We start from the raw sequence: 72,089 nt of genomic DNA, 5'->3' as shown, positions 1-72,089 counted from the left end.
GCTAACGTTATTTGAGTGGGTAGTTTTGGAAGAAGAAGGATTGTCGTTCTTCTTTCCTTTCCAGCCACTGTTATTATTGGTACTATTCTTGGCCTTCCTGTTGCTAAGAGGAATATGAAGGTGATTTGAATCAATGAGGTTTTCCATGGTCCGTTTTGCCCGTGGCTTAGGAGCATTGAATTCTTCATTGAATCCTTGGTGAGAATTTTGTTCAACAACCATTATCCGACTTGCTAATCCTTCTACCATATTCAAGAGTATGGCAATGACATCTTGCACTTTTCGAACATCTTCTTTTAGACTTGACAAATTTTCCTCGATATTATCTAAGAAAGCCCCTTCATCTTCCTCAATCATGGCCACTTCATCAATAGAAGTTATATAAGTTTTATCGATCATGGGCTTACCTACAGGTGTGATAAGGAGTGAAGGATCGAAGGATGTTTGATCTTCTGTGATGGCTAGAATCTCGGAAGTTTTATTGTCATCAATCAGGTCTTGAATAGCTTCTTTGAGTTTCCAACACTCCTCAGTGTCGTGACCCTTTCCTTGATGATATTTGCAGTGTTTATTAGGATCCCACTTAGGTGGCCTGGCTTCGGGAACTGGGTCTTTGATAGGTCCTATGGGCATGACTAGTCCTTTGTGGTGTAGCTTTTCGAAAGCTGTTTCACAACTCATACCAAGTGGAGTGAACACTCTTTTTGACCTTTGGATTCGCTGCTTAGAGGTGTTCGTAGCATGTACTTCGTTAATGGGAGAGAAAGAAGAAGGATGGTCGTTCTTCTTTCCTCTCGCACTATTATCTTTCAGAAGGTCATCTTCAATGTCAATACCTATATTATACACAGCCTGGAAAGTATTCAAGTTGTGTTGGTATTTTAAGTGCTTTGCATATTTTTCTTGAAGGTTCTTGATGAACATCCTTACAGACTCTTTTTCAGTAGGGACCTTAACCATATTAGTTGAAGTTCCCTCCATTTGTTGAAGAAAGAAGTGAACCCTTCATTTTCTTTTTGTTTTAACATCTAAAGTTGTCTATGGTCTGTTTCATCTTGAATGTTGCACTTATATCTATCTATGAAAGCGTTTGTTATTGAATCCCAAGAAGAGATTTTCTCTTTTCCAAGAGAAAAAAACCATTGTTGACAAACGGTTTCTAAAGACAGTGAGAGCAAAGAATGAAAACTCTTCCTATCAATCCTCTTAATGTTCATTATAGTTTCAAAGGCCCTTAAGTGAAAGTAAGGATTGTCAGTTGGTTTAAACTTAGGGATGTCATTGGCATTTAACTTATGCGGAAGAAGTTCCTTGTCCACCGAGACCCCTTGTGAACTAATGCCCTGGAATCTATAATTGTTAGATAGTTTGCTCAAACTTTCCTGGATGAGGTCCATTTATTGTTGTTTTGCAGGGTCATTAACTTGAAGAGTTAAACCCTTCAATATCTCAGCCAGGTTTGCTACCTCTCCCCTAACTTCATTGAGTTCTTCTTGACTTGCCATTATCTTCTTAGCTTTCCTTTTTCTACCAATTGGCTTGTCAAAAAGTAAGACTTGAACGAAAGTGTTATCCTTGATTAGACGCCCTTCTCTCCTTGACCAAGTACTGTAGAAAGGGAAATTAGGGATAAGTTTTATACTAATTATTTTGACTCAAGCTTTATTCAACATGCAATAGATGGGAAAAGATCATGGAAGAATGAGAAGAATGATATGCATGGGGAAAATGATGTAGATGGAGAGATATTGAAGAATTAAGAATAGAATGGACCCCCAACTCAAATGACGGAAAGACAACTCATGCATGAACCTAAGACATGGTCATGATGACATATACAAAGTGTGTGCTAAGACTATTGAGTGTAGGTGACATGTTAAGACTCTTGTGTATGACCATGGGACTTAAGTGCCTAGACTCAATTAAAGTCTTGAACATGGTTTAGACCATTAATAAATTGGTGAAATGAGACTATTTAATTAGACTCGTCGTGATGACTCAAGTGAAAAACTGGATTGTCGCTAAAACAACAGAACTGTCGCCAATGTTTAAAGCCTGTCGCCAGACGACAGAACTGTCGCCAGACGACAGAACTGTCGCCAGGCGACAGGCAGCAAACAGAGGCGCCACGACCCAGATTTTTGCGCCATTGCTGGAACATTAATCTGGACTGTTTCCAGTAATTTTACTCTAAAGGGACATGCCTAAAGTCGTACTAAGTCAAGTTGATTAATTTATTAGCCTTTAATTAGTCAAATTAATTAATTAATTAGTTTAGAAAAAGTCCTTTTTTAGTCATTAGTTTATTTATTTAGTCTTAAACACAAGTCAAACAAACGGTTAGCACATATATAGTATGCACAAGCATGAATGCACAAGTAGTTCACATAGTCACAATATGATGCAATGAGTTTGCAACCTAACCATGGCTCTAGTTCTCTAAAGTTCAAGGATAAGGGTAAGTCAAATAGGGTCCATGGTTATGAGTCCGGATGCATCGCGCGGAAGCCTTACCTTTAGAAGGGTTGGCGCGTATGGATGGGACCCCGCAAGTTAAAAACTTGCTTCCACGGTTTGGTGGATTCACTAACTCGGATGTACCCGTCGTTGCTAGGAGCGTTCGATTGGGGTAGATGGAGCGTGAACCCCCAGAGGGTTATGGCCATATGTAGAACACATATGGGTTTCAGAAAAGTGAGAAAAACTCAATCAAGAAGTAGAATCGAGCCAACAGTACTAGAAATGGTCAAAACAAGAAGGCAGAGTTCTGGCTCGGTATTGGAAGAACTTGGCGCCAGATTATAGGGACTGTCGCCGTAAAAGAAACTCTATCGCCAAGCGACAGAACTGTCGCCAGGCTACAGAAGCTCTTTACATGCGACAGGCACTGTTTTCTAGACGCTAGTTCCTACATGGCTTGGCAGGTATCTGTGTTCTTAGAATTTTCCAGATTTCGCAGTATTATTTCGATTCTAGTTGTGAAAGATATTTCTCAACTTTTCTACATGTAAAAATCCTATGTTTTTGACTCATTTCGGATGGTCTATCCAATGAGGACCTTTGTTTATGCATATGACAATAATGCTAATAAAAATTAAGCACATGAAAACTTAGAACTTTTCGAGTCTCATCCGCTCATTCTAAGTAATTGCCAAAATAATTTCAGGAATTAAAATAGAAATCCTCCCCAGTGGAGTCGCCAAAAAGCTGTAGGGAATATTTCAAGCACTATAACCCCAAGCTTGAACCTATGTGGTCATACATTTAAGTATGGTGGCGTCCAAAGGGAAAGAAAAGAGAGCAAAAGAGTCGCCAACAAGTTTTAGGAACTTGTAAACCAATCACGAGGTGAAGGTTACACCCCTTAACGATCCATGAGATCGTCAACTCCAAAAGGTCTTGAACCAAATAGGGTTCGGGGATGAGGGTACGAATCCAATCTACAAAAGAAAGGACCCGCCCTATAAAATAGGCCTCTACTTTATTCTACTCGTATTCATGTGCGCTTTTTGACTAACATGCAAACATTATATTAATCCTAACCTGTTTATCTATGTTGGTTGGATATTAATGCACAAAATAAATCTATTATTGGCGATCACTTGTATTAAAATCATATTAGCCTAAACCAATTATTAATTATCTTATTAAGCGTGATTTCAAGTACAAATTCCGTTTAAGAAGCATAAAAGGCATGATCAAGCAATAACAATAATATATAATATCAAGCAACATAATAACGACAATCATAACGATCATAATAATTATAATAATAATCAAAATCATGTTAAAGCTTAAATATAATAGCAAGATCCTAGGCGTGATACTAACAAGATTAATAACAAATCCTAGCATGTCACTAAACATTAAAGATCGAAGCTTTAAACCTAACATGGTACTAACATGATATTAGAAAGAACAAGAGGCACCCTAAACATGATTCTAGAAAGCAATAAATAACATCCTAACATGGTACTAGGAATTAATCAATAATATAAGCATACTTTCTACAAGAATAGAGCAATAAGATTACATACATTGATGCCTCGTACCTCTTTCTAATAACAAAATACACAAGTTAGTAAACTTCAATGAAAATAATTAAAATTAAAGAATTAAATTAAATAATTAAATTAAATAATTGAAAGAAAGAGTTATAAAGTTTAGACTGGATTTGGGACCAAACCCTCAGAAAAGTATAAACCTTTCACGTCTAGGGCGAAGGCAACTTCGAACTTGGCTAGATGTTTCTAAATCTTGTGAATGCGGTATTATGTTTGTAAAAGGGTTGGTTTAGAAAGAGAGAGAGAAATCAAGGAATCCTTGATGAGAGTTGATTGAGAGAATTAATGAATAAAAACAGAGTTCGAGGACCCTATTTATAAGAAAGATAGTCCGGAAATTGACAGAATTTGATAAGGAATAAAACTACACGTTGTCGCCAGAAATACACTCTGTCGCGAGGCGCCAGGGTCTGTCGCCAGGCGACAGACTTGTCGTTTGGCGACAGCCTGGCTTTCACGCGCTTTCCATGCGGAATCCTATCTTTAACCAAATTTGATCTACGGAATCCGTACAGAAGCTAAAAACGTATAATTAAAAATAATAATAAAATAATAATATTTTATTCCAAATAAAAATCCATCTTAAAATAATCATTAATCCTAACTCTATTAGGATTTAGAAGAACCTTCTAGAGACTTCTAGAAAATTATAATTAATCCTAATAATTTTAAGAATAATAATTGACATTGGGCCCTCCTCTAGATCATTGGGGCGTATGTAAATAATGGACCGGGCCCAGTTTAGTATTTTGGCCATAACTTCCTCAATATTCATCGGAATTGAGCTTATAATATATCGTTGGAAAGGTCTTTTCGAGCCCTATCCAATTATACTATTATTGGACCCTTATCATGGACCAAACTAAACTGAACTGGCTATTTTTAATAAAATAGAGTTGTTTTCAAAAACAGAGAGAAGAAAATTTTTAATAAAACTAAACCGCAACACTTGACTTTCCACAGTTTCACCTCATTCGATTATGGTTCGACGTGAAAGGCATTCATCAATGGGTTTGGTTTTGGGGAGACAGAAATGGGTGTCTACAGGTTATTAAAGAGAAATTCACAAGACTCTCCCACATTTCACCTTGCTCGATAATCAATGACGCGAAAGGTACTCATCACTGGGTCTGGTTTTGGGGAGACACAATCAGGTGTCTACAAAAGGTATTGATTCTAATATATGTTTTAATAAATATATATGAAGGATTGATTTAATATCATGGTTTAGATGGTTTGAATTACTTATCATGTTCAAATAAAAGAATTGAATTGAAAAGCTTGTGGAACTAAATAAAAGGTTTTGATCTCGAGGGGATGAGTTAGTGATTTTAGAAACATAATTAATAATAGATTTGATTCTCAAGTATTTATTAAAGGTTGATTTTACATGTATGTTGAATTCAATAAAAACGAGTTTTGAATTATTTTATTATAAAGGTTGATTTTATTCAACGGAGGAACATTATGACGGTTTATTGAATTATTTATCAAAGGTTTACAAGCATGATTATATTAATCCCACTATGCGGATTTGGTTGATAAGACTATGGATTTTGTATGACCTAGTCTAATCTCAAGGATAGCCTTCTACATAATATGTCTGGTAGTTGGACAGGCTACCCAATGGCAAAAGCTAAGGGTCGGGCTCATAATTAAAGGGTCTTGACCCTTTTTAATTTTAATGGACAAGGTATTTATAGGGTCATATTTTATAGGGTTGTTATAGGTTGTTTCATTTAAAGCCCAATAATTAAGGAAATACTAATTGACAGCCCAATAAGAGCTTAAGAGGTTACGTTCTCTACTTCTCTCTATTTCTAAAATTTTAGTCTCTTTTTTATTCAGTCAAAATCCCTTATTCTCAAACCCAAATCCCTGATTTCCTAAATTCATCTACTCCATAATTCGTAATCAAAATCAAATTCCGCAAATTGTTGGGGTGTTTTGAGGGTTGTTGCATACCCAGTTTTCCACTCTCTTTCTTTTCGAAATTACATCTAATTCTCAACTTCTTCTCTTTTCGATTATATTTTAATTTCTATCAAAATAGAATCCATCTATTTCCAAGATGATGGTGGGGAGATTTAAGGAAATTGAAGATAAGATTGCAATTGACAATATCAAGCAAATTGATTATGAGAGATTTTTAGAAATTTGATAACTTGATCTGTCAATATCAAGAAAATGATTAGATAAGATTGCAATTGAGATTTTTGGAAATTTAATAAAGATGAAGTATTGAAGGTAAGAATGTCAATTTAATATCAACTGAAGGTAACATTGCAAATTGCAATTGAGATTTGGGGAAGATGATGCATTGAAGCCTAGAGCCGTAGTGGTCCCCCCCCGGACCGCCCGGATCCCTACCAAAGAGCACGCGGGGATGGAGAGTGAGAGAGGAGGAGAGAGAATATGAAAATGAGTGATGTAAATTGTAGGGAATATTTCAAGCATTATGATCCCAAACTTGAACCCCACTGTGATCATACATTTAAGTATGGTGGCGTTCCAAAGGGAAGAAAGCTAGAGCAAAAAGAGTCGCCAACAAGTTTTAGGAACTTGTAAACCCAAAACGATCCAGTAGATCGTCAACTCCATAAGGTCTTGAACCAAATAGGGTTCGAGGATGAGGGTACGAATCCAATCTACAAAAGAAAGGACCCGCCCTATAAAATAGGCCTCTACTTTATTCTGCTCGTATTCATGTACGCTTTTCGACTAACATGCAAACATTATATTAACCCTATAGAGTTTATCCATGTTGGTTGAACATTAATGCATAAATAAAGCTATTATTGGCGATCACTTGAATTAAAATCATATTAGCCTAAACCAAATTATTAATTATCTTATTAAGCGTGATTTCAAGTACAAATTCCCTTTAACAAGCATAAAAGGTGTGATCAAGCAATGACAATAAAATATCAAACAACATAATAATAAATAAGCATAATGATAATCATGATAATAATAAATAATCATAATAACAATAATAATAATCATGTTAAGGCATAATAAAGCTTAATAATAGCAAGATCCTAGGCATGATACTAACAAGATTAATAACAAATCCTAGCATGTCACTAAACAATTAAGATCAAAGCTTTAAACCTAACATGGTACTAACATGATATTAGAAAGAATAAAAGGCACCCTAAACATGATTCTAGAAAGCATAAAAAACAATAATAAACATGCTTTCTACATTGTGAAAGAAATAGGGAGTAAGCTAATCTACTTACTTTGAAGCCTCGTACCTCTTTCTAATAACAAAATACACAAGTTAGTAAACTTCAATGAAAATAATAAAGAATAATTAAATAATTAAATTGAAATCAAATTAAATAAAGTTTTAACTAGATTTGGACCAAACCCTCAGAAAATATTAAACCTTGCACGTCTAGGGTGAAGGCAACTTTGAACTTGGCTAGATGATTCTAAATCTTGTGAATGCGGAATATTGTGTTTGTAAAAGCTAGTTTATAAAGAGAGAGATAAAGAAAGCATATATTGCTCAAGAGAGAATAGAGAGAATTGGGTGATTGTGAACTAATGAAAACGGAGTTTTGGGACCCTATTTATAAGGAAAATAATCCGGAAAAGTATGGAATTTGATAAGGAATAAAACTACACGCTGTCGCCAGAAATTCACGCTGTCGCCAAGCGACAGACTTGTCGTTTGGTGACAGTCTGACTTGGACGCGTTTTTCCACGCGGAATCCGATCTTTAATCAACTTGATCTACAGAATCCGTACAGAAGATAAAAACGTATTTTCAAACATAATAATAATATTAATAAAATAATAATATTTTATTCCAAATAAAAATCCATCTTAAAATAATTATTAAATCTAATAATATTAGAATTAAAAGGAACCTTCTAGAAAGTTATAATTAATCCTAATAATTTTAGGAATAATAATTAACATTGGGCCCTCATCTAGATCATTGGGCCGTATGTAAATAATTAACTGGCCTAGTTTAGTATTTTGGCCATAACTTCCTCAATATTCATCGGAATTGGGCTTATAATATATCGTTGCAAAGGTCTCTTCGAGCCCCATCCAACTACACTATTATTGGACCTTGATTATGGACCAAACTAAACTAGTTTGGTTATTTTTAATAAATAGAGTTATTTTCAAAAACAGAGAGAAGAGAATTTTAAATAAAACTAAACCGCAACACTTGAATTTTCCACACTTCCACCTCATTTGATTATGGTTCGACGTGAAAAGCATTCATCACTGGGTTTGGTTTTGGGGAGACACAAATGGGTGTCTACAGAAGCCCCCACTTTGACTGAGTTTGGAGAAACGAAAGTTTCGAAAACAAAAGTCAAAGTAGCGATAGGGACGGAGAATGATTCAGAACGTTCTGCGATCCCAAATCATTCTTATAACGCCGATACCTGCAAACTAATCATTAGTTAAAACAGATAAAAGAGTTAAGAAACGCGTATCTTTGCACCATCGAGCACACATCTCTAGAGGTAACCATTTTTGTTGCATTTTGTCTTGACGACCTTCTACAAGCTAGAGAACGCCATCTTTGAAGGTAACATTGCGTCGTCATCTTCAATACTTCTTGGTGACAATCCTCCACAGTATTTCGGGAACATCGTCGAAAATAACTGTATGTCGTCATCTTCAGGGTTGTGGCAGTACGTCGCCACGACAGTACATCGCCGCTATAGACAATCTCTTCTTTACCTTGAGGGACCGTCGAAGGTGACCATATCTCGCTATCTTCAAAATTTGTGACATTACCTCGCCACGGCAGTATTTCGCCACTAGACAACTCCTCTCTATGTTGGGACATCGCCGAAGATCACTCTACGTATTGATCTTTAATATATTATTTTCGTACCAATACTTCGGTGCTTCTACTTTTTTGTGAACCATTACATCGGTGCTACTATTGAACCATTATTTTGGTGCCTTATTATGAGCCAATATGTAGGCGCTTTAAGCTAAGTGAGACGATCTTTCATCAGGTCGATCACTTAATGCAATTGCAATCGAGCTGATTACTAAATCATGTCAATTTTGCTTAGAGGGGCTAACTGGCGTACCAAGGAACCCAAACTGCTAAAATAGGTCCACAAAGTCATAATGTGAGGCCCATCATTCTGTCGCCGCTCCAGCGCCAGCCAGAAACAGTTGTCGCCAGCATCCGCGTCTGTCGCCAAGCGACAGACCCTGTCGCCTCGCGACAATCTTGTCGTTTGGCGACAGAATCGGGGTTTTAAATACCCGTCTTCTTCTTCATTTCGCTGTTGCTCTGCTTCGTTCATTTCCGCAAAAACTTCAAATCATTCGTTCTTGCTCGTTTCTTAGCCGAATTCGCTCAAACTTGTTGCAAATCGAAGCTTAATTCACCTATTTTCCCAATCTATGTAAGTTTTATTCAAACTCTACTCGATTTTTGATGAATTAGCCGTTCTTGTATGCATTTTTGAAAAATTCGAAAATGTTCTTGTTTAATTTGCTTTGTTTGTTGAATTTTATGCCTTGAATTTGTTTGATTATGCTTGTATATTGCCTTGGGAATATTTTGAGACTTGTTTGACTCAATTTGGTGAAGAAACGGACAATTCACCATTGTTGGACCTCAAAAGGTCGTGAAGAACAATGTAGTCTGTTCTTCGTATTTTTGCTACTTTTCCTTGTACAATTTGTCACAATATTCATCATATATTTGCAAGAAATTGTTTGTTTGCTTGAAAATGCTAATCATGCTTAGTTGAATTTTTGCTCTGTTTTAGTACTACGTACTCTGTTTTTGCGAACATAGTATCATGCGGCTTAGGCGAACCTTAGATACTGTAGAGCCTTAAAATCAATTACTTTTACATAATTTAGCATGGCTAGACGACGTGGTTCCGGCTCTCGATCGAGAGACTCGCGCCGAGAGGACGAGCCTACTAGCGAGGGCGAGGACGTTCCATCTACATCCAGGCTGGGTCTCATGCCAGATTGGGATGAGTGTACTCTGTTTCACGCGCCCGTTCATCATCTGTCGGAGCGAGTCCGACGCGGTCTTGCAGGTGGGAGGACCCGTAGCCACGGCTCGGGTAATTCCACCATCGGTTCACTCTACGACACCTTCATCAGCAGAGATGAGGGCTTACGTCGGCTTTGGGAGTCATGTGGGTTGACTCCTCTTCTTCTGGCCACCCGGGCCATGCTTTCATACGATGGGGGTAACCTCGTCATCCGATCTTTGGTGGAGTTCTTTTGGGATACCACCAACACTTTTCACTTTCCTTGGGGTGAGATGACAGTCACTCTAGCCGATTTCGGCCTCATCACGGGGCTAGAGTTCCAGTCTACTCCTTTGTCGTTCGATAGCGACATCACGGTTTACTCACCAGAGGTTCAGGAGTTGTTGGGTCCGATTGCTATTCGGGCCCAAGCTGAGGCTCAGTCGGGACAGATGAGTTCCCGATGTATTCGGCGCTGCACATTGGTTGCAGCTTTCGAGGATGATGCTACCACTCGTGAGCAGCGAGTGCGCATCTTTGTGCTGATTCTGCTATCAGGGACGTTTTCCCCTGATCGAGGTAGTAGAGTACTTCTTTACTACCTGTCCGCCGTTCGCGACCTTCACCTGGTCGGGACATATGACTGGGCCAGTATGGCCTACGCGGACTTTCTATTGGGCCTGCGACGCTCTTGCCGTCACAGGGCCTTGTTTGGAGAGGTGGCACTTTCCAGCTTCTGGAGGGTCGTAGAGGTATATCTCTTTTCCTCTTTTGAGATTTAGCTCTAGATTAGATGCAAAACTCTTACTGACTTTTACCTTCCATGTTGATCTGGTTCTATGAGTACTTTCCTTCACTTGCTCCTGGGAGGCCTTTTCCTCGCGTGCTCCCCGTTGCTGCTAGTTGGGGAGGCCGCCGAGGTCCACAGGAGGTGCTTCGCCTTCGAGAGATGATCCTCTCGGTAGGTCTTTATAAACACTACGTTTTCTTTTATCGTTTTCGGTATTAGCCCTTACATGATGGTTTTGCAGGAGCCCAGCCCGATCTATCGACCTTGGGCTATCTTTCCTATTACTGCGTTAGCGGCGCAGTACACTGCTGAGCGTCGGTATTTTCTGGGGACATACGACGCGGTGGTCTACCTAGGGGAGAGGGTAGCCATTCAGCATTCTTCCGACGTCTTCATCGTCCCTGCTCCTTCACCCCGGCACATGTTCCATGATGCCTTGCAGCGAGATCGGGCTAGTGGATCATCTCGGGGTACTCCTTGGAGATCCTACATTCTCCTCGAGCAGAGTTACGAGGAGGATCTACTACCGTTGCTAGCGCCGGCTCCTGTCCTTTCAGAGGAGGCAGCGGTATGCTTCTATTTACTTGACTTGTCTTCTATTAGGTAGCCCCCAAGTATTCTCTAACCTTTTGTTTTTATCAGGCCAGTCCTAGGGAGTTCATTCCCCCGAGGATGTCCATACGCTATCAAGGCATGTACGGGCCGATCGAGGAGCTGATTCCGCCAGCTCCAGAGGGGGAGCGGTTCGTAGAGCGCTCCATTCCCCGTCACTAGACTCGGGTAAGCTACTTTGTATATCTTGTTTTTATATTTGTTTATAAACTGTTACTAACTTAGTTATTTTGGCAGTTTTCTCGCGAGGTGGTGACAGCTATGGCGAGGTGTATTGACGCCTTTCGCAACCAGCTCGTGAGGTTGCGGAACCGTGCTACCTGTCATAGCAACGACGCTGAGGAGGTATTACTTCTTGCATTAGCATCTTCATCTTGCTTTTTACTTGTTTTTCTAATTTTGATTTACTCTTGCAGGGACACCCTATTCCTTCTCCACGCACTCGGTCGAGACCCGAGCCTAGGAGGGAGACTACTAGGTCTGACTCGAGGCGTTGTCGGACTACCTCAGGCGGTCGGGGTGGTCGTTCTGAGGCCGCCCCTGTAGAGGACTCAGCATCATCTCCTGAGGATGCTCCGACTGGGCCGACAAGTCGAGGTGAGATGGGTGGTGGGACGTACGAGGTTGGCTCGTCGTCGCAGCAGCCCTTGCAGCCTCAGCCTCTCTCTATTGGGTACTAGGATGAGACGGGTTGGCCTGGCCCTGAGTTGCAGTTTCCGCCGACTGACGGTCCGGGAGATTGAGAGGGACACACTACACGGAGTAGGACTTTCTTTAATACTTTTGGTGTCCCCCATCATCTGCGGCCTCCTGCACCGTAGTTGTACCTGTATTTTTATTTATTTTGACTTTGTAGGACTTTGTCTAATTTCTTTTTATTTATATGACTCATGTATTAGACACTTTGTACATACGCATCTATTACTTATTAAACATTTTATCTCTTGTATTTTATTTTTTCATTTTATTTTATGTGCGTGTGAGTGTGTGAGAAAGTGTATTTTTTTTTTTGTTTTTTGCGCAAAATTTCCGTCATTTTTAATATTAATGGAGGGTACCGACTCTATCCCCCAAAAAAAAATGAAAAAATAAAATGAAGGGAAGAAGGTATAATTACTAAAATAAGCCTAAAATTAATTAAGCTTAATTTAAGAAATAAAAAAGAAAAAGGAATAAGGGTGAAATAAAATGTGTTTGAATAAGTCCAATCAAAGTCGAATTCGAGTAAGTAAAAACACGGTTTTCAACGCATATTGACTGTCGCTGCTGAAAGAATTCTGGCGCCGCGTAACCATACCTGTCGCCACGCGACAGCTGTTGTCGTCACGCGACAGACTTGTCGCTTGGCGACAGAGTCGATTATCCCAATTCTTAAAGGAATTGAATTCTGCTGCGAAAAAAGTTTATAAATAGCCCCCAGAACTGACGTTTTCTGCATAATTCGACCAGATTATTAATTAAATAAATTAACTATTAATCATGTCTTTAGCTAAGAAAACCTTTTACGAATATACACGTGAGTGGTGTCGTTCTTTAACTGCTAAAGAGAGAAAAGAACTAGACTTTTTCCATATGGGAGGTATTTATGGTGTAAAGGGGGTGGATCTTGACATAGACTTTATTTATTCCGCCTTAGAATATTGGGATACTAATACTCACTGTTTTAGATTATTCTATGATGAAATTAGCCCTTTACCGGAAGAATTTGGAGCCATTCTAGGCTTTAATTCCTTGGATCTTGCGGTAATGCCTAGAGTGAGTGAATATTATTACAAATATTATGAGCGTTTCTTTGATCTAAGGGGTACGGACCTAAAAAAATATAGTGCATGGCAATATAATTGACTTGAAAGAATTTGCACGTTATTATTTTGACAAACCTAATTCTGGATTTTCTCATGTTTATAAAAGAAGAGCTTTTCTCTTTTGCATGTTTAGCCAATATCTCCTTATTAGTGGTAAAGATAATGAAGGCCAAGCAATAATGATATCTGTTATAGAACAAATTGAATCAGGGAGAAACCCTATGCCACTGATTGTTGGAGAGACTATGCTGTGTCTAGATGCATTGAAAAAGAATCCAAAAGCACCTCTTCGAGGTTCTCCAATTTTATTACAGGTATAAAATAATAATATTCTTAATTACAAAAATTAAAAATATTCTTATATTGTAATGCTAATCAAGTGCATTTTTACAGATATGGCTGATGGAGAGGCTAGGATTAATTAGTCCTCCCGATGATATTGACAAGTACACTCCCAACTGCTTAGTTCGGCGAAAGAAGCGTTTTTCTTTAAAGATGGGTCGCCGTGAGTGGGGCAAGGTGTTTGCCGCTGGTGATTTTACCCTGAACTGGGTCATCCCTTGGTGGAAGATTGAGAAGATGGTTGGTTGTAATAACCAAGCATACTGTCGTCTCCCTAGCTTATCAAAATTAACTTTTTATTACCCTTGTAGAGTCAAGAGACAATATGGGCTTGCACAAACCATCCCTACCGGAGATCTCCGCCGTCCTTATGAATTCCCTGTTTCGCAAGAAGTTGAGCGCTTTGACAAGTATTGGTGTGCTAGGCCCTTATGGGAAGTGATTACCCACAAGGTTCCACCTTCTTTGTCTAATAAAGCAATGGCTTGATGGAAGACCTCAGAGAACCCAAGTTAAGGTTGAGAAGACCAATGTGAAGACTCGTCTGGGTGACAAGAAAGCTCCTGCTAAAGAGAGCCTAGGTGAAAGAAGTGAGTTTAAGACTCCTATTATGCCAAAAAAGAAAAGCTCTAAGAAAGACAAAGGGAAGAGAAAAGTTGACTCTATAGAAAAGAAAGTTTGGGTAGAGAAGAAGCATGGAGTTTTAGCGGAGGGAGAGACCATCTATACCAAAATAGAATGTAGATCTTCTAATGGATGTCTCCTAGCAAAGGTTATGGATGAAGAAGAAGAAAATGCAGACAAAAATTGGAAAAGAATTAAGAAAGAGAAGAAAGATTAGAGCATTGCTTTTCCTTTGATTTATTAGACAATTTTAAATTGTTTTTAGTTAATTTTAAGCTTTATTTTATCAATAATGTAATTTCTTTATTAATCAATAAAATTTCAGCTTTTATTTAAATTAACATTACATTTAAAGCAATGAAAACAATTAAAATATTTATTTTCGGGGAATTTCTTCGAGTACGGAAGTCGAACAAATTTCCAGAATATACAAAATCTGCCCAGACACTCGCATAAACTTAGCGCTACTGGTTAAATGTTTGTCGCCGATGTTTTCGCTCTGTCGCCTGGCGATAGAGTTGTCGTCTGGCGACAGAGTTCTTTCTCTGGCGCCAGTCTTGTAACTTTGCAGACGTGAATTTTTTAATTCTGGGATGCGAGATTTTGAAAAATTAAAGTGGCCGCACCCTTTTGGGGTTGCCTACGTATCCTTTGCTTAAGGAATCAGGCCAAACGTAGCTCTCTTTAGTGTTTTACTCAAGTAATTACGGGTAGTATTTCTTAAGTTGGTCAAGATTTGTCATATTTGAAAATTCATTGCCATCCATGTTAGTTAATTTAGCCGCGCCTCCTGACAAGATTGTTTTGACAATGTATGGTTCGGACCAATTAGGCCTAAATTTGCCTCTTGGGTCCAAAACATTTTTCCTTAGTGCTTTTAATACCAAGTCCCCAACCTTGATATTTCTAGTCTTGACCTTCTTATTGAAATGTCTAGCCATACGAGTTTGATAGCATTGGGTATGATGTAGAGCTTCTAGTCGTTTTTCATCGAGTAGAATTAACTCTTCATACCGTGCTCTAGTCCATTCGACTTCATCAAGTTTACTTTCTAACTCAATGCGTAGAGAAGGTATTTATAATTCTACAGGTTGTACGGCATCCATTCCATATACTAGGTTGAATGGCGTATTTCCTGTCGATGTTCGGATTGACGTGCGATAGCCCCACAGTGCGAAGTGGAGCTTGTCAAGCCAATCTTTGTAATTTTCAGTCATTTTTTCAATGATAGTCTTTAAGTTCTTATTAGCGGCCTCAACTGCTCCATTTGCTTGAGGTCTATAAGGGGAAGAATGGTGATGTTGAATACCATACTTTTATAGCAATTCTTCACATTCAGCTTGAAAGTGAGTTCCATTATCACTTATCATTTCATGAGGGACTCCGTATCGACAGATTATGTTCCTTTCGATAAAGAGTGCTACATGCTTTGCGGTGAGTTTAGCATATGATTGTGCCTCTACCCACTTTGTGAAGTAATCTATTGCGACTAGGATGTATTCATGACCTCCTGTTCCATGAGGCGTGATTTTTCCAATTATGTCGATTCCCCATGTAGAGAAAGGCCATGGTGAAGTGTATGTGTAGAGGAGAGATGGTGGAACATGTTGTAAATTTGCATAAATTTGACATTTGGGGCATCTTTTTACGTATTGATGACAATCCCCATTCATGGTAGTCCAATAATACCCTTCTCGCATTATCTTTTGGACTAGCATTTTGCCATTAACATGTGTTCCACATATTCCTTCATGGACTACTCTCATAGCTCTTTGAGCATCTTTTTTACCTACACATAATAAAGCTCAACCTTTAGGTACCCTTTTGTGTAACTCATCTCCTATAAGCACAAACTGGGAAGCCAAAAGTCTTAGGGCTCTTTTTGCCCTTTTGTCGGCATGAGGAGGATATTCTCCTTTGGTGACATAATTTAGTATGTCCGTGAACCATGGTTCTTCTTCTTGTTCTTCTTCTTGGATCACTTCATCGTCTTCTATAGCTTGAATGTATGCTGGTTCATGCCTTTTTTCTATAGTCAAAGGCATTTGCTCAATTTCCTTAGGAATTCTAACCATTAAGGCTAGTCTTGCCAAGGCATCGGCAAATTGATTTTCCTTTCTAGGTAGATAGGTGTATTCCACTTTTTCCAATTGATCAGTGAGGGTTTCCAGATATGTTTGGTAGGGAGCTAAGCTTTCACTCCTAACCTTCCATCTCTTTGAGATTTGATTAATGATCAACGAGGAATCTCCGAAAATCCGAAGTTTCTTTACTCCTAAGGCTAAAGCAGTTTCGAGGCCTACCACGCATGCTTCATATTCGGCTGCGTTGCTGGTAACGTCAAAATCTAACTTTATGGATATGGGAACATGTTCCTCTTTGGGTGATACTAGTAAGACTCCTACGCCACATCCTTTTTGGTTTGAGGCTCCATCAAAGTATAAAGTCCATGTATCATCCTCCGTCATCATTAAATCTTCATCTGGAAATTCGTTCTCTTCTAATGGTGTCGAATCTTCTATTGGGAAGTCTGCTAGAAAATCCGATACCACTGATCCTTTGATTGCCTTTTGGGGCATGAATCTTATATCAAATTGGGCTAAGTTAACTATCCACCTTGAGATGCGCCCGTTAAGTGTAGATCTTTCAAATAAATACTTGAGGGGATCCATTCGTGATACTACATAAACTGTATGTACAAGCATGTAGTGCCTTAATTTAGTCGTGGCCCACACCAATGCGAGGCACAACTTTTCTAATGGCGTATAGCGTGTCTCATACTCGAGCATTTTCTTACTTAGGTAGTAGATGGCATTTTCTTTATCTTCTACCTCTTGCGCAAGCATGGCTCCCATTGTTTCTTTTGTAACGGTTAAGTATAACCTTAAAGGTATTCCTGGGAGTGCTGGAGCTAATACAGGAGGATTTGAGAGATAGGCTTTGATCTTTTCAAAGGCTTTTTGACACTCATCGTCCCATATAACTGGCACATTTTTCTTGAGTTTCTTGAATATTGGTTCACATATTGTGGTTAGCTTGGATATGAACCTACTTATGTATTGCAACCGGCCAATGAATCCCCGAATTTGCTTTTCGGTTTTGGGCGGTGGCATGGACATGATTGCTTTAATCTTGGTTGGGTCTATCTCTATTCCTCTAGAGCTTATGACATATCCCAAGAGCTTTCCTGAGGTTACACCAAAAGCACATTTAGAGGGGTTTAACCTCATGTTGTATTTTCTTAGCCTTTCGAAGAACTTTTTTAAGGCTATTGGGTGTCCTGGACAGTCTTTAGACTTTACCATCATATCATCTACATAAACCTCCACTTCTTTGTGCATCATGTCATGGAGTAGGGCAGTCGCTGCTCGTTGGTAAGTAGCACCCGTGTTTTTCAACCCGAATGGCATTACCGTGTAACAGTAAGTGCCCCAAGGTGTTATGAATGTGGTCTTTTCCATGTCTTGTTCGGCCATGAGAATTTGGTTGTACCCTGCGTATCCACCCATAAATGAGAGAAGTGCGTGATTTGCTGTATTATCTACCAAAATATCGATGTGTGGTAAAGGGAAGTCGTCCTTTGGACTTGCCTTATTTAGATCTCGATAGTCGACACACATTCGAACTCTACCATCTTTTTTCGGAACTGGGACGACGTTGGCGACCCATTCGGGGTATTTAGATACCCTAATAAAACCTGCAGTTATTTGTTTTTGTACTTCTTCTTTTATTTTAAGAGCTACGTCGGGTTTCATTCGACGTAACTTTTATTTTACAGGTTTCATTCCTGGGATTAATGGTATCGTGTGTTGAGCTATCTCCCTATTAATGCCTGACATATCTTCATATGACCAAGCAAATACATCAATAAATTCTTTAAGTATATTAGTTAAATCGGTTCTTTCATCTTTACTTAATGTTAGTCCGATTTTAACTTCTCTTTTAATGGTTGGATCTTTTGAGATGTCAACCGTTTCTGTATCCTCAATTATTGGCGTTTTATTTTCAAGTGTTTCCATTGCTTTAATTATTTCTTTGTCATTTTCATCATTAGTTAAGCAATGCTCGTCATCTTTAGTTAAAGAAAAACAAGAGGAATAAGGGGAAGAAGACATATTATTGAATTCAGAAATCATTACATCAAATAAAGAAATGTCCGTTGGGACTTGATTACTAACTATCCTAGGAGTAGAAATAGAAGGTGGGGGTGCTATAACTAAAGACTTGGAAGACTCGATAGGGGGAGACTCTGACTCGGACTCTGACTCAGACGATTCTTCGAACATTGGCCCTTGTCCCGTGGTTACTGAAATCTTCCTTCCATTTGTAGTGGTCACCTTTACCGTTTTGCGCCATCCTCGCTCTTGGTCTTCTATTGGAGTGATGAATTTTGATGGATCGAAGTTTTCACTTTGAAGGACTGTTTGAATGAGTGAAGAATTGTCTTCCACATATCTTGGCTCATTCTTTTCTCTTCCAAAGAAGAGTCCCATGACATTAAAGTCAAAACAAGGGGGTGCTTTCTCCCTGTGAATTGGAGTTGGGATCTCATCTAGAAAAAAACAATCCAGAAATATCTCGAACCCTGGTTGTCTTATGCCATTTACAACGAAAGGTTCAGGAAATTCGTGACAGGGGTAATCCTCTCCTTCTCTTATAAATTGTCCATTTAGAGTGAGAGGATATTGATCCATGGGTATTTCTTTCTTTTGTGTACGAGCATTCCTACGTGCTCTCGACTTTTCCTGGGCTCGCTTAAGATCTTCGCGAGTTGGTTCAAAACCAAGTCCGAAAGTATCCAGCTTAGGGAGGCCAGGTAATCCCATATGCTTAGCTATCTCTTTCTTCTTTCCTAGAGTCATTCCAGGAAAATGTCCTTATTTTCTTAGGATAGCATTAGTTACCATGTTTGAGTGGAGATCGTAGTGAAGAAGGGTCCTCTTATCTTCCTCTATCAAGGAGACCTCTTCGTTAAAGCCCCACAAATCTTCATCATTTTGGTCATGTTCTACATTGATTAGTGGGTTCTCCACTGTTTTGATCCTCATAGGTGAAGCATCAATGGTGATTGGTATTCCTCCAACTATGGCTTTCACCTGTTGGTGAAGAGATGAAGGGACGGCCTTTAGATCATGAAGCCAAGGGCGTCCCAATAGCAAGTTGAAGGATGCTTTAATGTCTACTACTTGGAATGTAGTGGCATGTTCAATTTCCCCCGCCGTTATGTTCATAGTAATTGTTCCTAATGCTTGACGGCGTGAGTTATCATAGGCTCTTATCCCTTGAGTTGATGGGGACAAATCCTCATCTCTTATACCTAACATTCTTGCAGTCCTAAGTGGGCGAACGTTGATTGCCGATCCATTATCCACAAGGGTCATAGGAACATTCATCCTCTTACATATTACTGTGAGGTTAAGAGCCTTGTTGTGCTTGTCACCTTCCGGTGGTAAGTCCTTATCCGAAAAAGTGACCAAGTTAATTGGACTTGGGAGATCACTCATGAGGAAGTTAGCTAATCCCTCAAGAGTGGTGTCCGAATCTATGCCTACCTTAGCCAAAGCATCCATAACTGCAACCATATGTTCTCGGGATGTGGCTAAGAGTTTCCATACATTCATTTCGACCTTGGTCTTTTTTAATTGTTTGACAACATCGTTGTCTTCTATTATTGGTATGGGAACTTGTTGAATGGTAGGCATAGGTTGTGTTGAAATGGGAGGTTGCATTCTCTCGGATCTGGTGAGGACATCTATGGGTAAATCTTCTTCGTCCCAAATGTCACTTACTGGTTATATTGTTGATAAAGGAGTCTCTTCGATATCTTTGAGGTAGACATCCTCATCATCACTGTCCCATACTCCGTTGATCGTGGCATCTTGTGGGAATTGGACTAGTTTCTTGTCATCAATCAGTCGTTGAACTAACTCTTTGAACTTAAAGCAGTTTTCTATTGTATGTCCCCCTGATTGATGGTATGAACAGTAATACCAGTCTGTCCTCTTGAGTGACTCAAATGGTCTCGGTTCGAGAGGTTGGATCTTACCATTCTCGGAGAGCATTTTGAACATGTTAGCATATGACGTCCCAATTGGAGTATACGGTTTATTAATCTTCTTGGGAGTGTCAATTACTTGCAGAGAGAAAGGTTTCTTCTCCTTTGGTGGAGGCCTAATCTTAAGCAACTCGTTTTGTTCTCTTAGAATCTCCTTGGTTTGAAACAGTAATCTGTTTACTTCAGCCAAAAGTAGTGTTAATACGTATATGTCCTGCCTAGTCGCAGGTTCTTGGTCATATGAGTCAATGGCATCTTCGAAGATCTCTTATTCAATGGTCTCAATAGGTTCTATGAGACTAGATGGGTCCACTTGATTTTCTTCGTCAGAAATGGCCAAGGAATCCGACAGTGGTGCGGTGTTGATGCTTGGCTTCTTACTTGCAGGGGGAAACGGAAGTTTGTTATTATCAATCAAATCTTGGATGGCTTCCTTTAGCCTCCAACAATTTTTCGTAGGATGGCCCCTGCCTTGATGATACTTACAGTGTGCATTTGGGTTCCAGCTAGCCGTTCTCCTTTCGATAGGTGGGTCCCCAAATGGTCCAATAGGAGTTATAAGACCTTTTGCGTGTAAGCGGTCAAATGCGGTGTCATAACTCATACCAATAGGAGTATAGTTCTTCCTAAATGGTTTCTTTTGTCCTTGGTTGTTATTCATATCTAGAACTTCATTTAAATTAAAGGTGCCAACATTATTTGAGTGGGTGGATTTAGAAGAAGAAGGATTGTCAATAAAAGCACTTACAATGGATTCCCAACTAGAGGTCTTTTCTTTATCAAGAGAAAAGTACCACTGTTGACATACAGCTTCTAAAGACAAAGAAAATATAGAATGAAAGGCTTTCTTGTCTATCCCCTTAATGTTCATTACAGTTTCAAATGCTCTTAAATGAAAATAAGGGTTATCCATAGGTTTGAATTTCGGGATGTCGTTGGCATTGAACTTCTGTGGGAGAAGGTCCTTATCCACCGAGACCCCTTGTGAGCTAATCCCTTGGAATCTAAAGTCATTGGACAGTTTGCCCAAGCTTTCCTGGATTAGGTCCATTTGCTGTTGTTTCACAGGGTCATTCATTTGCAGGGTTAATCCTTTCAATATCTCAACCAAGTTAGCTACCTCTCCCTTAACTTCATTAAGTTCTTCTTGACTAGCCATTATCTTCTTAGCTTTCCTTTTCCTACTAACCGGTTTGTCAAAAAGTAAGACTTGAACGAAAGTGTTGTCCTTGATTAGACGCCCTTCCTTTCTTGTCCACGCGCTGTAAGTTAAACCATATTTGTTTTAATAACCCGACTCTAATTGACTTTGACTTTATGGTTTAAAAATTAAAAATAAAGAGAAAAAAGCAAAAATAGGGTGCATATTTTAGGGATAGGTTCAATGAATTGGTTAATTGGAGGATTAATATCCGACTTACCCCCCTAAAAAAATGACGGAAAACACGCATTCAAGACTCCCTAGACATGGTCATGGTGTGACAAACATGTTATGTGTGTGCATTATAAATGTGTGTGAGTGACATGCTTTGACTCTAGTGTATGACCATGGGACTTAAATGCCTAGACTCAATTAAAGACTTGGACATGGTTTGGACCATTAATAAACTGATGAACCTGATTAGTATACTATTTAATTAGACTCGTCGTGATGACTCGAGCAAGAAACTGGACTATCGCTAAAACGACAGAACTGTCGCCACTGTTTAAAGCCTGTCGCCAGACGACAGAACTGTCGCCAGGCGACAGACATTAAACAGAGGCGCCATAGCCCAGATTTCTGCGCCATTGCTGGAACATTAATCTGGACTGTTTCCAATAATTTTACTCTAAATGGACATGCCTAAAGTCGTACTAAGTCAAGTTAATTAATTTATTGGCCTTTAATTAATTCTAAATTAATTAATTGATTAATTAGACAAAGTCCTTTTAGTCATTAGTCAATTTATTTAGTCTTAAACACAAGTCAAACAAACGGTTAACACATATATAGTATGCACAAACAAGGATGCACAAATAGTTCATATAGTCACAATATGATGCAATGAGTTTGCAACCTAACCATGGCTCTAGTTCTCTAAAGTTCAAGGATATGGGTTAAGTCAAAGAGGGTCCATGGTTATGAGTCCGGATGCATCGCGCGGAAGCCTAACCGTGAAGAGTTGGCGCGTATGGATGGGACCCCGCAAGTTAAAAAAAAACTTGCTTCCATGGTTTGGTGGATTCACAAACTTACATGTACCCGTCGTTGCGAGGAGCGTTCGTTTGGGTAGGTGAAGCGTGAACCCCCAGAGGGTTATGTCCATATGTAGAACACATATGGGTTTCAGAAAAGTGAGAAAAGAACTCAATCAGGAAGTAGAATCGAGCCAACAGTACTAGAAATGGTCAAAACAACAAGGCAGAGTTTTGGCTCGGTATTGGAAGAACTTGGCGCCAGACTACAGGGACTGTCGCCGCAAAAGAACCCTTATCGCCAAGCGACAGAAGCTCTTTACAGGCGACAAGCCCTGTTTTCTAGACGCTAGTTCCTACATGCCTCAGCAGGTATCTGTGTTCTTAGAATTTTCCAGATTTCGCAGCATTATTTCGATTCTAGTTGTGAAAGAAATTTCTCAAATTTCCTACGTGTAAAATCCTATGTTTTTGACCCATTGGTCTATCCAATGAGAACCTTTTTATGCATATGACAATAATGTTAATCAAATTACGCACATGAAATACTTAGAATTTTTCGAGTCTCATCCGCTCATTCTAAATAATTGCCAAAATAAATTTCAGGAATATAAATAGAAATCCTCCCCAGTGGAGTCGCCAAAAACTGTAGGGAATATTTCAAGCATTATGATCCCAAACTTGAACCCCACTGTTATCATACATTTAAGTATGGTGGCGTTCCAAAGAGAAGAAAGCTAGAGCAAAAAGAGTCGCCAACAAGTTTTAGGAACTTGTAAACCCAAAACGATCCAGTAGATCGTCAACTCCATAAGGTCTTGAACCAAATAGGGTTCGAGGATGAGGGTACGAATCCAATCTACAAAAGAAAGGACCCGCCCTATAAAATAGGCCTCTACTTTATTCTGCTCGTATTCATGTGCGCTTTTCGACTAACATGCAAACATTATATTAACCCTAAACTTGTTTATCCATGTTGGTTGAACATTAATGCATAAATAAAGCTATTATTGGCGATCACTTGAATTAAAATCATATTAGCCTAAACCAAATTATTAATTATCTTATTAAGCGTGATTTCAAGTACAAATTCCCTTTAACAAGCATAAAAGGTGTGATCAAGCAATGACAATAAAATATCAAGCAACATAATAATAAATAAGCATAATGATAATCATAATAATAATAAATAATCATAATAACAATAATAATAATCATGTTAAGGCATAATAAAGCTTAATAATAGCAAGATCCTAGGCATGATACTAACAAGATTAATAACAAATCCTAGCATGTCACTAAACAATTAAGATCAAAGCTTTAAACCTAACATGGTACTAACATGATATTAGAAAGAATAAAAGGCACCCTAAACATGATTCTAGAAAGCATAAAAAACAATAATAAACATGCTTTCTACATTGTGAAAGAAATAGGGAGTAAGCTAATCTACTTACTTTGAAGCCTCGTACCTCTTTCTAATAACAAAATACACAAGTTAGTAAACTTCAATGAAAATAATAAAGAATAATTAAATAATTAAATTGAAATCAAATTAAATAAAGTTTTAACTAGATTTGGACCAAACCCTCAGAAAATATTAAACCATGCACGTCTAGGGTGAAGGCAACTTTGAACTTGGCTAGATGATTCTAAATCTTGTGAATGCGGAATATTGTGTTTGGGCTAGTTTATAAAGAGAGAGATAAAGAAAGCATATATTGCTCAAGAGAGAATAGAGAGAATTGGGTGATTGTGAATTAATGAAAACGGAGTTTTGGGACCCTATTTATAAGGAAAATAATCCGGAAAAGTATGGAATTTGATAAGGAATAAAACTACACGCTGTCGCCAGAAATTCACGCTGTCGCGAGGCGACAGTCTGACTTGGACGCGTTTTTCCACGCGGAATCCGATCTTTAATCAACTTGATCTACGGAATCCGTACAGAAGATAAAATCGTATTTTCAAACATAATAATAATATTAATAAAATAACAATATTTTATTCCAAATAAAAATCCATCTTAAAATAATTATTAAATCTAATAATATTAGAATTAAAAGGAACCTTCTAGAAAGTTAGAATTAATCCTAATAATTTTAGGAATAATAATTAACATTGGGCCCTCCTCTAGATCATTGGGCCGTATGTAAATAATTAACCGGGCCCAGTTTAGTATTTTGGCCATAACTTCCTCAATATTCATCGGAATTGGGCTTATAATATATCGTTGGAAAGGTCTCTTCGAGCCCCATCCAACTACACTATTATTGGACCTTGATTATGGACCAAACTAAACTAGTTTGGTTATTTTTAATAAATAGAGTTATTTTCAAAAACAGAGAGAAGATAATTTTAAATAAAACTAAACCGCAACACTTGACTTTTCCACACTTCCACCTCATTCGATTATGGTTCGACGTGAAAGGCATTCATCACTGGGTTTGGTTTTGGGGAGACACAAATGGGTGTCTACATAAATATTATGAGATTTTGATTTAAATTTTTGGGTATGATTTCAAGTTTTTGATTTAAATTAAGGGGAACAAAAAAGGGAATGACATGAATTTGATTCTTTTGTATTTTGTTAATTTGTTGGGGAAAGAAATAAGATCAATCTCAGATGAGATACAAGTTAATTTTTACAGGCCCATTATTGACCTGTTTAATTTTGCACTGACCCTGACCCACTAAATTTTTCTCTTGAACCGCAATCGACCCGCCCCGCTAGTGACTCGCCCTGGCCCGCACTGGCCCTCCCAATAACCAGGACTACTACATAAGGACACTAACTTGGGAGTGTGCACACTTGGGTGAGTAATTGGTTTTTTAAAAAAGGAATTGGTTTTATAAATCCTTTTTATTGAATTATTAAGTTATTGGAATCGTTTTGACAATATTGAGAATTAGTATTGAATCATGAGTTTTGGACACTGCTAGAAATAGGCCGATTTCAGACAGAATCATTCTGACGGACCTTAAATTTCGTCGAAAAATTTGAATTTTCCGTTGAAATTCAAACCGTCGAAAAAGGTACTTTCCGAGGGAAAATCCCTCAGAATTATTCCGACGGTGTATTTTCAGTCGGAAATTAATACTTTCCGACGGAATATCACCAGCAGTGAAAATGATGCCTCCTCCACGGAGTTTTCTAGTAGTAGGAATTATCGGATCTATTACTGGAATTGGTTTTAAAAGCATGTTTGCTAATAAATTGAGTTTACATTATCTTGCACTTATCGTACTTAGCATATTTTGTTAAACCGTATGTCCTATTTGTATTTGTTCACCCTGTTTACCTTAATGGTAAGCACTAAGCAGTGTTGACTATTTTCAGTTGGAGTCAATGTATAAACATATGGAAGTCCCAGAATTTGCTTCACTGTCACACCCTCGATTTACTAACTAATAACAAATAAGAATTAAAGGAAAAATAAAGAACCATTAAATTAAAATTGCAGAAGCATACTCCTAAATCGGAGGTATTACCGCTACACTCAACAACCCGTCGCTAAGGCTTACAAAATCCTAACTGTACAAATAAACTAAGTGAGCTATTTATACAACTTTACAAACTCGTTATAACAACTAATCGGAAACACTTGAGGTCCTTTAGCTACGATTACTTGACCAACCTACTTAGAAAATCTTGACTGCTCACCATTAAGGACTAATTCCAAAATAGATCGTCGCATGGCCACCATAAGAAAAAGACATGGTCGCGAACACAAGTAACACAGCAAACAAACACACACACACACACACGTCAGCAAAAAGTTGAGTAATCACCACTGATCAAAATACAAAGAACAATAGAATAATTGATATAATTAACTCAGTCAAACAATATAGATTGAAACTACATTACACATATACACCTCAAGAGTAAAATAACTCTGTACTCTGAAAATAACCTTTGTCAAACTTAATCTCGAGTATGATACGAACCTTTACTCAATTAACTCATCTATCCCATAAGTGTGTCATGCTCTTTGTTCTATACCTAGCCTTGGACATGGGTAATTCGAATAACAAACCAACAAGTATAAAAACTTGAATACTCTCAATAACCAGAAAACACCTCTAACCATGACCAATATGGGTCAAATACCACTTTAGGGGACCATAGAAAAATACAAATAAAGATTGTACCTCATTCTTAACTGATGATCATTATCTCCTTACCAACAAGACAATGACTAAGGTCTATAGCGCCGAGCCTCAAACCAAGAACGAAATAATAATAATCAACCTTTTGATCTCATATTTCAATCAAATAACCATTCATAGGTTAATAAATAATAATATTCCAATTCAATAATGGCATAGGTTTCCAAATAACATAATAATTCAATTCATAGAATGTCTCAACTCTTATAGGACAATAATACTAGTAAGTAGTAACCCAAATTTCAGTAATTCCATTCCTTCAACTCAATATTATATTAGTAACCCTAAAACCTCAATATAACTATACTTCCTAGAGCAACAACATTAAAACTTAGCATATTTATAAGATCAATCATATACAACAATAATAACAAGACAATTAAATCTGATCAAATCATAAAATTATATACATTAATCATACATATAAATTAAACTCAAGCATATGAATAGAAAATCATACAATAATAATACAAAACAATTATACAAACGACTCCAAAGTAGATCCGTGTGATTACCTTTCTAATCGATATCCAAATAATTGAAACATTGTAAAGGATCGGACCGTGAAATTACCATGCTAATGCTTCAAGTATAATTAAGCGTGAAATATTGATTGCGAAAGACAATCGATCAAACTTATAAATATGATAGTACATGTAGGGCTGCTAGGTGAAATTCTAGGCTACACCATAGAAGAATAAATTTAAGCAAAAGTAGTTTAAAAATAATGGGTGCAAATCTTCAAAACTTACAAATGCAGGTTTATAAGTGAAGGTGTATTTATACCCTCTCACAAAAAGAGATTAAATTTCCTTAATAAAATTAACAAAATTTAAAAATTTTATCATACGTAAGAAAATATACACTTTAAAATATACGAAGTCTAATCTTTATATTTTAAAAGGTAACAAAATATTCGGGTATTACAATTTATCCTCCTTAAAAGAAGTTTCGTCCTCGAAACTTAAAATCGAAAAATTTAGGGTATTGCAGTCTACCCACCTAAAAACAAGTTTCGTCCCCGAAACTTAAAGTTAGATTAAATAATAGACATGAGAACGATAGAATAAAATTGGTAAAGTAATAATATATTAGGGATATTACATATTATCCCCCTAAAAAAAAAGGAGTTCGTCCCCGAACTCAAATCTAGTCACATAAAAAACGCATACAAACAACAAAAGGATATAGAGAAATACACTTGAAATGGGTTGACCTACGTGAATTTTAATCCTAGCTCTTGATTAACAGGTTTATTCCTAAACAAAACCACGGTAGGATATGAAGATCCCTGCGTAAATCCCATGAGCGATTAGGCTCTGATACCACTTTGTAACACCCTAATAATTCTCTCTTAAACCTATGAATACCTTTAAAATATAAGAGAATTACTGACGTGCTGCCGCCACGTGTTCAAACGTTAAGGCTAATTCAGAATTTAGCTGTGAAAAAACTAACTCAATCAAAATAAAGTTTCAAAACCAATACGCAAAACCAAATTAAGTCTTCAATTCGAAACCATTAAGGCCCTTGTTCAAAACCCAATTTTCAAAGTAGTAAATATATCAAATCAAAGTTTACGAGAGTTTAATGTTCATGCAAAGAAAATTAACAAGTAGTAACCAACTCTCCACTCAATTTCCCAACACCTTGATGCAAGTCCAAACTATATATGCAAGTCCTAGAAGGTGGTTTGGGTTGTTAGGGGTAGGCTAAGTTCCTGTTTTTGTGGTGAACCCTTCCTAGAAGTTGGCATCAAATTAACAGGAACTTCTTGGTTGTCTGGTTGCCTGGTTTTGAGGTTTTGTAGTGTAGGGTTGCAGCTTAGCTTTGTAAGTTGTAATTTTGTGCTCTTTTGGTAATAAAATTCTTCATTAACCAAAAACAAAAAAAAAAAATATCAGCAACGCTGAGTACATACAAGTTACGAATTGAAGTATAACAAAGAATTCCTAGCTAGCATGATACTAATTATAGATCAACACACAACAATCTAATTATTAACTCAAGCACATGACTCAACTGTTAACATTAATAGGAATCCTCTAATTAGCCACTGATTATTTCATTAAATTTTATTCATTGGATTAAGTAATAGACAAGGTTGTCTCCCCATGCTCCAATTTGGAACATCAATAAAAGAAAAATCTCATATCTCCTTTCGAAAACATCAATAAGCATTCAATGGCAGACGGGCGCGACTTCATGGCCATAGCTAGTATGAGATCTCATCTAACTCCTTATAGTTTTAAAAAGTATATGAAAACAAGAGACTCGTAGATTAGATGGCCTCTGAAAAAGTACACGGCTAATACCCCATGAACCCCAACCCTCGTTTGTCAATACTCTAGATGTGCACAAATCTAGAGTTTTATTGCTCATCCATCTTGTACTTTACGTGATTTACAGGTTTAAACTTAGTGATGACTCAAATACAAAACAATACAACCAATCAACCAGTAGTCATTCAAGCAATTCAAATTTCCAATTCAACTCTTGATTTATTAGAGAAACAACATTAATCCTTTAACTACCTCGGTTATAAACACCTTAGGTGCATAAGGCACCTCAAATCCTCAACCTCGTCTTATAAGACTTTATTTCTCCATTTACTCATTCTATTCCAATGAAATAATTTATTCCACACATTTACATACCTTTGCCTCTTTGCTCATCTTGCAAGTTAATACATCATAATGTGAAACTATTATGTAGAACGGACTCACATGAGTCCAGTCATACAAGAAGAAAAAATAAATTCTTAATTGTTTAGATAATAATGGTCAGATATTTATAAACATCAGATATTATCTTTCAAAAAAAAATATCAAATATTAGATTAAAAGTGTTAGAAATTAGATAATAATGGTCAGATATTAAATTATAATTATCAGATATTAGATTATAAGTGTCATATATTAGGTTTTAATTGTCAGAAATTATATTATAATAGTCAAATATTAGATTATGATTATCAGATATTAGATTATAAATGTCATAAATTAGATTATAATTATCAAATATTATATTAAAAGTGCTAGAAAATAGTTTATAATAGTCAGATATTGGTTTACAGATATCATATATTAGACAATATTGATCAGAATATTTGAAACAAGGAGCTAATCTATCTTGTTGTCACTTTCTTCCGCAACATTGATGCAAGAGTTGGCCCTTTATTTTTTTTTTGTAGCTCTATCTCTTGTGCTTGCAGGTCCAACTTCCCCAAAAGCAATAGAACTTGAGGTTGAAGCAATTGCAGCCTCTTGAAGAAATACCCATTCCATCAATAATCTAAACAACCATAAACACGGAGAAGGAGGGGGTGGGGTCTCTGGCGTGGGGAATGGGTGGAAGAGGGTCGCCGACGCCGGGGGATGGGAGGGGGAGGGAGTGGTCGCCGGCCGCCAACAAGTGGCTAGGTAGTGGCAATGGTAGTGTATGGGGGATGGGTGTGTGTATTATAAACCGGACTCACGTGAAACGGTCTCACGCAAAAAACCTTCTCTAAATAATACTTACAAGATAAATCAATACGCATTTCTCATACATGAATCAAAACCAATCATCACATTAATCACCAATCAAACTTACTACCATACAATTTCAACCAATCCACAAGTTTCTTAATATAATTCTAAATTTTCCAAGTCCTTAACTTGCTCCTAGAGTCAAGGTTTTTCATATCCTTGTACGTACCTTGAGTAAACGAATTGGTATGCCACTTTACTAACTAGAAATCACCTTCTATAAAGTTCTCTCTTAAACCAAACAATAAGATCTCAATCAATACCTAAGCAATCAAATTTACAGCAATACTAACTTACTTTAAAACCTTAAAATCCAATTAAACAGCACATTAAAACCTTCCCTTTAGTTTTAATTAAAGGCTTATATATAGTTCTTTAAATTTTCTTCATAAACACCTTAAAATACACCCTTATACATGTAATTACAGCAAGTTTAAAGTTTTATAAAAATCTGAAAATTGATTTTTATAAAAAGATAATTATGCTTAAACATTATAATTTAGACATAATATAATTAGATAACTTAACCAACACGTTTTAAACCCTAAAACCATGAAAATCAAGATTTAAACCCTTAATTTTTGATGAAACCAAATCTGAAATTTTATTCCATAAATTAAACATTGTATAACTTATACATTTGTAGTCTTTGAAAATTTATATGCATAATCTATTCATAATAATAACAATTTAAGTACAAAAACTTAATAAAGATTGAAACTTGAATCAATTTATCAAAAGAAAAGAAAGAAGGAAGGAGAGAGAAAGGGACGAACTGGGGTCGTTGGTGCATGCGATGGTCGACGATGGCAGCAAGGTGGCGCCAGTGGTATGGGCGTCAGCGGCAACAAGGTGTGCAACAGAATTTTTTTTCTCTTTATGGTTGATGCGTGAATGGAAGTAAAGGCAAAATAGTAATAGAGTTTGTGAGGGAGTTAGGTTTTACGTGAGATTGGAGGGGAGAAATTTGAGGGGTTTGGGGTTTATATAAGTAAATAGGCTTAGTTGTTTAAGCTCTTTTTCTAATCCTAATAAGATTATGACTTATTTTTAAGCCACAATATGTTCAATTAAGTAACAAAAATGCTCTATTCACTTAAAATTAGGCTACCATTATTAAAATATTATAGTCAAACCATGGTTAGTCGGTAAGAAGAGGATTTTAATTTAAAATGAAGCCTATTCATTTAATAAAGTTCAAATAAATTTAGTTTAAAATAATTTATATATTGAAATCAAAATAAAATATTTGTATGAATAATAAAGAAATATATTATAATTTACTCTAAAAATATGGGGGATTTCAATCTACCCCTCTTAAAAGAAGTTTCGTCCCCCAACCTAACCCAAAATCCATAATTTCTCAAAATTATTCAAACTTTTGTGTTTTATATTGCTGCAAATTGCTTGCTTCTCAACATGTATATTCAACAAACTAAACTTATACTTAATAGGCTCGTACTTGGCCAAAGTTTACACACTTCAATTCAATAGCATAAAAACACAATACTATTATGCAATAACGAGTAAAATCATGCAAAATTAAGCAATAAATAGCATTAATGAGGTAAAAAGCGCGAAATTATATCGCATTCTACCCCTTTTAAAGAAAAGAGTTACGCCCCGTATCTCACCTCAATAAATAACATCACTATGCATTTCATTATAATTTCGTAGGTTAGTTCTTCTCAATCATCTCCCTATCCTCTACGAAACACTCTTAGTTTAACTCACATACTCACACTTTATACTTATTAACTAGCTCACCAAGTTCTCTTCTTATTTCCCAATTAAATTTACTCAATTCCTCATAAGCTTATTCTCAAAAATTCTCAAGTAAAACTTTTCACTAAACACTTATTCCAAGTAATAAACCTTCGAAAAACATGAGTGTCATAAACCAATTTTCAATTCAACATTTCATCACCACCACATGTTTCATCAATTCCCCAAGTAAAATACCTCTCATTGGGTGCAAGGTTTGGAGGAAAGTCAAATAAAAGTAAGAAATATCCCCGCTAAAAAGTCAAGCATTAAATAAATAACATCATTCAATAAACGTATATTAATAGTCACATAAATATATATAATAAGCTTCACATAATGATCACGCAAACTTATCACATTGCAAATTCATCATTACATATATTATCTATACTATATATTAAAAGACGTCCTTTTTAAAGGAACGGTGCCACGTGGCACTCTTCAAATTATGTGTGTTATGTCACAATGCAACGTCATTATCCAAAGTATATGTGCCACGTAAGCTAAGCTAGCCACTTCATTTAACAAATAAAATATGCTTTGAACAATATTCGAACCCATAACCTCTAATACTTATCTGTAATACATTTACCATCTCAACCAGCTATTATTAATGTTTCAAGTTTCTCATAATATTATATATTCCTTTCATTTATTAAGTAAATTAGAGGTAATATAATTCATTTATTTTTCACAAGATTAAAATATAAATACATACAATGTAAAAAAAAAAGTGACATCCGATGCAACGCCCACACACTAATTATACAAATAGTCGAACATAATTGTTAAATAAAAGCAAGAAGTACACAAACTAGCAACCCAGGGCATCGGCCAGGGTACACACTAGTTCTATATTACATGCTTTAATCCCTAAACATGATACTAGGTGGTAACTACATCCAAATGTACACGATTGTATAACACATACATAATTTAGATCCCTTGCATAAAGAATTCATAAACAAACAACACAAAAAGAATTAAATACAATGCACTTAGAAAAAAATCATCTATCTTATATGCACATCTAAGTTTACCCAAAACTCACTGATAAAATGAAATAAATGCTCAAGCTCAAAGAAAAAAATAAATACCCAAATTCATTTTATTTCAAAATAATTAATAACACAGCCATTTATATAAAAAAAATACATATATTTTATTTTAAAATGCCGAATTAATTTATTTAAAATAAAATAATTTTTAAAAAATAAAGTTTAATTTTAAATCAAGTAATTAAATCCAAAATCACAAGACTTAAAATATTAGGCGCCTAAAAACTTTAAATTATCTTTAGTGTTAACAAAAATTAACTTAAGCTCTGAGATACCAGTTTTTAAAAATATTTTAAACCTTACTAATTCATCCTACTTAATAGTTTAAAAGCTTGAAATCCTTTTTCTTTAATTGGGTACTTAAAACTCCTTTAAGAAATTTCAATTTTTGTGACTTAAATAAAATTCCAGCATGCTTAGAATCGCTAGGTTTTTAAAGGCTGGAAGTGGATGAGCGTGTTGGTGTTGGTGCTCCGGTGTATCTCTCCGCCGTTCTCGAGTATCTCGCTGCTGAGGTATTTCGTTTTCTCTCTCCTCTGTGATTTTTTGGTTCACCGCTTAGATCATGTGTTTTGAAAGTTTTTGGAATTGATTTTTTCGTTTTCTACTAGTGCTTTTTCGCCTCATTAAACCATAGTTACCCGTATTTACAGTTTATTTTAAGGATCAACGAACAACCACCGAGACGACCATAACCATACAAATCCTTATTGTAAACCAGTTTAAAATAAAAAAAAAAAAAAAGCTTAGACGTAGATCCTAAACGTCCCATTCCATTTTACTAAGCTCTATTTCTAATCTTATTCAAGTAATTAAAAAGTTCAATAAAAAAATATGATGGTGTTACCTTTTGACCAGGCGTTAAGGTATAATCTCCAAGGTGATCTCACATTTTCCAACCTTTTATTTAATTTCTTTTAAAATTTATTAATTTGTGTTTTTTATTATTATATTGAACTTTACGAATTTAACAATTTGTTTATGATATAGTATTATTCAAATTTGCGCATTCAAGTAAAAGAGTATTTAATCCTATTGATTTATTAACTCTAATTATTTTTTAAATTGCTTTAGTTGCTAGTATCATGTTAGAATTATTTTAATTATCACTGGTATCATTTTAGGTTGCTTTCAATATTTTAATGTCACATGGTATTTAATTATTTGCTCTACATGATAATTTTATTGCTTTAAGTTTAAAATGCATGATCACGACACTCTTTGCTAATCAAGACACGTATTAAAAAATCACAAATAATAAGATAACTATGGACAACCCATCAGGATCCTTATGTTGTTTGATCATGTGGTCACAATTAACAATTACATGTGCATTAAATATTCAACCATATTATTTAAACTAGTTTGGAGAAAATTGAATAAATGTATGTATATCATTTTAATTGCAATTTATACATGTCGCAATATGAATCAAGTAAAAGCTAATACGGTAGAATTGTACCATCATCCTCGAACCCACCTTGACGCTTGACCGCATTGAGTTATCAATCTCATGGATTGTGAATGGGGTATATCCGTCATGCTCAAATCGTTGTTTATTCCTTGAGATTTACCCCTATTGGTGGTTGTCTTTGTCACTTATGTTAATGATCCAACGGTTCACACATTCCTTAACAACCTTGTTGGTGGCTCCCTAATTATCCCTTGAACTATTCAATGTAATGTCAATTCTACAGTATATCTTTCTACGATTCTCAAGCACAATCACACATGCTAAGGTAGGCCAACTTATACGATGCCTATAGTAATTAAGCTAGTTCTTCAATAGTCCTAAACCATTAAAATATAGCCCACATGTCTTAACGCTTTAAATGATACACTCTGACCCAGATAGTCTAATGGAAGACCCACAACTCCGATCCAAATCTATTGATAATTAAAGATATTATTAGTCAAAATTCTACGTCTGCATAATTATTTATGATTCATATAAATTTAATAGAAAATGGAAAAAGCCTTTTATATGCTTTAAATATGAGTTCCAAATAAACATCACAATGAGTGTTTAACAAATTCACCAAATATCCTACTTCCTCCAATTTTTTTAGTTGACACCATTTGACTTTTACACTATTCACACAACATGCTTTGACTCGTTTTTGTGGTTTATAGATACGATAAAACATGTTCATGTGGGATCTTATTTGAATCGTTTCAATGTATATTTTATTAATATCCACTTTTTATAGTTTTATAATATTGATAATTAGAGATATTAATCGTTAAAAACATGCGTTGGCAAGCGTGATCATAAAAGGGTGTCAACTAAAAACAACAGAGAAAGTATTTGTTTTCAAATTTGAAGAAATATCGCCCTAAGTTTTTATTATATAATTCCTCAAATACCCTCAATGACTCATGGTTGCCGTTAGCTCAATTAGTCATTAATCCCTAACTAACCCATTAATCCTTAATTAAACAATGAAAAGTAATTCTCTTTACATGTTATAGTTTCTGAGACGCGAAAAGCCAAAAACTGCTAGGTTAAGTTTTAGGGGTTATTTGGGTTCTTAAGAGACAAATTTAAGATCAAAATTGGTAAAAAAAAATTAAAAGATTATATTTGCCTCGTTCTTCATGCAAGGAAATGCGTTGTTTTTACTTACTCATCACTTATCGAGAAATTAAAAATAGCACAAATAAAAGTTTTAGTAGTCATTTTGGTTCCTTAGAGCCAAATATGAGATCGAAATTGACTAAAAATTACCAAACATGCCTCGTTTTGTGTGCAAGAACCCTGAAATCCTCAATTGAGTAATTTTTCCAACACACAAACCAAAACTTTTTTGGTCTTTTTTTTTTACCGATTTTGACCTCAAATTTGAATCTTAAGAGCCAAAATGATTGCTAAAACCTTAACACAATAAGCGGCTTAGACAGTAGAGCACGTGAAATGATGCATTTTCTTGCACGCAAAATCAGCCATTTCTAGTCTTTTTTGTCAACTTTAACCTTAAATTTGACCCTAAAGAGCCAAAATGACCCCTAAAACCTGAACGGAAGAATTCTTGTCGCTCGAAAAATAGTGCATGCAAACCGACGCATTTTCCTCTTTAATTATGGATTGATGGGTTAGCTAGGGATTAATGACTAACGCAGCTAACGTCCGAGGGTATTTGGATGATCATGTTAAAACAATAAGAGCTAATATTTGATGAATTTGTCAAAAACTCAAGGGTATTTGGTTAATAAAATTATTAAAATTAGACATTCATGACTTTTGCACATATAGCTAATACCTACTACCTCCGTTTTGACTTTAGCACTATTCATCCACTATTGCACATATAGTTGACACGTTTTGACTTTAGCACTATTCATCCACCTTCCTTTGACCGTATTTTGTGCTTTATACGTAATGAAAAATATAGTCATGTGGGATCTTGTTAGATTCGTCACGTTATATACTTTCAAAATATCAACTTTTCATAATTTTTGCTTATCAATAATTAAAGATATTAATGATTGAATAAGTGCATTGGAAAATGTGACTAAAAAAACGTGTCAACTAAAAAGAAACGGAGGAAGTATTAAACATGAATTTATTTTAAGATTAAATAAATTGATTTAAACACTAGCTATTAATAAAGTTAAATATTTTAGAAGAATAATGAAAAATAAAAAATATAATAAATTGACACCTTAAATAATGGAATTAACGCTTATATTTTAAAGAGGAACATAAGATCCTACAACCTCGCACATACACTCTTCTTATTATTTATCTTGTCAATTTGTCTTTTTTTTCCTTATTTTTACCTTTTATCTCCCTTTTAGTTTCCTCAATTTCTAATAAACATAATTTTAAATTATTAAGAAGAAAAAAATATTAATGCGGGGAGGGAAAGAACGATCAAAAGAGCGTCGTGAAAAGAGGCTCCAAGAAATTTCGTTGCTTCGTACAATTCCCTATTCAGATCATCGACGGTATTTATCAATGTTTGACACCCTTTTTTTTAATATATAAATTTAACGAACATGAATATATGAAATAAATTTATATAATTTTTTCATATTACATATAATTACGAACTATTGTGGATTAGGAGTAAGATCTTCCCCTTCCTCTTCCATGGGATATAGATGGTTTGTTATTGTGATAAATGTTAATTTTGGTGGAGGTGAAGATGTTATTGTTGCGTATGTGCTTAAATAGGTATACAACCACCTAACTCTAACAAATAAATAAAAATAATTTTTTATTAAAAAAAGGGAAGGTATATATGAAATTAGGCTGCATTTATCTTTTTCCTGACAAATGATCATGTATGTCTCTCTTTTCTTAAGATGATGACCAAATTCCATTTATCAAATTTAATAAAAAAAAAAGAAGAAAATTTAGTACCTTGATATTATTGGTATAAGTATTGTATTAAAATCTAAAGGAAATATTTTTATTGTCATAAAATATACATATTCATCATTATGTTATAATTTTTTATTATTTTAGGGGATCAACTATTTTGTGGCTTTCACATTTTTCTTAACGGGGCCCAAATCTTCTATCCTACTATTGTGTCCCATTCAATTTAATTGGTCCACATCATTTTCAATATCAATATTCTTTATTTAATTTTCAATATCAAATTAGATTAAATAAATTTTTACATAATTTATATTCTAGTCCTTATCTAATTTTTTTCTCCTTTATACAATTACGTTTAATGTTTTTTTTTTCTTAATACTACCTCCATAACTGTACTCATCTTCTTCAAAGTTATTTTTAGAGTTATTGACCACATCATCATTATCATTTAATTGCTCATGCTCCTCAAAAGAGTTTGCGACTAGTTTGTAATGATCCATTTTCTTTATCAAAATAATAATTCTGTACCACCAAATAAATCACATATAAAAATCAATAAAAATACATTTATCCAAAACCTAAGCAACTATGTAGGATCATTTTGACAATGTTATAGCTTATAATAAAAGTAATTATCAATATATACTCTAATACCTTCCCTAATGACCGGAAACAAAACATATGCATAAAATATTTTTTTTTTAAAGATAGCACAATTAGTATAGTATTTCATAGATAGGTGATTCAATAAGAATTGGTCTTAGATTACAAAATGTATTATTCTACTACGCGATGATGTAAGAAACTTTGTCAATCACCTAATGAAAATTTTAAATAAATTGTGTATTTTTATTTTTTTTATATATATATAGATTTTTAGTAATTCTGATTTTATAGATCAATTGTAATTTTTTTTTATCATAGGGGATTAACTTTTTGTGGTAAATTAGCCATAGATTTTAAAATTGTATTGTTTTAAGTAATATCATAACCAAAAAAAATTTGTATTATTTTAAGAAATATCACATATGCCCTCTTTAATTGATTTATTTCTCTTTTTTTTCATAAATCGAATAGACCCACTCATTTTATAGCATTTCCCTCACATTACTTTAGACCTATTATTATTCACTATCTATAATTTTAAAAAAAAAAAAAAAAAAAAACCTTCTATCCATTTCTAAGATAAATAAATAAATAGATAGATAAAAACCCAACTACCCACTAATTTAAAGGAAAAAAAACCTAATATCAATTATCACACAATTAAACAAGAAGTCAATTAAATTTGATTAAAAATATATGTATCAAAGTGTGTCAACTTAACAGTTAGAGATTGAAAGAGTATATATGTTACCACATAAATGCAAACAAAATATTGAAAATACTTACACTCATAGCTTGAGTTTTCAAATCAAAGAAAAAAATTCATCATTCATCTTATTCAATATTTATAATTTTGTAACTCAATCAAGGTTAACTTAATAGCAGTATATATTGAATTTAATTAAATGCATCATTGTATATTTTGATAGATTGAAATTAAATAATATATATCGAACATAGAAAATTTTTTAGTGAGAAAATAAGGAAATCAAATAAGGAGAGATATTGAAATTTTTTTTATAAAAGGGTATTGGAAGTTTATTTTTATTAATGAAAAAAATATAAGAAATTGTGAATTTTGGGAAAAAAATTTTATGTCAACCAATTGAATTTTTTTTCTTGTTATTTAGCACCTTTTTCATCATTTGTTTATTGAGTTATTTACTTTCCATATATAAAGGGAGGGAGGCAAACTCAATTTGTATGTAAAGAGGAGACATGTGCTATCTATTTTGGTTGTTATGTTTTATCAAGCGTATAATAGTCACCAGACATAGGTTTTTTTTTTTTGACAGGAACTAGGGAAATTATTTGGTAAATAATAACCCATGCTAAGCACTTAATAAATGAATATTTATGTAATATTATTTGATTATTAACTCTCATGTTTCTTAGTAATTTTTTAGAATAATTAATAATGAATTTATTGATTGTGAAAATTGTGTAGATTTGACCCACTCATTAATCTAATTTAGTTTTTACGATAAAATTAAATATTATTTTAGAGAATCTAATATTAATTTTGTCTTTAAACATTATCATAGATGGTGGACCGCTGAAACTATTGCAGTAGTAACGGGAGGTAATAGAGGTATTGGTTTTGAGATTACTAGACAACTTGCTGGTCACGGGTTGACAGTCGTACTTACCTCAAGAGATACTGAAGTTGGTATTGAGGTTGTGAAAGTATTGCAAGAAGTTGGATTGTTAGTAGAGTTCCATCAATTAGATATTGTTGATCCTCAATCCATTAAGGATTTTGCTGAATGGATCCAAGAAACACATGGTGGCCTAGATATATTGGTAATTCACTTCTTTATCTAGCTTATTTTTTAATACGACAAATTGAAGATAACTCTCTCTTTCCATTAATACTATTTGGCTATAGAAATTAATTTGCTTTTGATTTCATTTGGTGTGCACAAAACCTTTTTACATTTATTGAATTTTAATAGTTTTTAACAAACAAAATAAATATTCGTATTGTTACAAAAGAAAGGAGCAATTTTTCTTTTGTGATTTTAAATGTAGAAAATGAAGTAAAATTGCCTCATAAAAATATAATATTAAAAATGATACATATATATCTTATCCACAAATGTATAACGAATTTCCAATAATATCATTAAGGAAAAATCTCAACAATAAGATGAATTAATTCGCAAATCATATTTACATAAGATACTTTTCATTTTATCTTGTCTATACAGTTGTAAATCTTGTAATACATATAATTAAAGTCAAAAAATAATCTTCTTATTGTTGATTTTGTTATATTCAATTCTATTACTTTGGCGACATAACGTTGAAAAGTTCATTTAAGGATACTTAGGGTTACCAAAAATTATTCTCTAATTGAATGTTAAGTTGAACAACACAAATACACAATAAAAATACTCTATTTATGCTACTTGTATTCAAATAAAATGTAATTTAAACATATGGTATAAGCCCTCCCAAATTTTATATTGTAATTACAAACTAACTATCAATTTTATTATGTTAATGAACTGGGAAGTTATGTATATAATTTTTAAAATGGAAATTTTGACTTTTACCACCAAAAAATTTGGACAAATTGTTTTTTACCACCTACTCTTTTAAAAGATGTATTTTACCACCAAATAAAGTTCTAAAAATTGTTTTCATTACCTATCGTTAAGAAAACCGTTAAATTTAACGGTGTTAAAAAAAATTCTTCGATTTTCGTACCCAAAATATGTTTATTATAGGTTTAAGGGGGCATTTTGGTCCTATGGGTCCAATTTGAGGTCAAAATTGATAAAAAAAATTACCGGAAATACCTCGTTTTGCGTGTTCACGCAATTCGATGTATTTTTAAACACGCAAAACGAGGTATTTCCGATCATTTTTTTATCAATTTTGACCTCAAATTTGGCCCATAGGGCCAAAATGCCCCCCTAAATCTATGAAGAACATATTTTAGGCACGAAAATCGAAGAATTTAAAAAAATTCCGTTAGATTTAACTGTTTTCTAAACGGTAGGTGGTAAAAACAATTTTTTGAGTTTATTTGGTGGTAAAATACAGCTTTTAAAAGAGTAGGTGGTAAAAAACAATTTGTCCAAATTTTTTGGTGGTAAAGTCAAAATTTCCTTTTAAAATTCCAGTATTTTGTTTATATCATTCTATAAAGATGCTCGCTCATAGGTCCTTTTTATTCCTTTAAACTATGACATTAAAAAAAAAAAAAAAACCTCTCATTCACCCTCCATTATCGCAATACTCCATTAACTGGGTCAACTTTTTATTCCTTATCACTTTTTTCTTTTCTGTGAAAAGTAAAAAAAGAGGAATATTTATATTTGTTTACGGAAGTATAAGCTTTAAAAGAAAAGGGTAGGAAAGAGTGTTTTATTAGTCAATTATCTTTCAACCTTTCACCATCTTAATTTGCATGTGTTTCTATTTTAAGTGTGTTAATTAATAAGTAATAGAGGAAGTGTGCGTATGCACGCATGCATGTGTATGCTAAATGTTTCTTTAGATAAAAGCATAATGAGTTTGTATGATTGTTATGAGTACAATGATGAACTCATTTAGATCTACTATATACTTCCTTCGTTTTATTTTAATCTAATATATACTTCCTTCGTTTTGAGTTTGTATATACTTATTTATGTTTACCTGATCCAACATTTAATTACTTTATTGTCATCGTTTTGTCATTTTGATGATGACAATAAGACATGTAAATAAATTTATATAGGTATAATCGTATCGTTACTTGATAATTGTGTTCTCAAATTAAATTTGATGTATAATACAGGTAAACAATGCAGGCATCAATTTCAATGTTGGATCAGAGAATTCAGTTGAACATGCAGAGCAAGTTATTAGAACAAATTATTATGGAACTAGAAATGTTATTAATGCTATGATACCCTTGATGAGGCCTTCTTCTTCCGGTGCTCGCATTGTGAATATTAGCTCAAGGCTAGGAAGATTGAATGGCAAAAAAAATGTAAGTTAAAACCTAATTCTATTTATTTTTTGATATTCCTTCTTTCTCAAAAGATATATGTCTTGATATATGATTTATTTTAAAATTAATGTCAACTTTCTACTATTTTATAAAGGAAAAATTGCTCCCATTAATCCAAACTTTGCCTCGTCCGCTGAAATTAATCCCAACTTTCGTTTATTATTTATCAATCCCAACTTTAGGGGGTATTAATTTTTGTTGCACCCAAATGACTTGCAACCGGTTGAAGAGGACAATTTTGCTGACTTGTGATTAGTTGCACACGTCTCACAACCTGATTGGTTCAAAAAAAAAAATTAAAGATAAAAAATAAATAAATAAATTTAAAGATTAAAAAAAAAAACCAACCAACACATCCGCACCCACCCACCCACAGCCAGCCAGCCAACACCTTCCCGGAGCTCCGACCACCGCCCAGACCCCCTTCCCCTAAAGCGTCAGTCGCTGCCCAGTCATGCTTCCCCTCTCCTAGTGTTGGTGACGCCCGACCACCCTCCCCTTTCCCTTTAAAATTGGCCGCTGAAAACAACCACCAGAAAAACACTGCAAACCCCTATTTCTCCGTGAATACGACCACCGAAATGGCCGAAAACGGCCAAAATCGGCCGAATTTCAAGCTGGATGGTTGGTTTAACCCAAAATCGGCTGATTTCGGCCGTTCGGAGCTAATTTCATTAGTGGTGGCTGGGCGGTGGCTGATTTCGAGATTTGGGGAAGGGAAGGGGTGGGGGAGGGGTTTTCGGGGGTGGGGGAAGGGAAGGGGTGGGTTTTGAGGGAGGGGGAAGGCTGAGCGGCGGTTTCCGGCAGCAGGGGAGGGGTTTTCGGGAATGGGGATGGTTTTCTGGCAGGTTAGGGGTGGGGATGTGGTGGCAGCAGCTAGGCATGGGGTGGTTTGTCGGTTTTTTTTTTTAAAAAAAAATTTAAACCAATCATACGCTGACACGTGTCTAGGTAACCTGCTACATCAGGTTGGATGACCTGTTAGGTGCAACAAAAATTAATACCCCCTAAAGTTGGGAGTGATAGATAATAAACGAAAGTTGGGATTAATTTCGGCGGACGAGGCAAAGTTCGGATTAATGAGAGCAATTTTTCCTTTTATAAATAGTTAGAGAAATTAATTTCAAAGTTCTACATTGACCAATTTAAGAATAAAACTTAGTGAATAATATAAAACCAGGGTTTTATAAAAAACGAAAAAAAAAAACAAAAACCCAAGGAAAATACATATGTGAGCTAATGGAAATAAAATATATGTTGTTTAGAGGCATATATATTACTCCCGTCCTATATCTTAATAAGTGCATCATTTTGATTAGCACGCATGTTAATGCAAAACTTAATCACTAATATTTTTTTTTTTATTTTTATACTTTAACTTATAAACATATGATGTTTTGAAAATACACGACTAAAGGTTACATAATAATAACATTTAATTTTTGTATATTTGTAAAAACTTAAGTTAACGTTAGTATGTGAATAGTGCAAAAGTCAAAGGGATGCACTTATTTATGTATAAGGGAGTACTAAGAGCTATTGAACTGAGCTGAACTAAAATGAACTGAATATTTTATTAGAGAAGGAAATTAAGAGTTGAACTGAACTAAAATGAACTGAACTGATTAGAGCTGAACTGAACCGAACTGATTGGAGCTGAACTGAACCGAACTAAACTAAACTAAACTGAAATTAAGCTGAAGTGAACATGCCCTAAATAGTGTATATTTGGACTCATATATAGTAAGTGTCAAAAGTCTAAATTTTTCATTGCTAAAATAAGTATGAACTAAGGGTGTGTTCTATTCGCCTGACATTCATTGATCTGAACTTATCTGAACTTACCTAATCTTACCTGAACTTACGTGAACTTATCTGAACTTATTAGACATTATTAAAACTTATTTTAGTTGTAATTTATACTTGGGTAACCCTTATCATAACTTATCAGACCTGATCTGAACTTATATGAACTTAGCTGAACTTATATGAACTTATTACACTTGAAATAAGTGAAAATAAGGTGAACAGAACATACCCTAAATGTATAGGAAATAAAAAACAAGAAGACTATTGACATATAGGATACTAAAGGTATGATCAATAAATTGCTAAGATAAATAAGTTAATTTTTTTTTGTTATCTTATATTTTCTCAAAACTTAGAAAGTATTGTATTCTTAATTGCTCTACATTTTTTTCCAGAGGATTGAGGATGATACATTGAGAGAACAACTATCTAATGAAGAATTATTGTCGGAGGAATTAATTGATGATACTTTGAATAAATTTCTTGAACAAACGAAAGATGGTAGCTGGATCACCGGAGGGTGGCCTCAAACATTCACCGATTACTCAATATCAAAACTCGCTACCAATTGTTATACAAGATATTTGGCAAGAAAGCTATGTGATAGACCTGAAGGTGAAAAAATATGTGTTAACTGCTTTTGTCCTGGTTGGGTTAAAACAGCATTGACAGGGTGGAATGGAAATATATGTGTTGAAGATGCAGCTGATACTGGTGTGTGGCTTGCGTTACTTCCTGGACAACCAACTAGTGGGAAATTTTATGCTGAAAGACGTGAAATCAATTTCTAAAAACATTAGTTAATTAACGTCACCAATCCTATGTTTGTCGTTTGTTAATATTAGATATAATGATAAGCTTATCGGATCACATTACTAAAAAATTTAATGTTTAAGCTTTGTAATTGTATCTAAAAGTACTTGTAGTTTGTTTCAAAAAAAAAGTACTTGTAGCTCATTCAGTTGAAAAATTTGTTAGTTAAATGTATAAAGATAAGTTGAGTAGCTCTTCCAAAAACATTATTTACCACTCATAGTTTTTAGAAGTCTCTTCACTTTTTTATATGTAGAAGATTTAGTGGTTCATTTACACTATATCAAAAAAATACTCCCATTGTTTTCTTTTAATTTACCTGCTTTTCTTTCTTCTTTTTTTTGGATTTTTTTTTAAGATGACTTACAACTTACTATATTTGAAAACGGGACCCACCACTTCTTTGTAGAATTAAAAGTAATTAAATACAAGAAAAAAAAAAGAGAGAGAGATACAAGGACTAGAATTTTAATTATGTAAATTCTATTTAATTTTATGTGCCACTAATATATTAACATAAAATTTGAATCAAGAAAATAGATGGTTAAAATGATGTGGACCAATAAAATTGAATGGTACATTGAATGGGACACAAAAATGGGGGGATTCGGACCTAGAACACTTTTTATTTATTTATATATTTATTTATTTGTTTTTTTCCTGGAAAATTGACAATTTCGTGCAACATGGTTGAAATGGAATTGCCATTTCATACAATTTGAAGAAAATAGTTTGCACAATTTTCATAAAATTAATCAAACAAAATAGTGTTCATTGATTCACACAAATTGTATGAAATAATGCACACTATATCATCCCAATTATATGAAACCATATGATTAAATAAATCGATTTCTAATTTTTGTGCAATTTTTTCCCTATGTATTATATTCTGTAAATTTAATTTTATTGATGTTTGATTAAATTTTATTAATCGATTAATCTAATATATAATTGTAGAGTCATTTTTGCAACACTTAACCACTTCACTCCAAAACCTCAATCCTACAATTTGGTGCAATCTTCTTTTTATTTATTTATTTTATTTTATTTTATTTTTATTTTTTTTATTTTTGTGGAAAATAACTACCCTATCTTTTCTTTGTTTTTTTTTTCTTTTTTTTTCTTTTTTTTTTGGTTGTCAATAACTTCCACTTCTCTAAATTTTAGATAAAAAAAATAAAATAAATATATCACTTTCACTTTTATTATTTTACAATACAATACATATCTCCATATATAATTGCACATTTTTTTAACAACATTCAACTACAAGCATATTTATTATGTTTTTTCATCTTATAAAAAAGTTAATATATAAACTACCCACTTTGCTTTTTAATTTTTGAGAGAACTATCCACTTTACTATATTTATTATGTTTTTACATCTTATAAAAAAGTTAATATATAAACTACCCACTTTACTTTTTAATTTTTGGGAGAATTACCCACTTTACTTAGTATTACAAATATACACACTAATATTTTTATAACACAATATTGGAAGGATTTTATATTATAATTGCATGTTTCATTTTTTAATTTTGTATTATCCCAACTCTTGAAAATTTAATCTTAAAATTATAGGCTTTTTTTATTTATTTTTGAAAATAATATAGCCCTCCATAAGTTCATTAACTTTTAGCTGGCCACTTTATGAAATTACTCGGTTAGTGTTATAATGGTTAACCCATTACAGATATAGAGCTTACTTAGTTAATAATATAGGAGTTATGCTGTCAGTGTTTTAGGGGTTACTTTGTTATTTCAGGGTTACTCAAAAATATAATAAGGGTTTACCATTTCAATATAACACAGGTTACTCCATTTTTCTACCAGTAACCCTACGGTGTTGCAGTGCACACAAAACACACTAGCATAAGTTCCACAATTTTCCTTTATAAAAAAAACTACATTGTATATATTTTAATACCTTACTATGTGATATTTATCCCGTGCAAAATGCACGGTACACTCTAGTTAGGCCCCGTTCTTTAGAGCTGCTCTGCTCTGCTCTACTGAGCCCTGCTCTGCTCTACTCAAATCAAATATGCTCTGCTCTATTTTCAAATAATAATTAATAATAACAATATTAATAATTAATATTCAATAATAATAATTAATATTCTATTGATGATAATAATTTATTATTCTGAATAATTACAATAATTATTAATATTAAAAATAATTTTAATAATTATTAATATTAATAATAATTAATATTTATTAATCATAATAATAATAATTAATGGTAATAATTATCAATAATAATATTTAATAATTCAAACTATTAAGAATTAATATTTAATAATATTATTAGTTAATAATTTCTAATAATTATAACTTTTCTTTCAAAATAAATAAATAATAATGATAACAATTAACAACAATTTCTTTTATAAATATTTGATATTAGAATCACAATGTGTAGAAACATATTATGTGGGTATTGATGGTTAGTTTATTGAGTTGAATTATTTTTCAAATCTTTCCATACAAAAGAGATTGTTTTCAAGTAATACTTTATATATCATTAATATTTTTAGTGTTAAAAATATATAATTAAGACAAATTTATAAGTAAAATCATTATTACTCATTAAATCATTTTATTTTAAAATTTTTGTGAAATAAATATAAGTAAACCATTGTCTTTTTTCTTTCTACTATTAACATATGTTAAATACGGTACACATATATTTATATTTTCACTCACCTAAATCAATGGTAGATGCACTTAATAATAATAATAATAATAATAATAATAATAATAATAATAATAATAATAATAATAATAATGATAATAATAATAATAATTATTATAATAATAATAGTAATAATAATAGTAATAATAATAATAATGATAATAATGACTTGACATATATTTGTCTGTGTTGACTTGACAGGGTCTTCTCCTTTGACACAGTATGAGCTTTCTAACTTTGTTCCTGGATGGGTAGTGACTGATGCGGCCAATCAAAAGCGGGTCAAGTACGAATCCAATTGTCAAGCAATTGGATATGGCTTCCTTCCTTTCTCTTTCTCTTCTCTTGGGGAGTTAGAAAAGGAGGCTGTTGCATTGCTTAAGCGAATCCAGAAGTTCTCGAAGACTCAAGATATTGGGGCGCATGCTGCAGCTCATATCTTTACTAGGATCGGCTTTTCTATAGCTAGAGGAGTGGGGGCCCAGATTGTATCTCGGCTTCCCACTAATTTTCTATAGGTTGAATAACTTTGTATGGTTTTGAGATATAATAATAATAATAATAATAATAATAATAATAATAACATTAATAATAGTATTAATAATAATGTTGAAATCTGCTCTGCTCTGCTCGGCTCGGCTCTGCTCTGCTATCCTGAAATCTACTCTGCTCTACTCTGCTGAAATTTAATCTGCTCTTCATTGCTGACCCCTGCTCTGCTATGCTCTGCCCAGAAGCTCAAAAGAACAGGGCCTTAATAACAATGAAAGAGAGAAACATGAAAAGGGAAAGAGAAACGAAAGAAATAAGGGGTAAATTTGGATTTTCAAGAGGGTATATTAATTGAAGAGAGGTACGTTTAGTAATCATATTTAAAGCCCCGTTCTTTAGAGCTGCTCTGCTCTGCTCTGCTTTGCTCTGCTCAAAAGAAATCTGCTCTGCTCTGCGTTGCTCTGCTCTGCTCTACTCAAAAGAAATCTGCTTTGCTCTGCTCGGCTCTATTTTCAAATAATAATAAATAATAACAACAATAATAACTAATATTCAAAAATAATAATTAATATTGTATTGATGATAATAATTTATTATTTTGAATAATTATAATAATTATTAACATTAAAAATAATTATAATAATTAATAATATTAATATTTATTAATCATAATAATAATTAATAATAATTATCTATAATAATATTTAATAATTCAACCTATTAAGAATTAATATTTAATATTATTATTAATTAATAATTTTTAATAATTATAACACTTCTTTCAAAAAAATAAATAGTAATAATAATAACAATTTTTTTTATAAACATTTGATATTAGAATCACAATATGCAGAAACATTTTATGTGGGTATTGATTGTTAGTTCATAGAGTTAAATTTAATTTTCAAATCTTTCCATACAATTTAAGAATTAAAAAAAATGAGGTTGTTTTCAAGTAGTACTTTGTATATTATTATTATTTTAGGGTTAAAAATATATGATTAAGACAAATTTATAAGTAAAATCATTATTACTCATTAAATCATTATATTTAAATTTTTGTGAAATAAATATAAGTAAACCGTTGTCTTTTATCTTTCTACTATTAACATATGTTGAATATGGTACACAATAAGAATAACAGTAATAATAACAATAATAATAAGAATAACAGTAATAATAATAACAATAATAATAATAATAATAATAATAATAATAATAATAATAATAATAATAATAATAATAATAATAATAATAATAATAATAATAATAATAATAATAATAATGTTAGTGCTCCTCTTACGCCACTTGTCAAGCCTGGTGGTGGTATTCGGCCTATTGCTGTGGGTACTGTTTGGAGGCGTCTGGTTTCAAAGGTTGGTGCTACTTTGATTGGTCCGCGTCTGGGAAGTTATCTAGGAGGTCTTCTGTTTGGTGTTGGGGTGTCGGCAGGTGGTGAGGCTATTCTTCATGTTGTTAATCGTTTGGTTGAGGCGCGTGGTGGTGATGTTGGCCTCTCCATGTTATTAGTGGATTTCCAGAATGCCTTTAATTTGGTAGACCGGTCGGCTTTGTTGCGTGAGGTTCGTCTCCGTTGTCCTTCTCTCTCACGATGGGTTGAATTCTGTTACTCTACTCTAGCCAGGTTATTTTACGGGGAGCATATCTTATGGTCATGTCAGGGGTCCTTTGCTTTTTGCTTTGGTTCTTCACCCGTTAGTGTGCCAAATCAGGGATTCTTTTTACTTATGTTTGCAAGCTTGGTATTTAGATGACGGTGCTATTATTGGTGATACCTTAGTGGTAGGGAAAGTTTTGGAGTTGATTTTAGCGGAGGGACCTCGTCTTGGACTCCATGTCAACGTTGAGAAAACGGAAGTATTCTGGCCCTCGGAGGACCCTCGTAGCCGTCTCGTCGATGTCTTTCCTCCAGATATTGGTCGTCCTGTGCATGGTGTTAAGTTGCTGGGTGGTCCTGTCAGTGCTGATTCCTCAAACTGTGGTGAGCTTGTTTCGCAGAGAGTGTTGAAGACCATTGTGCTAATGGATGTTGTTGCTAAGCTCGATGATCCCCAATGCGAGTTGTTGCTTCTTCGTCCGTGTACTGGGGTTTCAAAACTCTACTTTGCTATGCGCACTTGTCCTCCTCGTCCTTTTGGAACGGCGCAGGTTTCATTTGACGTGGCCCTTCGAGCTTCTTTGGAGCGTATTGTAACTGCTTCGGGGCCTGGTTTTGGTGATTGGCAATGGCGACTTGCCACCTTACCTTTTTCTTATGGTGGTTTGGGTGTCTATTCGGCGGGTGATGTTCGGCATTACGCTTTCCTTGCGTCGCGTCTCCAGTCTTCTGGTGTTCAGGCTACGCTTCTTCGCGATTCTAGTATTATTGGTCCGGGACCGGCCTTTGATGGTGCACTTAGTCTTTTTAACAGGATTGTGGAGACTGACCTTTTGAGTAACCCTAGTGAGATCGCTGCCCTTAGACTCATGAAAAAATTGGCAGATATATATTTCACGAAGGTCACTGCATCTGTGGATTCCACTTTCTCCTTATCTCCGCGTCAGGTTGCCTTATGGAAGTCCCAACAGGGGGATCACTCTTCAGCCTGGTTGCGGACGGTCCCGATATCGGGTTTGGGTCAGACTATGAATGGTAAGACTTACCGTAGTGTTCTTTGCTATCAATTGGGTGTTCCATTGTTCCCCGTTTCAACACCGTGTTCTACTTGCTCAAGGGTTTTTGATGGAGATATTTATGGGGATCATGCAGTGTCTTGTGCTGGGATGGTAGATATTAAACATCGGCACAACGTTGTTCGTGACACCCTTGTTGGTATTTGTTTTCGGTATGGGATTTCTGCTCGAAAGGAGGTTAACGTTGGGTTGACTGGAGGGAATGAGGGGGCGCTAGGACCGGCAGATGTGTTGCTTTATTCTTGGGATAGAGGCCGTGATGTATGTGTCGACTTGACGGGGTCTTCACCTTTGACACATTCGGGGTTGTCTGACTTCGTTCCTGGTCGTGTTGTGTCGGCGGCGGCTCAGCGGAAGCTGGACAAGTATGGGGCACGTTGCAGGGCTATTGGCTATGGTTTTCTTCCTTTCTCCTTTTCTTCATTAGGGGAATTAGAAAAGGATGTGATTGCGTTGCTGAAACGGGTTCAGGCGTTCGCTAAGACTCAGGATATTGGTGCTCGTGCAGCTGCTCACATCTTTAGTAGGATCGGGTTCGCTATAGCTAGAGGGGTGGGGCCCACATTGTATCTCGGCTCCCTACCAATTTCTTGTAAATTGATTGAATTTGTAGGTTTTTTGATGTAATAATAATAATAATAATAATAATAATAATAATGATAACAATAACATTAATAATAGTAACATTAATAATAGTATTAATAATTCCCCTAAAAAAAATAATAGTATTAATAATAATGTTGAAATATGCTCTACTCTGCTATTCTGAAATCTGCTCTGCTCGCTCTGTTCTGCCGAAATTTAATCTGCTCTGCCAGAAACTCAAAAGAACACGGTTAAACCTTTTGTTATTGTTATTGTAGAGTAGAGACTAGAGAGAGACCGAGGAAAAAGGAAAGTACTCCGTAACTTAGTTTTGGTGAGTTTGGTGCTCCTTTGGCAAATCAATCAAAACAGAAGCGTTTCAACGCAAGATGATCGCATAATTTTCATGGATGATCTCAACAAACATCTGGTAAATTCATCTTCTCTACTTTCTCTCTCTTATCTTCTGCTGAAATTCTTCTTAATTTTGAACATTATTTGCCTCTAATTTCCATAATTTCCCCATTTTTTCACAAAATTGCTTTCACAATCAAATTCTGTAAAATTTGGTCAAAATTTGATCCAAATTTGTTAATGTTGGATGCAATTTCTTAGGTTTCACTACGAGGAGCAAGTTCAAAGGAAATTACAAGGGATGCCCTTCTTGAGAGGGTTTCCCATGAAAGAGAGCTCCGGAATTATGCTCGGCGAGCTAGTTCCGCTGCTCTCTTTATCCAGGTACTCTAATTTTCGTTGTTTTACGCATTATTCGTATTTGTCGTTCGGTTTGATCTTAGTAATCTGCCATTTTGATTATCAATGTGACATAGTTTGCAATCTGAATGTCAAATTTGATTGTACTAGTTGGCAACATGTTGTGCTTATGATTATAGATTGGAAAAATGGAAAGTGGCAATGCCTTTTTAGTTTTAATTAGAAGGTTTTTTATGCTTTCGACACGATTATTGCCGCCTGTATGGTAGTGTTTTTAAGACTGAGGGATGCAGTTTACAACGCGATCAATTTGTTAGTGCTAAATGTTGGTAACTATGGCTAGTAGTTTAAGATTGGCTAAAGTTCTTAAACAAATTGGCGCTGCATTATTTGCCTCTTAACGATGGTAAATTGTATACACTTTATTATCAGTAGGATGAAGGAGACCCTTTGTACAATTTATCTTTCATTAGGGTTTGAATTACTACTAGGCAATTTGTATATCAACTATATTCCTAGTCTATGATGACATTTGATCTTCATATTTATGTAAGTTCCGGAGTTAGCTATTCTTACGTGTAATCTTTTTGAGGTCCTTCAGAGAGTAATGCAAGCTTTATGACCGTAGAAAATAATAAGTGTCAAGATGTGATGTAAGAGTTTCGTAAGGCTTATACTTGACAAATTCTATCTAGTTTTTCTACATCTCATCTGGTACTTGGGCATTAAAGGTTACTGCCGCTCAAGGTCACTAGATTAATACCTTGGAATGTAGTGGGTCAAACCATATCTTTTGTAATTGTCCTTTTTCATTTAGTATTTTCAGGAGTTTTAGCACCTTATGATCCAACGTTATAGTCTATAATTATAATCTTAACTAAGATCAATTTCTTAAATTAAGTTTTGCACCTTCACTAGCTAATACTAGCACCAACTAACTCCTCGGAGACCCTTGACCATTATTGACGAGAGGAGGCATTTCGTGATATTACATGCATATTGGCTACATGATAATCAAGAAAAAGCATTTATGCAATATGGTGGAGCACTTGTAGGCAAAGAATATTGTTTAAGAATGATTTAGGATGTTGTGAATGCTAGTTGCTTTTGCAATGCATGGCCTACCACTTTGCAGAAAAAACTTGTTTCATTGCAGTCTCAAACATGTAAATAACAAGATTGTTGCTGAGGAAGATTTATATCCTAAACCGATATGATCTAGCCTCATGGTTTTAAAATTGGTTCATACACGACATGTCGGTTAATTGGTTGGTATGCAAATCTTGCTTGTATTTGTTATTGAATTGCCGCCTTGATTTTCATATGCTGGTGAACTGTATCTGCTTGTGTGTCTGGTGAAAGGTCACTACAAATTTAGCTAACTTTCTTGTAAATGTTATCAGAGGGTTTGGCGACGCTACAGTGTGACAATGAGAGTGGCATTAGAGCTTCAAAAAGAATGGGATCTCTCCATACGTGATGCTTCTAGGCCAATGAGTAAAACATGGATTTCCTGCTGTTTATTGAGGCCCTTCCTATATTTTATCACCCATTTATCTCTCAGACGGCGTACTGTCCAAAGCCAGGCTGTGAACTCTATGCGTAGTTGTTTTGTGATATTATTGGAAAATTTAAATTCGACAGGTAACTTTATTTGTTTGTGTACTTATTTTGATTGGCTAGATGTTATTAATTCTTATTTTAATTTTGATTTGGTGTGCTAGAATTCGTTATTATTTGAACTTTCTCGGTTATGATAAAATGTGTCTGAATTTGACATTGCTATATGTTGTCTTAGTGAGATGACAGTCTGATACTTTGCTATCTTAATGAACTGCCTTATCTGAGTTTTTGCTCTTTACTTGAGTGTTATAAGAGATCTGCATCATGTGGGAAACTTTTTGAAAGGATACTTTTTAAACTTTGACATTCTGATATCTTTCTTCCATGAATAAACAACAGAATCAAAGAGTGCTTCATAGGAATGGTTATAAAAAAAACAAAGATTTAAAGTTCCCATAGTTCCACAATAGTCCAAACTATGCATCTTTGCAGCTCCTGTGCATCCAATTTGACTTGGATACTAAGTCCGTGACGAATTGTGCAATTCTTTTCTTTTCTGAATCACACTATGACCTATCCTCTAGCATGAAAATTTCTCTATCTTGCTTCTCCTCTCTCTCATATCCAGTTTCCCTAACCTATAGTTCTTATTCAATCTTTTCTCTACTCCATCCCTACTTTCAAATCTGGGTATTAACCTGCATTGATTTTTAAACTTCCTAAACCCTTTATCACATCTTGCAAATTTGTTGTTATGAAAGGCCTTCACGTATGCAAATTATCTGGCCCAAATTACTTTTCAATTTTAATCCATTTGATTAAATACCCTCAGCCTATAGCAGATTGAGAAAAGCCTTGAAATTGATGAAGTTTACTTGCACTTAGTGCAGTTTGGGGCACCCTTATATAAAACCATTAAGATGTAGTATTAGTAATTTATGTTGTGCATGCGTGTATGCATGCACACGTTGATACATACATGTGTATTTGATACGTTGTGATACTTCTAACCCATCTTCTTGCTGCTTGGATAGACCTGAAATTATATGGTGTTTGAGAAGATTCCACATTGACTCCATTCTTTTTATTCCAAAGAAACCTGTCAATCTGTCATATGGTGGAAACTCGAATCCTGCGACCTCTATGTTTATGCTTTTGTATTAGGAAATGAAGCTTTGTTGAGTTTAAAAAAAAAAAAGAGCAGATTTGTTCATAATTGTTACCCAAATTCCCCTTTGCATCCCCATGCCTATTTGAAAAGGTGTTTTGAATAAGGGCCAAAAAATTGAGAAGAGTGAAACATTTTGCATCATGGTGATATAGCATGTAGTTCAAGGAGTTAAATAGAAATAAAATAATGGGTTCTTATTTGTCAAGAAAACAAATATAGAAGTGTAGTTATATGATTACCATTTGTAACTATTTTATAGTACAAGGTCATATGTTGGAAATCATTGGCATTGTTAGTGAAAGTGGAATAAGCTCTTAAACAAAATATCTCTAGAACGTAGCATTCATTAAGGGTTGTACGAATAGTTAATCTAAATTTGGATTCTTAGATTGCAGTATATAGGGATACTTGTGGCTTTGAGTTTTCTAATTTTGCCAAAATATGTCAATGCTTTTCCAGTCAAATGTTCTGATGATGGCCTCCTACCTAGGGTCTATAATAACATGAATCCTAATGTGCCTCTACTTCCTGTGGAGGTTCATGTTTTGATGTGCCAATAACCTTCTTGATCGCTTTTCTGAAATTTAGTTGTCTATAATCTACCTTTTTTCCTTTTAGGATGAAAAAGAAAAAGGAAAAAACAAAGATTGATTTTAAAAATTCATCTTTTCTGGTTATAGAAGTATTGTACAGTGGATAACTTCTATGATAAATAACTTATTAATCCTCTGCAGTTTTTATCATGTCATATAACAATTTGTAATCACTGTATTTGTCTTCTTATAAATTTTTCTTTTGGTAGACTTAAATATAAATTTCTGCGCTTTGGCAATTGGCACAAATGAAGAGCAACATATGTGGAATTATCAAGGAAAGAAGCTAGTCTCTTTATGCTCATTCATACTTGTGGACTATGATAATTACTCACTAGGGAGTAGTGAAGTTGTTGCTGTTACATCATTATTGATGCGTTTGGTTATCACCCTTGCTGATTCAAGGGGCTGGAAGTGCATATGTGATGAAAAACGTGAGGATGCAGACAGTGCAGTAAAGGATTTGGTTAGATTTATTGGCAGTGACAAAAGTGGCCTATATAGATCTGTTGGGAGGTACTTGACTAAGTTGAGTGCTTCTCATTCTTCACAAAGTGTTGTTCAGAAGGATGATAAGTTCTTGATCACTGCCAGTGCAATAACTTTAGTATTGCGACCATTTCTGGTATTCAACACCGATGAAAAGGATTTTTTACCACTAGATGTGCAATGTGCTGCAGAGCAGTATTGCTTATTCATACTTACAGTACCCTGGCTGGTTCAATGTATCCCAGCTGTGATTCTACGTGCTTTGAGTCATAAATCTACTTTACTGCCCTGCTTTCAGACTCTCCTGGTGAGTAACAAGGCCTGCTAATAATATTACTTTGACGTTGTTGAATTGTTAGTCATTAATACTAATGGTGGACTGGTGGATCATTCTGAATAATTTAACTCCCACTGTTCTGTTTGTTTGTTTGTTTGTTCTGCACTATTATTGTTGGCTCTTTATTCTAAAAATGTTATTAAAGGTTGAGTGGGTGTAAGAAAAAGGTGGATTTAGTAAGATTGATGGAGTAATAGTGTTGATGGATGTAAGAAAAAGGTGGATAATTGAGGGGAAGATTATGAATGGTGCTTGCAATATAAAAAAACTCGTAAGTGGATAGAATAATTAAACAACTCAAAACTTAAGGTGGGTAGAACACACACACACACACAGTAGAGAGAGTTTGATAAAGAAGGTTACAATTGATGGCGGTGTAGAGGGGGGGGGGGTTTAAAGTATGATAAAGGTGTTCTTTTTTATTTGGGTCTCCTTCGTTTTTCTTTTTGGCAGGAGAGATGCAAGTGAGGAAGGTATTTACACATAGCACAAAGGGACTTTTTCTTTCAAACAATAGAAAGAGAGGATCTCTTTGTTTCTGGAGTCTTCTTCATAGTTCTTATTGGATTATGTATATCTTCTTTGGGCTCACGCTCATGGGATCTTCCTTAGTGTGTTTTCTTTTTTTTTTTTTTTTTTTTTTTTTTTTTTTTTTTTTCTGTTGGTGTGTGTGATTGAAAATTTTAAAATTGTTTTCTTGAGTTTGATCTGCTCATTGTAATACTTCTTTGTTCAATGGAATTTCTGTTCTTGTGATAAAAGAGGTGTTACTGAAATAACTATGTAAGGACCTTGCCGTATAAAACTTCAGAGGGCTGATCATTTTATCGCAGGTGATGGCAGATCTTAAATAAAAAAATCTTGATGGAATATTCAAGGATGGATCTCTCTGGAGCTTTGTATCCTAATGATATACCCTGTGTTGGTTGGGCTCTTTCAAACATTATAAGCTTGGTAACAGGGAGAGAAAATGGCTCCTCTGAATCAAGCAGCTTTACTGATGGTGTAGACATTGCTGGATATGTTCAAGTTCTCAATCTCCTCGCTGAAAGATTCTTTACCGAGATTGAGAAAAATCGATTTGCAGAAAAGGAAAGACAAGAACTATTGGAGGATGGAAATTCTTCTGGGACGTATAACCATATAGCGGAAATGACCTTTGGATCCTTACATTACATGGACCTTTTGAGACCTGTTTGTCAACAGGGGCATCTTTCAAAGCTCATGGTCGCAGCAAAGAGCAGTGCTTTCACAAATGAAAATGACTCCGTTACTACAAAGTCAGATCTAAAACACATTAAAGTTTTGGATCTGCTTGATATTGCTCATTATTACTCTTACATGATCAGAATATATTCAGCCTTGAATTTGATGCTCGGCCCATTACCAGTTCTTAATATGCTATCTTTTACTCCTGGATTTTTGGTCAGCATCTGGGGAGCAATGGAGCATGCTCTATTTCCTAAAGCAACTCAAGCTTCTGGAGATGACTTGTACCATGCTACTGAAATGTATGGGAACAAGTCTGCTGGGAATTCAAAAAGAAAACAAAAACAGCCTAGTAAAGATGGAGCTGCTAAATGGGTTAACGTATTTTATAAAATTAGTGGGAAATCCCAGACAGATGCAGATAATAGCTCTGATGGGATTGACAGTCAAACTGAAGACAACCAGATAAAGACCAATCTGGATGATATGTGGGATGTAGAATCTTTAAGATGCGGTCTTGAAAGCATTTCAAAGGAAAAACTATGTCTAATTCATCTGTTTTGTGCCACGTATGCACACCTGCTCTTGGTTCTTGATGATATTGAATTTTATGAGAAACAGGTAACCTCTGCTCCCTCCATTCCTTTGTATTGTTTACACTTTGATTTTCATGGTCTCCAATGCACACCTTTGACCACATATATAGATTCAATATGATATGAATAAACAATCTAAAAAGTGATATATTCAAGCTGAATTTAACAAGATCCCACATGATATGGTTGTGATGTTTATAATAATACAAATTTAACGTCAAAATTTAAAAAGTTGACCATAAAAGTCATAATGTGAAGAATAAAAAGAGAAGAAGGGAGTATTATTTATTGATTGTAGATCTTACAATCCATTGTTTGATTTGTTTCTATTACTAATATTGGGCATCTTGTTGTGTAACATAGGTTCCTTTCTCCCTGGAGCAGCAGCGCAAGATTGCATCAATGCTAAATACACTTGTTTATAATGGCTTGCTTCATAATACAGATCGGCAAAATAAGCCGATTATGGATGCAGCATCTAGATGCCTACAAATGCTATATGAAAGGGACTGCAGACATTGTTTTTGCCCTCCTTCTTTGTGGCTTTCACCAGCTCGCAAGAGTAGGCCTCCAATTGCTATGGCTGCCAGGACCCATGAAGTTCAGTCAGAAGTCAGATCAGATGACAATTTGACCTTTCCAAGCATGGGTTCTTTTATAACTGTGACTCCTCATGTATATCCTTTTGAAGAAAGGTGGGCATAGCCGCATAGGTTTTTAAGTTCTCACACTATTAACAAGAATATAGAATGAAATCAAGACCTGTGATATGATTGCATATCTTTGTGAATTTGGCACTTGTCCTCTCCTTGAAATTAGAGTTTTATGACCAATAATGACTCTAAGCATGAGGTGTACGAAATATCTTCATAGATGTCTCCTAATCGTTATCACACCTGTAAAGTTTTGGCTTTTACATCTAGCTCTAGCTCTGGCCATGGGTCATAATTGATACAACTGCCAAGTGGGTGCTATTTCTCAGCTGAAGCTGGAAAATAAAATTGACAATGACTTTGAACCAAATATAAACCTGTGTCACTGTGTGAGATCCTCTGTAGCTATGCTGATCCTTTTCTCATCAATAACTTTTAATTTGATCATCTCATCCATTACTACGGACATGTGTTCTCCTTTTGTATTTGCCCTTCCTATATTATTTGTTGGTAAAGAGGCAGGGAAGGGGAAGAGGGGGGGGGGGGGGGGGGGGGAGGGGGGAGGGGGATTATAGGTTTAGGTTTGAGGGTCAAAAGGCAGTTGAAACTCTTGAAAAAATTTTGTATAGTCTGAGATTTACATGATATCTGCCTAAGATTTTGTGTCTTTCTACTCCAAAGTCTAAACTAGTCATTATATTTACTTGTTTACCTCATTGGCAGGGTTCAGATGTTTAGAGAGCTCATCAAAATGGACAAGACTTCTCGCAGGATGGCCGGGGAACTCAATGCCCCTGGTGAGCGATCCGTTGCGATTGTAGTTCGTAGGGGTCATTTAATTGAAGATGGATTTCAGCAATTGAATTCTCTGGGAACAAGATTGAAATCAACTATACATGTTTCATTTGTTAGTGAATGTGGTCTTCCTGAGGCTGGCCTGGATTACGGTGGTTTGTCTAAGGAGTTCTTAACTGACATTGCAAAGGCAGCGTTTGACCCACAGTATGTTGTCTGCATGCTTATCTTATAATCAAAGTAATTGATTTCTTTTCATGTAAGTAAAGCCTGCGTTTTGGATTCTTGATCCTAAGGTATGGACTGTTCTGTCAGACCTCAACTTCTGAGAGACTGTTAATCCCCAATACTGCCGCAAGATTTCAAGAAAATGGTGTCCAGATGATTGAATTCGTTGGAAGAATTGTTGGAAAAGCTCTGTATGAAGAAATCTTACTGGATTATTCATTTTCACATGTTTTTGTCCAAAAGCTTTTGGGCCGCTATTGCTTTCTTGATGAACTCTCTACCCTTGACCCAGAGCTGTATCGAAATCTGATGTATGTGAAGGTAAGATTGATTAGTTTTTAGTATCATTCATTGTAAAGCCTTTTTCTGCCTATTTGCGAGTAAAAAAACCTGTGGAGTATATGATGTGTAAGTAGCAGAACTACGTACAGATGTGGAGAAAAAGCAACATCAAATTGGTGTCTTTTTGCTGGATATGTGGCCATTTGACAATTCTAAGATATAAAAGCAACAATAAAATATTGCTTGGCATTTGATCTGATTAAGATATAGCCAAGCTTCTAGGAGAGTTTTTAGGGCTCAATAGCTGAAACTAAGCCAAACACTACATATTTGGAAATGGTTTCTAAACTTAAAATGACTTCTAGGAGGGCTAGAAGTAGATGCTTTAAATTGGAGCTTCTCAAATCATTTTTTCCGGGAGCTGTTAAGATCTTTTAATGAAAAATTTCCAAGTCCAAAACACCCTCCACAATTCATGAATTCCCTCCTTGCTCTTATGAAAAATAACTTCACACTCCATTTTCATCCTTTCTCCTACTATAATGGCAGCAAGGTTATTTTCTTTTATTATTCTTTCAATTTGAAGAATAGAAGCACAGGTGCATCTCCTCATTTCTTCTTGTGTTTAATCGAGGGAGAGGAAAAGGCGCACGGGGTGTGGAAAGATAGATATGATTGGTAGTTGGGTTGCAATGGGGTGTGGAAAGATATATGTGATAGGTAGTTGGGTTGCAATGGTTATTGTATGGCAGTTTTCTGGAGATGACAATGATGGTTTGATGGTGGTTGGCTGCGTGTGGACTTGACCACAAAGACTTTAGAGAGGATGGATTATGGAATAGAGATGGAGTATGGGCCTATTTGGTTTAGAAATGGATCAATTTGGATTCATTTTCTCCATTGTCCAAGAAGTTGGAAGTATATTATGGTCCAAACAACATCAAATAGTTTATGTTTTGAAAATTACATCTATAATAAATAATAATGTGGCCAAACATCTCAAAATTTCTCCAGATATAGTTTCTGGAAAGTGCTTCTCAAGAGCAGAAGATGTTTTTTAAAAACTTAATAAAGCTTTAATATATCCATCTTTTGAAGTCTATTTTTCTTTAATCAATTTAAATTTTGGATTATTCTGTTTAAAAAAATCTTTTCACTTTGATTTCTTTATGTACTCCCTCTGTGTTTTAATAAGTGTTACACTTTGACCGACATATGGCAATTTAATTGACTTAATTAAAATAAGAGGTAAAGTGGGGTAGTTGAAGGATTAAATTTTTTTTAAAAGAAAGATAGAGGGGTTAATAGTTTAGTGAAAAGTAATGAATGTGAGGGGAAAGAAATAATAAAAAAAAAAAAAAAAAAAGTAGCAGTGGGTTTGATGGTGCCATGAGAGGAGAGAGATATAATATTAAAATGTAGCTTTGTGCCAAAAAAGAAAGTGTAACACTTATTAAAATACGGCCGCATTTGGTAAGTGTAACACTTATCAAAACACGGAGGGAGTAGTCAAGTTGTTGACTATATGTTTATCACATGGAATTGACATTGTAAGAGACTATTTATTTTATTGCTTTATGTGAAATTGGGAGGGAAATCTAACTCTTAGGTTTGGCATACTCTTTAGATGCATATCTGAGTCGAGATAATCTAGAACTGTTGAAAGAATTTGCTGTAATTGGGAGACAAAATTTAAATAATAATCCCTTTGTTCCACAAAATTCTTCCCATTGATAGATTCACATAATACGGAAAATTGGGAAGAATTTTAAGGAGTGGCTCGAAATGGAAAGTGGGAAGAATTGTATGCAACAGAGGGAAAGGAAACAATATATTCAGTAGCTTTTCATTGGTTTACTTTACTCAACATCTATAATTTTTTTTGGTTGATGCTAGTTTGCCTCAATTATCTTCCATACCTTTAACTTGTGACACAAGAGGCATCATAGGTTGAGCCATGAACCTCCCAAAAAAAAAAGGTAAAGATATGGGCCATAAATGAAAGATCAATTTATTGCTGAAGACTGTCTTATAAATTTTCTAATGCTTATGTTTATAAGTTGAGGGTAATTGAGGCAAAGTTGAAAACTTTTATTTTCTATGTACCTTTTATTTTCTATTTTAAGATCGAACTTAATATCATATCCCCATGTCTCTGGTAAAGTTGAGGGTGAGTGGGTAGAGGTTTTTAGATGTACACAACGTGTGTGTTACCCAAATATAGAAAAGAGGTTGTTTTCTTCAAGACTCTTGATCAAAAAGGCAAATGAATGACCTACAGACTACAATACAATAATCAAAATTTCAAAAGTGAATTGATTGACTAACAAAGGCAACAATACAAAAAATGCAGTCCAAAAAGGCTTTCCTACTGCATATACAACAACAACAACAACAACAACAACAAAGCCGTAGTCCCAAAATGAGTAATTCATACTACTACATATATAAGAATAATAATTGGTTTTGTATTAAGTCATTGTAATCCAAAATTGGATAATACAACATTACGAGTCTCTTGATGACTATTTTCTGGTTAGATGAGAAAAACTTGATTTAATATTTCTCGGGCCACATTGAAAGTTGATGAGCTTTATAGGATGATTTTTATGGAAGGTGAGAAAAAAAAAATGTTGACAGTATATAATATGATGTTTCTATGTCAATTGCAATTTGCAAGTATAGTTGGAAGGAAATATGGGCATTTTTTATGATTCTGTGGCAATTTTAGTATGGAAAGACCAGAGTCTATGGAGCAGTTTTCATTAGACCTAGCAATCTTAACCCGACCTGAATGACCTGCCCGAAAACGACCTGAAATTGACCTGAAATCTGAAATCTACCCGACCTAAAAGTGTAGTTGACCCCATCTTGATCCAACACCCGAAATGACCTGACCTTATTGTACCCGAAGTTTACTTGATACCCAAAATTACCCGAGTCGAAGTTGACCCGACCCGAAGTTGACCCGACCCGAAGTTGACCCAAATTTTAGTCCTGAACAAACTCGATACCCTAAAGGTTCTGAACTATATTACCTAATGACCGATTGCAATGATACCAGATTGCAATGTTTAAGCACATCCCATGAAAATTACCTAAAATTACCTAATGTTTAAGCTGTGTTCAGACCTCGTAGGGCTTTCAGACCTCATACGGCAAGTCGTAATGTAATTGTTTTTCTGTCCTGGCTAATGAAAGATCGTATACTTTCTTAGAGACTAATGGACTATATACCCGTGTCTTGTAACCATGGTTTTTTTTAATCAAATATGTTCAGATTGTAATGGTTGCAGCTTACATGTTTAGCATTGAAGATAGTCGCAGAAAAACACAAAATATAATGCTGTTGATTATCACTTATCCTTTGATCATGTGGATGGATGGTAGATTATTGCACTTAATATGTCTTAACTCCGAGGCTTAGTCTTAGGTTTGTGTGACTTTTGATGGTACCCTTGTTTGCAGAATTATGAAGGTGATGTTAAGGAACTTTCATTTGATTTTACTGTCACTGAGGAATTATTGGGCAAAATGCACATCATTGAGCTTAGACCTGGCGGCAAAGACACGATTGTGACAAATGAAAATAAGTTGCAATACATTCATGCTATGGCAGATTATAAACTTAATCGGCAGGTACTTAGAAATGTATACAGTGAACTGATTGTATTTTCAAGGGCCTGAAGGCTGTTGAACATGGTTTCATGCAACTTACTGACATGTGATGTAAAATTGCAGATCTTGCCACTATCAAATGCATTCTATAGGGGATTAACGGATCTCATTTCACCATCATGGTTGAAGTTGTTTAATGCCAGTGAATTTAATCAGGTATTATATTTCATACTATGCTTCTCGATGCTGGAATATATATGAGGTACTCTTGAAATATAGCAAAGATATGTAATCATCATTACACACCCTATGATTTGCAAACACTTTTGAACTGTAACCATGGTACCTCTCTTAAAGTGGCCCTGATGTTATCTATATACTTCTTATTAAAAGAGGTAGAGGTGGACAGCTGTACATCTGGATTGACTTGGCTATAACTTTTTCTATTTGCAAAAAGTGTCCTGATGTTATCTTTAATTTTGAAGAGAACAGCATTGTATCTGGATTTGGTTATAACCTTTTCAAACGTATAACATATCTGCTGTGATTAGTGATAATAAGTTGGCGATGCTGATAATCATTGATCATGAGGTATTTGCTTAGTGGACTCAAAATACTAAAACAAACTGCCTGGTCTGATGCATAATGTTGTAAACTACCCCTGCAACTTGAAATAACAAGAACTAGGGAATGAAAAGCAGCAGCATTCCTGAAATTAAACACGCACATACATCCTTTCACGCTTGTTCCCACTCACAGACTCACATACACATATTAGTGCTGTTTGTAATTATTTGTGGTAGCTATAATGTCAAATATTTGGTTTGAACAATGAATTTATTCTCCACAGTTGCTTTCAGGTGGCAACCATGATATTGATGTTGATGATTTGCGGAAAAATACACGGTATACTGGTGGGTACTCTGAGGGAAGTCGAACTGTCAAACTCTTTTGGGAGGTACTTTCATCTTATTAAAATTTTCTGTGGTTGTGGTTTTATCATTTTGTTCCAGTAAAAGATAAACGCAGTTCGCGCAAACACATCCTATTCATGTTGGTTATTCCTTTCCTTGGTTAAAGTAAGAAATGGGGTAGATGAACAACCATGTACTCGTTCCTCTTAACTTCTTAACCACATGCCAGCCTTGAACCAAAGATTCATTTTTGATTTTGAAACTATGAATCAAAAAAATTCCCATGAGGTGCTTATCAACAAAAAGACTAATGTAGGCAAGGGGGTCAACAAGGCTGACAGCTATATCAGGAACCATCATATTCGTGTGAGGTTTTGCTGCATCTTTGATGGCTCGCATTAATACACAAGATCAGTGTATAAAAAGGCGTGCATAGGTGCTAGGCGATTAGGGTTGAGTGCTTTTTTTGGCTCAAGGCAAGGCACACATAAGCCAATTTCTTTAGCTGTTTTAAATTGTGTGCCTCACTTTAAAGAGGTGCACCAAAGCGCAGCTGGACCTTTATTGCCTCATTGCGCCTTGAGCTTTTTTATACATTGCACTAGATTTAGAAAATCCTTTCTATTTAGTTTTTGTAATCCATACACTTGCTTAGCTAGTGGTATCTATATTCTTTTGTTAGTGTGAATCAATGTTATTTAAATCTAAACTATTAAACCTCTGATCAAGTAAGTCTTTCAACTTTGAAATCTTGGTGGTAAAGCATGCTGTTCAACTGCATGTACATGGAATGGTAATATGAATTTAAATAGTAGAAATCTTGCAGTATCTGGCTGTCCGACATTGCTTTGTCAAGCTGTGTGCTAGTGATATTGCTTTACAAAATCTGAATCTAGTGCTGGGGCAGTGAAAATGTATGGTGATCTGCAAACATTGTTTGTTTAACCTTGATTTTGAAACAAATAAGGGTTTTATACTTTAGACATCAGATGTTAAAAAATTACTCTAAGATTTAACTCTCACATGGTTTGAAAATAGGGTTTTAGTCGAGATTGCGGGAACGGTCACATTGTTGTGGTAACAAAATTGATGTATAGATCGCAAACCATGTGGTGGTTGTCATGATGTGAATTTGATTTCCAACATATTTGTAAGCTATTAAAATAGTAAAGAGTAGACCACTAGACCATCAAAGGCTTAGAGCTACTACTGGGGAGACTTAAGGATTTTTTCAATATGTCTCTTTATAGCAAGTAAATTTTGAGTGAAATACAGGATGTAGCATTCAACGCGAGGTAATTCGGGATGCCACTTTTGGACAAGATCATGATTTTTGGAAAACGCTGTTAAACCAGACGATTTCAGTTCGGTCAATTAAAAAATTCTTTACAACACAGCTAAACTGATATGCACTTTGATATGCAACTAATTATTCTGTTCCAACGTTTTGAGCTATTCAATATCCTAAGGCCCTGTTCTTTTGAGCTTCTGGGCAGAGCAGAGCAGATTTCAGCAGAGCAAAGCAGAGCAGAGCAGATTTCAGCAGAGCAGAGCAGATTGAAACAGAGCAGAGCCGAGCAGAGCAGATTTCATTATTATTATTATTATTATTATTAATATTATTACTAATATTATTATTATTATTATTACTATTATTATTATTATTATTATTATTACTACTACTACTACTACTAATACTATAATAATAATAGTAATGATTTATTATTAATATTAAATATTAAATATTATTATTATTATTATTATTATTATTATTATTATTATTACTACTACTACTACTACTACTACTACTACTATTGTTACTATTATTATAATCATTAAATTTTATTATTAAATATTAATTATTATTAATAATATTAATATTATTAAATATTAACTATATTATTATTATTAATATTATTATTATTAATATTAATTATTATTATTATTAAATATCAATTTTTAATAATATTATTATTATTAAATATTAATTATATATTATTATCAAATATTAATTAATATTATTATTAAATATTAATTATATATTATTATTATTAAATATTAATTATATATTATTATTATTAAATATTATTTATTTATTATTATTATTATTAAATATTAATTATTATTATCATTAAGTATTAATTATTTATTATTATTATTAAATATACATTATTATTATAATAATTCAATATTAAGTATTAATTTTAAGCAGAGCAGAGCAGAGCAGATTGAAGCAGAGCAAAGCAGAGCAGAGCAGCTCTAAAGAACGGGGCCTAAGTAGTTTGAAAATGACGTTTCTTTGGTAAAGATGTTTCAGTTTAATTGACGTTAAAGTCCATGTGTGATTCTTTCCTCATCACTTAGGTTTCTCTTTATATCTCTCTCATCATCATATGGATTTTAAAAAGGTGTTAACCCCCCCCCCCCCCCCCTCCCCCCTCTTCCTCCTAGCGTTGCAAATTTTCAATTATAAAAGAACATAGGAGGTGATTCTAATTAAATTTTATTTTAGGCTGGATTCGAGTTGCTTAGCTTACATTTTTTCTGGATAAAATCTGACAGGTCTTGGCAGGATTTGAGCCAAAAGAACGGTGTATGCTTCTTAAGTTTGTTACAAGTTGCTCACGAGCTCCATTACTTGGCTTCAAACATTTGCAGCCAACTTTTACCATCCATAAGGTATTCCATGAACTTTGGATTACCTAGCTAGACTTATTTGTTTGGATAACTTAGTAATAAAATACATGATGATGGTACTAGTGTAACAACTCTGTACTGGATACATGACCAAAAATATTGTGTTTTGTTGCTATGTTATCCAATCTTAGGTTGCATGTGATGTACCTCTTTGGGCAGCGTTTGGAGGACAGGATGTGGAGCGGTTACCCTCAGCTTCTACATGCTACAACACTCTAAAGGTATACTCAAAAACACCTATATATTATTATATTGCTACGTAGTTGCCACTTTGCTGCTTAGAACATACTTATATCCTGTTTACTCTTATTTTTTACTCTTGCTCTCTTCCTTTGTTATAGCTTCCTACCTATAAAAGAGCTAGTACATTGAGGGCGAAGCTTCAGTATGCAATCAACTCAAATGCAGGGTTTGAACTTTCTTGAGTGGTTTTGGCTGCTTACCAGTTCATGAGGTATCAATTAGCTTTTACTTTTCTGTATATTGAACTTTTAGTTTCTGCCATATGTAGTTGGTTAAAAAAAAAATATATGATATCCATCGAGCTTGGTTTCTTGTGATTATTTTCCCTCTAAGCATGGGTTGATATGTCACATAATTTGCTAATTGAAGTCCTGTCCAAGTAGTATTTGAAATATAGATGCCGTTAGAATGCTTATATACTTTCTCGTGGTCATTAGTGATTGATGTGATGTTGGCTTACTTGTCATCCTTCCCATACCTCCAAGGGTAAAAGGGGTGAATAAGAGAAGGAACTATAAAACAATAAAGAGAATTTAGAAACAAGAATGCATTGTAATTAATGATAATCATAGGGTGGAAAGCTAATATGAATTGTCCTGGATTTGATGACAGAACCTTCATATTTACCTATATGATGGTGTTTTGTCAACAGCTAGTACTGCTAAACTCCGCATGTTTTACTAGGAGCAAAATTAATTAACTCTCAAGTTACACTCCAAATATATTACATCTGCCAGAGAAGCAGAGTGGCCCAAGCTCCATTCTGCATTTGTAAGGAAAACTAGAAGTGTTTCTTGATGATTTAACCTATCAGAGGAAATCCCTGTGCTAGGAGAGCACCGGCCAATACACTGTTTGCTGCTTCAGAGGGATGAAACCCATCCCAGAAAACATACTGGGTGGCGTTGGAGCATGTCCCTACGGATCTTTCATTGCAAAGCAGGGATGTTTCTATTGTTCCTGTTCCACAGCAAGCTTTTCTTGATTCAAAGAATCCTGCATCAAATAGTTTTCTTCAAAACATGGGACTTGATATTCTAACTTAAGCTTTATCACTTAGGATTAATCCTTTTATTCCCTTCACCTTCCCTTGTTAAAACTTATGTCCATGTATAATATGTGAAATTTATGTATTAGGCTGTCAACTTGTCATAAAATAGGCCACTTACTACTTTAATGTCAAGTTTTTTTTTTTTTTTAAATAAAATCTTACCCTTAATGATGTCCTTCATTTATTTAAATAGTCTAAATTTAACGCAAATATCAAATAATTCAAATGTGACTTATTTTTCAGGAATATTGGGAGATTAACTTAGTTTAAGGAGTCTCATGAGGTCTGCAACATTGGGATACATTTTATTTTACCGCCTTTTGCTTATGTTTAGTTGACAATATTTGAGTGTTGTGCTTCCCCAATGCACCAACTTAACCAATAATTTGTCCAATTATTTACAAGTAAAAACTATATATTTTGATTTTAAAAGCATAGATCAAGGCAAACATAACAAGATTATGCATCACTATGTTATTCTTATCAGACCATTTTTTTAAATTCATTTTTTAGTTATATAACAGGAAATCTAATTATTGTATCTTTGTGCATTCCAGGTGTAGGTGGAAGAGAGATTACCATTTTCCATGGGATGTGCTATGATGTCTAGGAGAGGCTGGTAGATGTCAAAGACCACCAATTTCAAATCCGAGTGTTTTGACTGCAAGTTTTGTGCCATGCCATTCAGTTTGTTATTAAATGAAACAGCATCCTTGTTAAGCCTTGCTACGCATTGGTTGCTTCCTCCTCCGAACAGTGTAATGGCTGCTGGCAAGCACCCCATTGGCGGTAAGCTCGTTACTCCTATCCTTCTTACTCCAAGTCCATACAATGTCTGTAAAAGTATATCACTATCGAGTTAGTATAGATTTTGTTAGGCTCAAAGTGGAGTGAAAAAGAGTCCTCTTTTACTCTAGGGAAAAAGGAGAGTCTTTAACCTCAAAAGTATTCATTTTCTTTGAAACGTTTTTTTTTTTTTATTTACTAATTAATCTAGTGTAAATTTGTGTGCATTATTGTTATATCTATTCAAACTTTATTTCGATTCCAATTTCCAAATTTAGTGCATATTTTAATGGAGTATTATGTATTTTTTTTAAATATAACCCATCTTAGAGCGAATTATTGTTTTATCAGCACAAAATATGTATGTTTCTTCTCCAAATACATTAAAAGAAAAGCACCTAAAGTAGATCCAAAATTCATTGTCTAATTTTAGTGAGTACTTAGAGTGTAAAATGAACAAGTAAGGTGAGACAGGAACCTGGACAAAGTTAGCGAAGGAGGTCATGAGAATATCAGCAAACTGATCAGGTGTATACTGTCGGTAGATGTAAGGGTTAATGTAGTAATTCTGTAGATAATCACTGTTTCCTGCACTCAGAATATGAATTCCACCTGAAAACATCCCTTTTGCTTTCTCACTCCCCACCATTTTTGTCACCTTACTCTGATAATCCTTGTAGTACCCCAACTGTTGCGTCAGCGATATCGCCCGCTACAAATGCATACACCCACAAAATTCGTCATAATAAATAAAAAATTACCGTCGAACAGCATTAGAGACGGAATCAAGTTTTTGCATGGCTGCATGCGAATTTTTTAATTTTATTATTATTATTATTATTTTTTTTACCCTTTTAATGTGGGGGGATGGTGAAACTTACATATAAGGTGGCTGTTCTCTCAGCATAACCAGAACCAGCAGACGCAAAGTTAGCACCCATCAGTAAGTTCTTTCCTCGTGCCGCTTGGCTGAGGTAAGACGGTGGATACGCAGTAAACCCCAGATTCTCAGCTGCCAAAACCAAAAAAAATAAAACCCATTAGCCATTTTGCACGTAAAATGGGGAAATGATTTTGGCACACCCCAAAGTGAGAGCACAGTTTTCTACGCTCTTCTCACATAGGGGTGTGCCTAAATCAATTTAGGGTGTGCCAAAATCAATTCCCCTTAAAATGCACACACACGCACGTACACACGCACACACACAAACAAGAACAGAGAAAGATAATTAAGTTGACTCACCAGTGAAATCAGTAGCAAGTTTACCATTGCAGAACCTGCCAGTAGCCTGATGGGTGACAAAGTCTCTTCCATAAGGAGGGAAGTTAGCTCTGATGAGAGTGTAGAGGCCATTGTTGTTGCCTGAATCAACAACAGAGTCCCCAAATATGCAAAGTATGGGTACCAGAGGCTCCCCAAAACTCCGTCGAAACACCGAAACAGCGAGTAAAAAAGTAAAAACCAGTACATTTTTTGCAAACCCCATTTTCATTGTTTACTTTGAAAATGGTAGAGAGAAAAGGAGGGTAAGTATAGGGTTGAAATATTGAGGGTAATGGGGCGAGGACAGTTGAGGTTGTAATAAAGAAGTCTGGGCTGTAAATCTGTCAAATTGGAGTAAATATTTTTGCAGTAAAGCTGCTCATTGTTTACTGGAGTAACATTACTACTCTGTATTTACTTCTTGTTTTGGGGTGGATGGTCTTGCCTCTTCTTTGGTGCCCAAAACTCGAGCCATGTTCGACAAAACTAGTTATACTTGTTACTCCCTCCGTCCCTAAATTTCATTTTTATTTCTAGCATTTATTCCTCACATAATAGAGAGAAGTAGGAATGTAATTTAGGGACGGAGGGAGTAACTATTAGGCTTTAAGTTGTTGTTAGTTGTCGACTAATAGTTGTTAGACGTTAGTTGTCAAAGTAACTATTTAAGGTCCGTTCAAAAAAAAAAAAAAAAAAAAAAAAAAAACCTATTTAAGGTTTGTGATTGTGTTTGATGAAATAGCTTCGGGTAATAACATGTAAGTTTGCAATAATCATGCAGAAGAAAAGTCCACCTTTTTTTTTTTGGGTAATTTTATATGTAGCCCTAAGGGATATATATAAGCATTTAATACATTCTTAAAAATGATATAAAATTAAGAATTCATGATAAAAACACGCGTACATCTGTGTAATTAGTGTTTATATTTTCATGATTTCCTAATTTATACAGTTTTCTAGTGCATTTTTAATGCTTATATATAGCCCTAAGGTCTATGTATAACATTTCCTTTTTTATTTTTTTTAATCTTTTTAGAGAAATAAAATACTCCCTCCGTCCCCGAAAGAACGACCCATTTGGCCTAATTTTAGTCCCAAAAAGAATGACCCATTAGCATTAAAATACCTACCAATTTGCAACAATATTTGTGCAAAATTAGCTTTCCCATATAAATTTTGTTTTTTCATGTACTTTTATTACTATATTTCTCTACTTTTTTATAAACTCCATGTAAATTTATCTTCCAATGTACTTTTACTTCTTTTTATTTAATTTTATTGATACACGTAAAATCAACCCAAATGGATCATTCTTTCGGAGAGCGGAGGGAGTAATTTTTTCTAGAATTTAATTGTCACTAAATTTTGTGTACTAATTCAAGTATCAGTAATTCTCAGCTTGATACCTTCACATTTGGGAAACGTAATGAAAATAAAATAAACTATTTTTAAAAAGCGGTTTGTCCCGTCAAAATAAAAACGGTTTGTATTACTTGCAAAAGACCTACCTAGCATTGTATTTAATGAAGTGATTAATGAAAACGAACAAATTAATTCTAGATCGTTTCAACCTAATCCTTCCCTCTTATCGGTGGTAAGTTAAAACGAAGTACTAGTATAAATTCTAGTATAAACGAAGTACGAACTTGTTCTCTTCACCTTAAATAAGAAAATCTGGTCTGATCTGTATTGTTCTAATCTGGTTTAGTTTGATCTAATTTAACATTTTAACTAAACTTTGACCACATTTTAATACCAATCTATAAAGAAAAACATTATCAAAATGGATCTTGTTAGATTCATCTCATCATGAACTTTTTAAATATGTAATATTTATAATTTTTTTAATACGCAATTAATGATA

The 72,089-nt window shown here is 34.6% G+C and overlaps 3 protein-coding genes across 3 annotated transcripts; 2 read left to right on the top strand and 1 right to left on the bottom strand.

Moving 5' to 3' along the window:
* The first annotated feature begins 36,590 nt into the window (after positions 1–36,590).
* Positions 36,591–44,644, top strand: LOC145618382 (uncharacterized). Its single transcript, XM_081673155.1, has 4 exons — positions 36,591–36,933; positions 39,463–39,721; positions 41,709–41,903; positions 44,129–44,644. The coding sequence occupies exons 1-4, from the start codon at positions 36,839–36,841 to the stop codon at positions 44,522–44,524; spliced, it is 945 nt and encodes a 314-aa protein (XP_081529281.1). The 5' UTR covers positions 36,591–36,838; the 3' UTR covers positions 44,525–44,644.
* A 6,687-nt stretch (positions 44,645–51,331) lies between these two features.
* Positions 51,332–69,226, top strand: LOC145616298 (E3 ubiquitin-protein ligase UPL7-like). Its single transcript, XM_081670998.1, has 15 exons — positions 51,332–51,452; positions 51,638–51,760; positions 53,140–53,380; positions 55,273–55,859; positions 56,733–57,719; positions 58,058–58,389; positions 59,071–59,349; positions 59,439–59,691; positions 63,121–63,291; positions 63,394–63,486; positions 64,121–64,228; positions 66,747–66,863; positions 67,013–67,102; positions 67,223–67,335; positions 68,733–69,226. The coding sequence occupies exons 1-14, from the start codon at positions 51,429–51,431 to the stop codon at positions 67,304–67,306; spliced, it is 3,489 nt and encodes a 1,162-aa protein (XP_081527124.1). The 5' UTR covers positions 51,332–51,428; the 3' UTR covers positions 67,307–67,335; positions 68,733–69,226.
* On the bottom strand, positions 67,792–70,454 carry LOC145617470 (GDSL esterase/lipase At5g03820-like). The gene is made up of 5 exons (XM_081672172.1): positions 70,205–70,454; positions 69,843–69,973; positions 69,440–69,673; positions 68,755–69,010; positions 67,792–68,120 (listed from the first exon to the last, which is right to left on the bottom strand). Exons 1-5 carry the CDS (start codon positions 70,452–70,454, stop codon positions 67,927–67,929), a joined length of 1,065 nt encoding a protein of 354 aa, XP_081528298.1. The 3' UTR covers positions 67,792–67,926.
* Between the last annotated feature and the right edge of the window lie 1,635 nt (positions 70,455–72,089).

The sequence above is a fragment of the Chenopodium album genome, chromosome 26, assembly GCF_948465745.1.
Source record: "Chenopodium album chromosome 26, dcCheAlbu1.1, whole genome shotgun sequence".
NCBI classification, from domain to species: Eukaryota; Viridiplantae; Streptophyta; class Magnoliopsida; order Caryophyllales; family Amaranthaceae; genus Chenopodium; species Chenopodium album.
The sequence above is the reverse complement of the archived record's forward strand: the minus strand, read 5'-3'. Positions and strand labels throughout refer to the sequence as shown.

Excerpts from the sequence above, each read along its gene's own strand:
- LOC145618382 (XM_081673155.1), top strand. The coding sequence starts at position 36,839 with ATGCGGGGAGGGAAAGAACGATCAAAAGAGCGTCGTGAAAAGAGGCTC. Across the intron at positions 36,934-39,462 it reads CCCTATTCAGATCATCGACG|ATGGTGGACCGCTGAAACTA; the intron begins GTATTTATCAAT and ends ACATTATCATAG. Across the intron at positions 39,722-41,708 it reads ATGGTGGCCTAGATATATTG|GTAAACAATGCAGGCATCAA; the intron begins GTAATTCACTTC and ends TGTATAATACAG.
- LOC145616298 (XM_081670998.1), top strand. The coding sequence starts at position 51,429 with ATGGATGATCTCAACAAACATCTG. Across the intron at positions 59,350-59,438 it reads AAGGCAGCGTTTGACCCACA|GTATGGACTGTTCTGTCAGA; the intron begins GTATGTTGTCTG and ends CTTGATCCTAAG. Across the intron at positions 63,292-63,393 it reads ATTATAAACTTAATCGGCAG|ATCTTGCCACTATCAAATGC; the intron begins GTACTTAGAAAT and ends GTAAAATTGCAG.
- LOC145617470 (XM_081672172.1), bottom strand. The coding sequence starts at position 70,454 with ATGAAAATGGGGTTTGCAAAAAATGTACTGGTTTTTACTTTTTTACTC. Across the intron at positions 69,974-70,204 it reads ACTTGCTACTGATTTCACTG|CTGAGAATCTGGGGTTTACT; the intron begins GTGAGTCAACTT and ends TGGTTTTGGCAG. Across the intron at positions 69,011-69,439 it reads CCTTCGCTAACTTTGTCCAG|ACATTGTATGGACTTGGAGT; the intron begins GTTCCTGTCTCA and ends ATACTTTTACAG.